Source organism: Prunus dulcis, chromosome 3 (assembly GCF_902201215.1).
Source record: "Prunus dulcis chromosome 3, ALMONDv2, whole genome shotgun sequence".
NCBI lineage: Eukaryota > Viridiplantae > Streptophyta > Magnoliopsida > Rosales > Rosaceae > Prunus > Prunus dulcis.
The window spans coordinates 10,615,857-10,678,256 of NC_047652.1; the positions used below are offsets into that span (position 1 = coordinate 10,615,857).

The 62,400-nt window shown below is 41.5% G+C and overlaps 4 protein-coding genes and 1 long non-coding RNA gene across 6 annotated transcripts; 3 read left to right on the forward strand and 2 right to left on the reverse strand.

Moving 5' to 3' along the window:
• Positions 1 to 28,263: 28,263 nt before the first annotated feature.
• Positions 28,264 to 33,600, forward strand: LOC117622506 (acyl-coenzyme A oxidase 3, peroxisomal-like). Its single transcript, XM_034353198.1, has 13 exons — positions 28,264 to 28,858; positions 29,266 to 29,383; positions 29,479 to 29,586; positions 29,784 to 29,956; positions 30,066 to 30,165; positions 30,261 to 30,335; positions 30,463 to 30,593; positions 31,060 to 31,195; positions 31,276 to 31,395; positions 32,149 to 32,295; positions 32,401 to 32,505; positions 32,594 to 32,695; positions 33,163 to 33,600. Exons 1-13 carry the CDS (start codon positions 28,404 to 28,406, stop codon positions 33,409 to 33,411), a joined length of 2,019 nt encoding a protein of 672 aa, XP_034209089.1. The 5' UTR covers positions 28,264 to 28,403; the 3' UTR covers positions 33,412 to 33,600.
• Positions 33,601 to 34,834: 1,234 nt separating this feature from the next.
• LOC117623268 lies at positions 34,835 to 35,441 on the reverse strand. The gene is made up of 3 exons (XR_004585107.1): positions 35,261 to 35,441; positions 35,082 to 35,151; positions 34,835 to 34,976 (listed from the first exon to the last, which is right to left on the reverse strand). It is a non-coding gene; the product is annotated as an uncharacterized LOC117623268 (long non-coding RNA).
• A 247-nt stretch (positions 35,442 to 35,688) lies between these two features.
• LOC117623592 (arogenate dehydrogenase 1, chloroplastic-like) lies at positions 35,689 to 37,609 on the forward strand. Its single transcript, XM_034354639.1, has 2 exons — positions 35,689 to 36,225; positions 36,443 to 37,609. Exons 1-2 carry the CDS (start codon positions 35,828 to 35,830, stop codon positions 37,332 to 37,334), a joined length of 1,290 nt encoding a protein of 429 aa, XP_034210530.1. The 5' UTR covers positions 35,689 to 35,827; the 3' UTR covers positions 37,335 to 37,609.
• Positions 37,610 to 38,059: 450 nt separating this feature from the next.
• On the reverse strand, positions 38,060 to 42,452 carry LOC117621590 (transcription factor VOZ1-like). 2 transcript variants are annotated; one of them, XM_034352154.1, is made up of 6 exons: positions 42,276 to 42,452; positions 42,124 to 42,194; positions 41,028 to 41,271; positions 40,750 to 40,911; positions 39,229 to 39,733; positions 38,060 to 39,002 (listed from the first exon to the last, which is right to left on the reverse strand). In XM_034352154.1, exons 3-6 carry the CDS (start codon positions 41,250 to 41,252, stop codon positions 38,527 to 38,529), a joined length of 1,368 nt encoding a protein of 455 aa, XP_034208045.1. In that variant the 5' UTR covers positions 41,253 to 41,271; positions 42,124 to 42,194; positions 42,276 to 42,452; the 3' UTR covers positions 38,060 to 38,526. The 2 variants fall into 2 exon arrangements, with proteins under 2 accessions (XP_034208045.1, XP_034208046.1); XM_034352155.1 differs by having other exon boundaries at positions 39,229 to 39,655; positions 42,276 to 42,431.
• Positions 42,453 to 48,674: 6,222 nt separating this feature from the next.
• LOC117622799 (putative pentatricopeptide repeat-containing protein At5g08490) lies at positions 48,675 to 52,466 on the forward strand. Its single transcript, XM_034353572.1, is given in 3 exon segments — positions 48,675 to 51,326; positions 51,329 to 51,388; positions 51,390 to 52,466. Coding segments are annotated over 3 exon segments (2,859 nt in total). The 3' UTR covers positions 51,537 to 52,466.
• Positions 52,467 to 62,400: the final 9,934 nt, after the last annotated feature.

A 62,400-nucleotide genomic window follows, 5' to 3' on the forward strand; every position in this document is an offset into this window, starting at 1 on the left:
CAAAGCATCCAGAAAATAATACAAGCTTTAGCAGCTCGATATTACATCACAAGGTCATAGTTGCTGGAACATTCGAAAGAAAATACACAGTTACAGCAAAATGAAATAAAACTGCACGTGCTGGAAAGGGGTATGTCCCATGGTCTCGAGAAAGTGTGTGCTGAGATGATGGAGCACCAAGCCAAGAAAGGACAACCTACAAGAAGGAAGAGAACATGTCAAGACTGAGTGATGCTGGAAGAAGAAAATCGATGAATAAACAAATTTAGATATATATACATAGATATTTACCTTAAAAGCTATGGAGAGTGCCTGAAAAGAATAGAAGAGGCTCTAGAAGACGATCTAGCTGCTGCATCTGTCGCGCACTCAGCGTTGTCGGCAGAAATACCCTTGGCAAGAAGAAGGGCGTGCATTTCCCGACGCTGGTCCTCCAGTTCCTGCTGTTTAATATTCAAGGTAGTGGCAGCAGCTGTTACTTCATCAGAACCACGCGATGATTTCATGCTATGAATGGCCCGCGCTCCAAAGACGGCACGTGCTAAGCTCTTCACAAGGTCAAGAACGAAATCCACATGAAAGCCTAGAACCATGGCCTCACATATCGCGTCCAGCCAACAAAGCAGTCTGTGATCAGTAATATCAAGTAGCTGCATGGTGTCCATCCCGTGAAGCACTAAGCCGAGGGCTCGGAAGGCAGTACACCTTGAGAAGGAGGAGGTGACACCAGTAGCTTCCATCAAATTCCCATATTTATCCATGAACTTCTTCAAGGCCTCAACCGTCTCTGGGTACAGAAGGGCACCTTGGAATGCCGCATAACCGTTAAATCTGTGGCAGAGCGGAAGGAGCTCGTCAATGGACCTAAGAATGGTAACCCCGCCATCAAAGAAAGCTTTGAAGGCGGTAAACGAATTTTCCCAGTCTTGCCATGGCATGTCCTTTTCAGATAAATGCCCCACATTGATGGAAGCATTGCCACCTTTATGGCTCTCATCAATGGTCTTCCCAAGAGGCAATGCTGCTGGAAGCTGTGAAGAGGTGCCAGTAGCAGCATCAGGTATGCCCAAGCGAGAAGGAGTGAGAGGTGATGCTGCTGGAAACTGTGAAGAGGTGCCGGCTGTCGTGTCAGGTTTACCCGGGCAGGAAGGAGTGAGAGGTGATGCTGCTGGAAGCCATGAAGGGATGTCGGTAGCTGTGTCGGGTGTTCTTAAGGAAGAATGAGCAGACGGCTGCGCCGCTGGAAGGTGTAGAGTGGTGATGGCAGCAGTGCTAGGTGTCCCAAGGAAGTGGGTAGGAAGTGTAGCCCCTGCGTCTGGTGGGACACTCTCAATCTAAAAAAAAAAAAGAGAATATGCGTGAAGGGAAATAAACAGAATAACTAAAGGCACAAAAAAAGGAAGAGCAAAACTAGAACATGGAGGAGAATGAACCGACAACAAATACCTCGTCGGCAGCTTGCGTGTTGTCCATAGGAGCAGCTGGAAAATCAAGGATAGCCTCTGGTGGACGATCTGCAGTATTTTCAGTAATGGGCACAACCTGCACGAAAGTAGCAAGACAAGAATTGTGAGATGCAATGGCAAGCATACAACATATCTACACCAAATAAAACAAGCAAAGTAATGATTCAGTACCAATTCAACATCAACATGCTGCACATAATCGTTAGCAAATCCTGGAGGAATATCTGGATCAGCTAACTCTTCCAAACAGGTGGCAGGGCCTGTGTATGTACCTTCGCCACGGTTGTGGTGCTGATTTGCACCAAGGTCCTCGCCTTGGCTGCTGCTCTCTTGCTCACAGCTGCCGCTCTCTTGCTCGCAGGTGGCAGTTTTGAGCTCCACAATATCATCCTCATCATTTTCGTTATCATCAACTGTTACCACTACCTTGGGTCCCGAGTCTTCACCCTTGTTCTTACGGGTATTGGCGAACCTCGATTGGAGAATGCGCATACTTCGGCGCTTCGGGATCACGGGAGCTTCTCTACCTTTGCCTTTGTTTTGGGAAGTCTCTGTAAATGAAGAAAAGAAAATGAATGATGATAAAATATATACATATATATAAAGCAAGAAGGAACAAAGGAAGGGTCGGACTTACTGCTAGGAGAGGAAATTTCTGGCACTGTGTGTTTGCTGCCACCAGAAGCTGCAAGTTGCTGCCGCGGTGAAGACTCCGGGAGGGCACCCTTTTTTGAGCTAGGGGGGCCACTTGCTGCTACTTTGGGAACAAAATTTTTAGGTCCACTAACAGCTCGCTTCTTTCTTTCAACACTGCTGCTTTCCTCTCGTTTTCGCTTCACACGAGTGGTACTTCTTTCGGCACTATGCGAGACCGGCCTCTCCAATTTCTGTTTCAGCCTAGAAAAGTCACCAACAATTGCTCCACTTTTTGAAACGAAGGGCAGATTCTGCTTCTCACTTAGGGAGATGGCCTTCTCTTCCGACACCAGGCGAGCATGATAAATGACGGTAGGAATCAACCTGTCACAATGAGCAGCATGAAATCGGCTAAACAAGGCAAAGCAGCGATTCCAATAACTTTGGTAGGCCTTTGAGAGACCACCAACACGCTGCCGGTCAGCCAAAGCAAGGGCAAGAGGTCTGCCGTCTCCCGGCACCCTGTCCTCAGTCCAAAAAAATTCTATGCAGTAGTGAAGGATCTCCATGGCTGGGGCTGGAAGGTGCGCCCTGGTCAAATCCAAGCTGCCGTCTAACCCGATAAGGGGAATAATGTACAGAAATCTCCAAGTGGTCGTCGCCAAGTGTGGGCAAAGGGAGGCATGCAGCACTTAACAGCGCCTCTCTGCGTAGTCGACAACCTTGCACCGGTACTGCCAGGGCCTCTACCAAAGCATCAGAATCGGCGTAGAGAGGTACATTGCTAAACCCCTCTGATGAGGCACAGAAGGGGCGAAAGTTGAATTTCTCAACATCATCCAGCAACTCTAGAAAATTTTGGCCCTTCCTTTGCATTCGACGAGACCATCTGCAGACCAACGGAAGATTATCCGGCACATAGGAACCTTCACTGGAACCAACAAGCGACTTAGCCTTCGGGTAAGGAAGTGGGGATACCTCTATCCCTTTGAAGCGCTCCCATAAGAAGATTTGCAGAAAGCTGGAATTCACAAAGGTCTCCACAGCCATAGTTCCTGCCGCCCCTTTCTCAAGAAATTGGATCTGGTCCAGCAAGCGGTATAAGTGCCCTAGAAACATGGGGGCTAGGGGGAGCATGCTGCCCCGTGCTATCGCCAAGGCCAATGGAAACACCCTCTCATGTAAGCAGTCTTGGGAGAAATCACAAAAGAGGAATCTCCCGAGCCATAATGATATGAAGGCAGTAAGATGACATGGCGTGTCTCGGTTCCCATCCCCAAAAAACTGAATCCAGTTGCTGAATCTCAAAGAAGTGCTAGGAGAAGTCGGTGCACCTTTTCGTAAGACCCCAAGCTTTAGTTCTTCTTCGGGGGTTAGCACAATATGGAATGGATCTACGCTGCCGCAAAGGGGGGGATGAAATATATTGGCTACATCCTCAAGTGTGGGAGTGAACTCTCCCCATGAGCAAATAAAGGTGTGTGTCTCAACGCTCCATCGCCTGACCACATGCCGGAGCATCTTGGCTTCAATATGGATATCGCAAGCTTTAGAAATAAAAATGGCATCCAGCACCCCTGCCCGACGTAGAATGTCACAAGTGGACGGATTTCTCAACTCTTGGTCAACCCATTCTGATCAACCTTTGCTGATGCTGCATGGATACTGAAAGAACAAGGGGACTGTCGGAAACAGACCTTTTTCTATGCAGCACCTGGATATGGATGCAGGATCAATTACGAGAGTTGCTTCTGGCGCTAGCTCTCCGTCAATAATTATGTCTTCATCTGCACCCTTAAGCAAAGGAGGAGGCCTCCCTCTCTGTAATCTGTCCTCCACGGAATAAAGGTGATCCCTAATAATGGGTGACGGATCAACGGATGACATGGCAACCGTTGGCAAGACGGTAAATACCTGCACACGAGAAGGTGGAAAGAACGCGGGATAAAATTAGCATATGCAAGATATATATCAAGCCCGTTTAGTTGAACTCATCCAAGCAAACATGCAATTTAAAAGTTCAAAAGCAAAAGTTTCAAGCAAGTCTCCTCTCGCAGTATGAAATCCGCAGGCAATATAAAAGCATGCGTTCTGTCATCATTTCTCTTTGCAAGAGTAAACCTAGGCCAAGCATCAGTCTACATCTATCCTAAAACGCCCAAGTCGACAGATTTGTTTACCAAAGGGATATATTAGAGTCCCGAATAAAGAGTCGAGGCACTCGAGGTTCCGGCCACATAAAGGTCAGAATTTCCAGCACCTATCTTCGGTTATGCCAGATGAGTCAATACCTGCACAGAATAAAGAATGGAAAACAGGGGCACATTATGTAAAGAGCAGTCTTTTTTATGAAACACAGAAGAAGTCAAGACAAAATAGGGGCAAGAAAAAGAGGAAGAAGGGGAAACTCGTACCACCAGTCGGTACCCTTTTTCCAGCAGCCGAAAAAGGAGACAAAACGAGGAAAGAAGGAACTCAGAGAATAGCACAAGCCCCTTTTTGCAAATACCCACTCCGTAAGCACTCCCGTTGCAATAGTAACGAAATGGGTGAAAGAGGGTTTGGTCCTTGGCTGCCAAAACAGAAAGCAACACCCATGGGTATAAGGGACCCAACAAATTCCTCAACAAATTTAAGAGAAAACAAGAGAAAAGTGTACCCCGTGGGATTTTCCAAGGGATGATCTTGAACGTACCAAGGAGAGAAGAAGGATCGGGGTTTTGGAAGAGAAACCCACACGAAGAAGAACCCTTCCAGCGGCAGCGAACGGGCTCCTTTTGAACGGAGGCGGAACGATGGGGCTGAGTCTCGCTTGGGTCTTCTTCCCAGCGGCCGGAAGCAGGTGATTTTTGCCCGATTTCGCTCTCTTACTTGGTCTGAGGTCGTGGAAGGATGAAAGGGAACGAAGAGAGAAGAGTTAGAGAAGAGTTTTGGGTCTGGTGCGGGAAAAGAGAAAGAAAGGGCAAAGAAAGAAAAAAAAAAGAAAGAAAGAAAAGAAATAATAAAAGAGGAAGGAAGGAACAGAAGGCGGTTGGCATTGGAAAACTGCAAGTAACTGAGGGGACCAATCATGACGCGCCGTCATTTTGCACGCGGGAAGAAGAGAAGTTCTCCAAAATACAAATCTGATTTTTTGGGTTGGGTTTTAATTATTCGGCCCATTACCGCACCTGCCCATGGCCCTTATAATTAAGGGGGCTAATGTTGAGACCCAAAAAATTCATGATTGGGCCCAAATAAATTACCAGCCCGAAACGCCATTTTATTAAGAAAGGGCATAAAAAAGAGGTACTCGAAAACTTGCCACATGCGAATTGAAATTCATGCGCCATGCTAATTCACCATGCTAGCTCTACAAGCCCATGCCAAAATTAAACATCAAGGATGATAAAAAAATTAAAGCACGCCAAGCGACATGCCATGCCAAGCATGAAATCGTTGTTTCACACCCAAACACACTACAAGCCTAAGTGGGCCCAAGCCACTCAAAATGCCCGGGGCTTGCTTGAGTGGGTTGTGGTATGGATGGTAATAGGTCGTCATGAGGCCCATTGATGGGACGAGAAATGGAGGTTCCGGGTTGCTTGGGAGCCTCGGGACCCAAGCCCATTTCTTAGGCCCAAATATATGGGTGAGCAAAAAGGGGAAAATAACTCAACCAAAATTAGCCTAGTCAAGTTTTGGCCCAACCAAAAGCCCAATGTTTAAATAGCCCACTTATTCAATGAAGTACCTTAGCCCATACAAAATTTCACAATAAGCCATAAAAGCCTTAGCCCTTTGCTAGAAAAATAGAAGCCACGTAGAAGAGGTTTACAGGATCACCAAACAGTGCTGCTGGAAAATGCCAGCACATGGGAATGGATCAAGTTCCAAAACAAAACACCAAAGAAACCAGGGGATATTAGCATATAAGTTGTCAGGAAGGGGAGTACCCTTTCAAACCAGCATATATACCCAGTTGTTTTCCTTTATTAGTGCTGCCCCAGGAAAGAGAAGGAAAAAGGTAGCCAAGAGTGGAGCTTCCTACTGAAGCAGCCGCGGGAAAGGGGGTCTTGAGCCCCAAAACTCCTGATTTTGTGCAAATGGATAAGGGGAAATCTCACCCAGATAGGAAAGTCAAGAAAGGATAGGAAAAAGGGATGGAAAGACTTGCCAAGATTGGGAAGAAACCATTAGGGTTTCTTGGGAAAGGATAGTTTCCCGCAGCTATAAAAGGAGGTCCCCTCCACCTAGCAAAAACCAACCCAGGCTGAGAGAGCAAGCTTCCTCTCTTACTAGCAAAGTCCAGTAACCTTATTCACCCTTCTTCTTCATTCTGCTCTGCTTGACAGATTGTTTTCAGAATCTGTCAAGCTGCCGGAAGAAGCAATGTTCATCTTTTACCTCCTTTCAGCCAAGATCACCCTGCAAATCTGGTTTCCCTCATTTTAAACACTCACATTTCTCCTTAAGAAGCCTTATTTTCCTCTTTGGTGCTCAACTCATGCCGACCCTGCTCCCATGCCACAAGCTCTTCATGCTAAGCCAAAATCTTATCTGAAAGCAAGCACAAAACACCTGTAAGCAGCTCTCATTTTCATTGGTGAAGGTAACCAGAACACTTCCTAAGGTTTTGCTGCCCTTTCGAAGTGCTTTTGGGGCTTAATTTTCAAACTCCAGCACAGGGGGCAATTTCAGTGATTTCCCTCTTCTGGCAGCCCAGCCCATTTACAGCTGCCGGGAGAAAAAAACCCCCACATAAATTGGCGACTCTGCTGGGGATTAGGCCGCTATGTTCACCAATACTTCCAACGAAGAAGACCAGAAGCAATAAACCAAAGAAAATAAAGAGATAAGAACATTTCCTCTTTCTTGTTTTTTTTTCTTTTGTTGGCTATCTACTTTGCATAACAAGGGTTATTGACATGTGCCTTTTGCTTGTGTCTTAGATCTCCCTTCTCAAGCAAAACTAGATCTTGTACGAGGGCTGGGGCTTAGGCAAATCCATCATTCGTGCCATTGAGCGAACTATACATGCAAACCCCAAAATACTTGAGCTCCATGCCAAGCAAAAATATAAATAAATAAATAAATTTTTTTTTTTAAAAAAAAAGAGCCAAAATGCAGATCCAAACGACTTGGGGGCTTCCTGCCAATTGAAAAAAAAAAAAAAAAAAAAAAAAAAAAAAATTGCTGGCAAGCCTTTCAAAGTTTTCTCATGTTAAACCAAGGTATACCGCTCCCCCAAGAGTCACATTCAACATTATTCACATCTTCAACCAAGTCCAAGCTATATACATTCATTCATTCATCACTATTTCCATCACTTGCCTTGGCATTATTATTATTTTTTTTTAAAAAAAAAACCTTCTTAAACATTCTCCATATTGCCTTATTTCAAATCTTCTTAGCCCCTTATTTCAAACATCATGCCTCTATTTCAAACATCATTTGTCAAGCATTTGAGTATAATCCACATGCTTAACTTCCTAAAGCTCAATTTATCCTTGCAACAATTAAACAAATCCCAAACTTTCCAGATCCGAACTAGACATATCAAGATTTATTTTCTCAAAATTTCGTTGCATTTCGAGCTAGGGAAGCATGTCAAACAGATTCCTAAAACAGCCCATGCCACAGGAACTGCACAGTTCCAGCAGCTTAACCCTTACTTTGAAATTCCACCAAAAATTCATTTTTTCTTCAAGTGATGCAAGACCAATTCCGACATAACCATTGAGAAGTCCATTTTCATGTCTCAAAAGCCCCAACTCAGATTCGAAAAGAAACATTTCAAAAGTTCAAAAAACTGCCAGCAAGGTACTTTGAGATATTTTGACAAACACTTGGCATGCATACCCAAGTAAGCTTGCATGACTCTTGTTTATCACCAAGCTAGAATCCTAAACCTCAGAACCCGATTTATAGTTCAAAAATTCTGGGAAATACAGAGGAACTCAAGCATTCAAGCATAGAAAACAAGCATGCAACAAAGGCATCAACATCAACTCATGAACATGCTTCAGAAAAATGGAGGCATAGAGCACTAGAATGGGTGGATGATCCTCAATTTTGGATATGTTATCAACAACATAATTTCGAGCAAATTTTGTAAAGCAAGTGCAATCATCCAAGCATCATAAGTTAAAGATACATACAGAAGCAGAATCTGCAGAAACTCACCAGCCATGGATGAACACAGAGGTTTCAGACCAGCTTTGAGGCATCAGAAAAATTCTACAAATTCTACAAATTTTACAGGCTATAGTACTCGAGTGTATGAACAACTTTCATCAAGGAAGTTTTCTGATCCGAGCTTCCGATATATGACCTATGTACTGATGCACAATACCCATGAGTTTGGGTCTTGAAGAAGAAGAAGAAAGAAGGGAATGAGAGAAAACCAGAAAATAAATCATGCTAAGCCAAGTTACGTTCTTCCGGCACATACCCTATTCTATGTCAAACAAAACATTTTTCAGCACCTGCCTTATTTCAAACATCCTTCCAGCACATGCCCTATTTCAAGCATTCTTCCAATATCTAGCCATCATGTTGCACACTATCACCTTCACTGAAGTTTTGTCCGCTAAATTCAAAGTGTTCGGAGGCTAGTGCTGTAAACTCAAACACAATGGCGAATCCAAGCTCATTGCATCCGCAACTCCAAGATTGGATCCCACCATCCACTAGCACTTCTGGCTACTGTCAAATGACATCCACCATGCTAAATGTCCCAAAAGCTATATTAAACCATGCTACCTTAGCCAAAGCCAAGCATACAAACCAATGCCAAGCACAAGCCAAAATCAAGCGTACACGCCAATACCAAGCATCCAAGCATACAAGCCAAAGCCAAGCTATTACAAAAAAAAAAAAAAAAAAAAAAAAAAAAAAAAAAAAAAAAAAAAAAAACACATGCAATCTTGAGGTGCTGGAACAACGTGATACGCATAATACTTGGGAATTTTACAAAAATCATGCACATGCTAGCCCGACTCTTTTTGTGAAGGGCAAGAAGTTGTTATTCAAGCTTAGAGACTAGATAAGCCATGCAAAGGAAACTTTAGAAAGTCGGCTCCTGTCAAAATTTTGGCAGCATATACCTTGTTTTCAAAAGATACCCAACCTGTCAGAAAATCTCAAGCAAACTCGCAGAGGCAATTTACGTCTAATCAAGCCATATATATATATATAAAGCATGCAGGTTACAATGCGTCTCAAAGCATCCAGAAAATAATACAAGCTTTAGCAGCTCGATATTACATCACAAGGTCATAGTTGCTGGAACATTCGAAAGAAAATACACAGTTACAGCAAAATGAAATAAAACTGCACGTGCTGGAAAGGGGTATGTCCCATGGTCTCGAGAAAGTGTGTGCTGAGATGATGGAGCACCAAGCCAAGAAAGGACAACCTACAAGAAGGAAGAGAACATGTCAAGACTGAGTGATGCTGGAAGAAGAAAATCGATGAATAAACAAATTTAGATATATATACATAGATATTTACCTTAAAAGCTATGGAGAGTGCCTGAAAAGAATAGAAGAGGCTCTAGAAGACGATCTAGCTGCTGCATCTGTCGCGCACTCAGCGTTGTCGGCAGAAATACCCTTGGCAAGAAGAAGGGCGTGCATTTCCCGACGCTGGTCCTCCAGTTCCTGCTGTTTAATATTCAAGGTAGTGGCAGCAGCTGTTACTTCATCAGAACCACGCGATGATTTCATGCTATGAATGGCCCGCGCTCCAAAGACGGCACGTGCTAAGCTCTTCACAAGGTCAAGAACGAAATCCACATGAAAGCCTAGAACCATGGCCTCACATATCGCGTCCAGCCAACAAAGCAGTCTGTGATCAGTAATATCAAGTAGCTGCATGGTGTCCATCCCGTGAAGCACTAAGCCGAGGGCTCGGAAGGCAGTACACCTTGAGAAGGAGGAGGTGACACCAGTAGCTTCCATCAAATTCCCATATTTATCCATGAACTTCTTCAAGGCCTCAACCGTCCCTGGGTACACAAGGGCACCATGGAATGCCGCATAACCGTTAAATCTGTGGCAGAGCGGAAGGAGCTCGTCAATGGACCTAAGAATGGTAACCCCGCCATGAAAGAAAGCTTTGAAGGCCGTAAACGAATTTTCCCAGTCTTGCCAAGGCATGTCCTTTTCAGATAAATGCCCCACATTGATGGAAGCATTGCCACCTTTATGGCTCTCATCAATGGTCTTCCCAAGAGGCAATGCTGCTGGAAGCTGTGAAGAGGTGCCAGTAGCAGCATCAGGTATGCCCAAGCGAGAAGGAGTGAGAGGTGATGCTGCTGGAAACTGTGAAGAGGTGCCGGCTGTCGTGTCAGGTTTACCCGGGCAGGAAGGAGTGAGAGGTGATGCTGCTGGAAGCCATGAAGGGATGTCGGTAGCTGTGTCGGGTGTTCTTAAGGAAGAATGAGCAGACGGCTGCGCCGCTGGAAGGTGTAGAGTGGTGATGGCAGCAGTGCTAGGTGTCCCAAGGAAGTGGGTAGGAAGTGTAGCCCCTGCGTCTGGTGGGACACTCTCAATCTAAAAAAAAAAAAGAGAATATGCGTGAAGGGAAATAAACAGAATAACTAAAGGCACAAAAAAAGGAAGAGCAAAACTAGAACATGGAGGAGAATGAACCGACAACAAATACCTCGTCGGCAGCTTGCGTGTTGTCCATAGGAGCAGCTGGAAAATCAAGGATAGCCTCTGGTGGACGATCTGCAGTATTTTCAGTAATGGGCACAACCTGCACGAAAGTAGCAAGACAAGAATTGTGAGATGCAATGGCAAGCATACAACATATCTACACCAAATAAAACAAGCAAAGTAATGATTCAGTACCAATTCAACATCAACATGCTGCACATAATCGTTAGCAAATCCTGGAGGAATATCTGGATCAGCTAACTCTTCCAAACAGGTGGCAGGGCCTGTGTATGTACCTTCGCCACGGTTGTGGTGCTGATTTGCACCAAGGTCCTCGCCTTGGCTGCTGCTCTCTTGCTCACAGCTGCCGCTCTCTTGCTCGCAGGTGGCAGTTTTGAGCTCCACAATATCATCCTCATCATTTTCGTTATCATCAACTGTTACCACTACCTTGGGTCCCGAGTCTTCACCCTTGTTCTTACGGGTATTGGCGAACCTCGATTGGAGAATGCGCATACTTCGGCGCTTCGGGATCACGGGAGCTTCTCTACCTTTGCCTTTGTTTTGGGAAGTCTCTGTAAATGAAGAAAAGAAAATGAATGATGATAAAATATATACATATATATAAAGCAAGAAGGAACAAAGGAAGGGTCGGACTTACTGCTAGGAGAGGAAATTTCTGGCACTGTGTGTTTGCTGCCACCAGAAGCTGCAAGTTGCTGCCGCGGTGAAGACTCCGGGAGGGCACCCTTTTTTGAGCTAGGGGGGCCACTTGCTGCTACTTTGGGAACAAAATTTTTAGGTCCACTAACAGCTCGCTTCTTTCTTTCAACACTGCTGCTTTCCTCTCGTTTTCGCTTCACACGAGTGGTACTTCTTTCGGCACTATGCGAGACCGGCCTCTCCAATTTCTGTTTCAGCCTAGAAAAGTCACCAACAATTGCTCCACTTTTTGAAACGAAGGGCAGATTCTGCTTCTCACTTAGGGAGATGGCCTTCTCTTCCGACACCAGGCGAGCATGATAAATGACGGTAGGAATCAACCTGTCACAATGAGCAGCATGAAATCGGCTAAACAAGGCAAAGCAGCGATTCCAATAACTTTGGTAGGCCTTTGAGAGACCACCAACACGCTGCCGGTCAGCCAAAGCAAGGGCAAGAGGTCTGCCGTCTCCCGGCACCCTGTCCTCAGTCCAAAAAAATTCTATGCAGTAGTGAAGGATCTCCATGGCTGGGGCTGGAAGGTGCGCCCTGGTCAAATCCAAGCTGCCGTCTAACCCGATAAGGGGAATAATGTACAGAAATCTCCAAGTGGTCGTCGCCAAGTGTGGGCAAAGGGAGGCATGCAGCACTTAACAGCGCCTCTCTGCGTAGTCGACAACCTTGCACCGGTACTGCCAGGGCCTCTACCAAAGCATCAGAATCGGCGTAGAGAGGTACATTGCTAAACCCCTCTGATGAGGCACAGAAGGGGCGAAAGTTGAATTTCTCAACATCATCCAGCAACTCTAGAAAATTTTGGCCCTTCCTTTGCATTCGACGAGACCATCTGCAGACCAACGGAAGATTATCCGGCACATAGGAACCTTCACTGGAACCAACAAGCGACTTAGCCTTCGGGTAAGGAAGTGGGGATACCTCTATCCCTTTGAAGCGCTCCCATAAGAAGATTTGCAGAAAGCTGGAATTCACAAAGGTCTCCACAGCCATAGTTCCTGCCGCCCCTTTCTCAAGAAATTGGATCTGGTCCAGCAAGCGGTATAAGTGCCCTAGAAACATGGGGGCTAGGGGGAGCATGCTGCCCCGTGCTATCGCCAAGGCCAATGGAAACACCCTCTCATGTAAGCAGTCTTGGGAGAAATCACAAAAGAGGAATCTCCCGAGCCATAATGATATGAAGGCAGTAAGATGACATGGCGTGTCTCGGTTCCCATCCCCAAAAAACTGAATCCAGTTGCTGAATCTCAAAGAAGTGCTAGGAGAAGTCGGTGCACCTTTTCGTAAGACCCCAAGCTTTAGTTCTTCTTCGGGGGTTAGCACAATATGGAATGGATCTACGCTGCCGCAAAGGGGGGGATGAAATATATTGGCTACATCCTCAAGTGTGGGAGTGAACTCTCCCCATGAGCAAATAAAGGTGTGTGTCTCAACGCTCCATCGCCTGACCACATGCCGGAGCATCTTGGCTTCAATATGGATATCGCAAGCTTTAGAAATAAAAATGGCATCCAGCACCCCTGCCCGACGTAGAATGTCACAAGTGGACGGATTTCTCAACTCTTGGTCAACCCATTCTGATCAACCTTTGCTGATGCTGCATGGATACTGAAAGAACAAGGGGACTGCGGAAACAGACCTTTTTCTATGCAGCACCTGGATATGGATGCAGGATCAATTACGAGAGTTGCTTCTGGCGCTAGCTCTCCGTCAATAATTATGTCTTCATCTGCACCCTTAAGCAAAGGAGGAGGCCTCCCTCTCTGTAATCTGTCCTCCACGGAATAAAGGTGATCCCTAATAATGGGTGACGGATCAACGGATGACATGGCAACCGTTGGCAAGACGGTAAATACCTGCACACGAGAAGGTGGAAAGAACGCGGGATAAAATTAGCATATGCAAGATATATATCAAGCCCGTTTAGTTGAACTCATCCAAGCAAACATGCAATTTAAAAGTTCAAAAGCAAAAGTTTCAAGCAAGTCTCCTCTCGCAGTATGAAATCCGCAGGCAATATAAAAGCATGCGTTCTGTCATCATTTCTCTTTGCAAGAGTAAACCTAGGCCAAGCATCAGTCTACATCTATCCTAAAACGCCCAAGTCGACAGATTTGTTTACCAAAGGGATATATTAGAGTCCCGAATAAAGAGTTGAGGCACTCGAGGTTCCGGCAGCAGAAAGGTCAGAATTTCCAGCACCTATCTTCGGTTATGCCAGATGAGTCAATACCTGCACAGAATAAAGAATGGAAAACAGGGGCACATTATGTAAAGAGCAGTCTTTTTTATGAAACACAGAAGAAGTCAAGACAAAATAGGGGCAAGAAAAAGAGGAAGAAGGGGAAACTCGTACCACCAGTCGGTACCCTTTTTCCAGCAGCCGAAAAAGGAGACAAAACGAGGAAAGAAGGAACTCAGAGAATAGCACAAGCCCCTTTTTGCAAATACCCACTCCGTAAGCACTCTCGTTGCAATAGTAACGAAATGGGTGAAGGAGGGTTTGGTCCTTGGCTGCCAAAACAGAAAGCAACGCCCATGGGTATAAGGGACCCAACAAATTCCTCAACAAATTTAAGAGAAAACAAGAGAAAAGTGTACCGCGTGGGATTTTCCAAGGGATGATCTTGAACGTACCAAGGAGAGAAGAAGGATCGGGGTTTTGGAAGAGAAACCCACACGAAGAAGAACCCTTCCAGCGGCGGCGAACGGGTTCCCTTTGAACGGAGGCGGAACGATGGGGCTGAGTAGCGCTTGTGTCTTCTTCCCAGCGGCCTGAAGCAGGTGATTTCTGCCCGATTTCTCTCTCTTACTTGGTCTGAGTTCGTGGAAGAATGAAAGGGAACGAAGGGAGAAGAGTTAGAGAGGAGTTTTGGGTCTGATATGGGAAAAGAGAAAGAAAGGGCAAAGAAAAGAAAAAATAAAAATAAAAAGAGAACAGAAGGCGGTTGGCATTGGAAAACTGCAAGTAACTGAGGGGACCAATCATGATGCGCCGTCATTTTGCACGCGGGAAGAAGAGGAGTTCTCCAAAATACAAATCTGATTTTTTGGGTTGGGTTTTAATTATTCGGCCCATTACCGCACCTGCCCATGGCCCTTATAATTAAGGGGGCTAATGTTGAGACCCAAAAAATTCATGATTGGGCCCAAATAAATTACCAGCCCGAAACGCCATTTCATTAAGAGAAGGCATGAAAAAGAGGTACTCGAAAGCTTGCCACATGCGAATTGAAATTCATGCGACATGCTAATTCACCATGCTAGCTCTACAGCCCATTTAAAGCACGCCAAGCGACATGCCATGCCAAGCATGAAATCGTTGTTCCACACCCAAACACGCTACAAGCCTAAGTGGGCCCAAGCCACTCAAAATGCCCGGGGCTTACTTGAGTGGGTTGTGGTATGGATGGTAACAGGTCGTCATGAGGCCCATTGATGGGACGAGAAATGGAGGTTCCGGGTTGCTTGGGAGCCTCGGGACCCAAGCCCATTTCTTAGGCCCAAATATATGGGTGAGCAAAAAGGGGAAAATAACTCAACCAAAATTAGCCTAGTCAAATTTTGGCCCAAACAAAAGCCCAATGTTTAAATAGCCCACTTATTCAATGAAGTACCTTAGCTCATACAAAATTTCACAATAAGCCATAAAAGCCTTAGCCCTTTGCTAGAAAAATAGAAGCCACGTAGAAGAGGTTTACAGGATCACCAAACAGTGCTGCTGGAAAATGCCAGCACATGGGAATGGATCAAGTTCCAAAACAAAACACCAAAGAAACCAGGGGATATTAGCATATAAGTTGTCAGGAAGGGGAGTACCCTTTCAAACCAGCATATATACCCAGTTGTTTTCCTTTATTAGTGCTGCCCCAGGAAAGAGAAGGAAAAAGGTAGCCAAGAGTGGAGCTTCCTACTGAAGCAGCCGCGGGAAAGGGGGTCTTGAGCCCCAAAACTCCTGATTTTGTGCAAATGGATAAGGGGAAATCTCACCCAGATAGGAAAGTCAAGAAAGGATAGGAAAAAGGGATGGAAAGACTTGCCAAGATTGGGAAGAAACCATTAGGGTTTCTTGGGAAAGGATAGTTTCCCGCAGCTATAAAAGGAGGTCCCCTCCACCTAGCAAAAACCAACCCAGGCTGAGAGAGCAAGCTTCCTCTCTTACTAGCAAAGTCCAGTAACCTTATTCACCCTTCTTCTTCATTCTGCTCTGCTTGACAGATTGTTTTCAGGATCTGTCAAGCTGCCGGAAGAAGCAATGTTCATCTTTTACCTCCTTTCAGCCAAGATCACCCTGCAAATCTGGTTTCCCTCATTTTAAACACTCACATTTCTCCTTAAGAAGCCTTATTTTCCTCTTTGGTGCTCAACTCATGCCGACCCTGCTCCCATGCCACAAGCTCTTCATGCTAAGCCAAAATCTTATCTGAAAGCAAGCACAAAACACCTGTAAGCAGCTCTCATTTTCATTGGTGAAGGTAACCAGAACACTTCCTAAGGTTTTGCTGCCCTTTCGAAGTGCTTTTGGGGCTTAATTTTCGAACTCCAGCACAGGGGGCAATTTCAGTGATTTCCCTCTTCTGGCAGCCCAGCCCATTTATAGCTGCCGGGAGAAAAAAACCCCCACAGGTTCAAGATCCATACCTGGATCGACGGAAATGGTGGCCGAAAGTGAGAGAACGAGCTCCCAACAATTTTCAGAAAAACTGTTGGAACCAGCCTGTTTCGTGGCAGTTTCCGGCTACTACAGTAGCCGATGGAAGCTGAGGAGGGGCAAGACTGATAGAGGGAAGTGAGGTGGTTCGTTTGGGACCGGTATTGCCTGAAACGATGGCCTGAGTTGGGAGAAATCGATGTCTGAAGTTGGCTGGTCGAGATGGTCCAAGAGAGAAGAAAAGCTGGGTTTATAAAACTGAACTTCGAAATATTTACGGTTCTGCCACTGATACTCTTTTGACCATAACTCCTTCGTTACAACTCCGATTCGGGTCTACTCCGTGTCTACGGACTCGTTTCGCCGTGCTCTACGCAACGGCGTAATCGGAATTACCAAATTCTTTCCTGATCAAAAAGTCAACTTTTTCCCTATTAAATAATGCGAGGGTAATTCCTTACTTTTTTAGATATTTTCTTTCTTTTTAGATATTTTGTTTTGGGTTATTACATGTCAGATTGGCTTTAAAGTGCAAGGGGGAGATTGTTAGAAATATGCCCTTAAAGCCAACTAATTATGTAATAATTAGAGTTAAGGATCTTTGATAAATGACATGTTATGTTATCAATGGGCAAGAATGGTTGTTTTATACATTAAATCATCCTCAATATATAGAACAACCATAGTCCAAGGAATACACAAGTGGATATGAGAGCTATGTAATGGGATTGCATACGTGGGACTTCTCATCATCCCTAAATCCTGAATATGTTCCTGGTCATAGGAATATTAATTGGGCGTCAATATTCCGCAAAGACCAGTACACACAGTATCGTCTCTATATGTAGGGAATGGCAAGGTCTTAAGTCATTAAGTGTGGAGACACATCGATATGTGTGTAGGTGCTCGTAGAATAACTAGGACACTGAATGCGATCCAACACATGAGTTACAGCATGGAAGTCTTTACTCACATGTCAAGCTGGAACTCATAAATTGCATGGTGCAAACTAATCCTTAGACCTGAGGCATCATAGATGTTTTGTGGTTATGTTGTTAATCTTTGGGGGCACTATACGGTCATGTCGAATTAGGTATAGCTTAAAGGTGCTCATCGGGATTCTCAATAGGGTCATGGAAGCAAATGACTATTTATTTAAACTTAAGAAAATGCAAAGGCTTTCTATTAGTAGTAGTGCATATTCCCAATCTCAAATAAAAGAGTTTTATGAAATTGATTTGATTTGCAAAACAAATAGTGGGAGTATCATACAACTACTAATATGATTTAGAATAATAGTTGTCCTAGGCCAAGTAGTTTAATTGGATTAAGCATGTTTATGATGAGACCTTAAACCCTCAATTTACTAAATAAAGTAGAAAAACGATCGAATTTTTGAAAGCCTAGTCGTGCCCTTCCACCATGGTGAATTCCGAATAGGCTTGACCCTTGTGAAGGCTTTGCCTGATACATGAGGGGTTGACAACAAGATGTTCTTGCTTAGGAAGAATTCATTTATACATTGGATGTTGCAAGGATAGGCTCAGACATGGACCAACATTCTATTATGATGAGGTTCATGATTGAATCACTATACTTTGCAAGAATGGTGGGCTAATACTTAACTAGTACAATGGTGTCTCACGATAATATTTGGGAGTATACATTTGCTAGAGGCCAAATTATATGGGAACTCACATCATGATGTGAACGAGTAGAAGGACTCTCTCTTTATCATTTGTGTTATCCCAAGATCCTATTATGGTGTGGTGATCCAAATAATAGGGAGCCCCCCATCCTGCTAAGAGACATCTTACAGAAGTCTCTCGTATTCCATTTTTTAGGGATTATGAAAATCGTTTAAAATAGTGGGAGGAGCCATAGAATTTAAAGACCCAAAATCTATGGCATTAACCAAAACAATCTAATTTTATTTCTATTATGTTTGTAGATACTTTTGTAGAACCCCATTCATAACACATTACACAAAGCAAGCCTCAAATGATCCATATAATGTCAAAAGGGATTAGCTTCCATAAGGATGCTAAAAAGAAGAAGATATGTAATGTACATCTTTCATGCACAAGGAACAAAACTTATGAAGAGAGCAATTTTTTCCTTGAGTCAATAATGGCGGTTGAAACTTCCACCTGGATAATGGATTCAGAGCTAGCAGACACGTTTGCAATACATTGCAAGGTCTAGCATATCATAGGAAGTTGTCAAAAGGGGAAATAGTGCTACGTGTCGGTAATGGTACCCAAATATCTGCAAAAGCAATAGGCACTTTCCACCTTAAGCTACCACATGGGGAGACACTTGAACTTAAAGAATGTCTTTATATTCCAAGTTACGTAAAGAACCTAGTATATGTTTCAGCATTGCTGAATAAAGATTACACTGTCACATTCAATAGAATGGGATGCTATTTACAACAAGGCATGCGAATCATATGTAAATATACTATGATCAATGGTCTCTACCAAATTCAAATTGTGGAAAATAGCAACTGCTTGATTGAGATGCTAGGACCTAAGAGGCCCAGCGAAGAACTCAATCCGACTCAAGTTTGGCACCTAAAGTTAGGACACGTTGGCCAAGATAGGATCCAAAGGATGGTCAAATAAGGATACCTTGAATCTTTGGGTTCAGTCCCTATGACCACCTGTGAATCCTGTCTTTAAGGAAAAATGTCAAACTTTCATTTTTCAAGAAAAGAGGAAAAAGTCACTGAGCTTCTTGATTAATCCACACTGATGTATGTGGGCCATTGTCCACTATCAAAGAATGACTTTTCTTACTTCATTATGTTCACTGATGATTACTCTCAGTTGGGCAATATATACCTAATAAAGTACAAGTCCGAGGCCTTTGAAAAGTTCAAAGAATTCAAGAACGAAGTTGAAAAGCAAATTGGAAAGAGTATCAAGATTCTAAGATCAAATTGAGGAGGAGAATACTTGAGTACTGAATTTCTTGAATATCTCAAGAAACATGGCATCCTATCTCAGTGGACTCCACCTGGAACTCCACAACTTAATGGTGTCTCCGAAAGGAGAAATCGAACGTTGATGGACATGGTCCGATCAATGATGAGTACTACTGACTTGCCAGTATCGTTTTGGGGATATGCATTTCAAACTGCAGCATACCTGCTAAACAGAGTACCTTCCAAATCCGTGCCCAGAACACCATATGAAATGTGGTTTGGAAGGAAGCCAAGTCTCAATCATCTTAAGATATGGGGTTGTTCGGCTTATGTCAAGAAGCATGATATTGACAAGCTAGATGTTATATCAGAAATGTGTAGATTCATTGGATATCCAAAGTAAACTTTAGGATACTACTTCTACCATCCAAACGAACTAAAAGGTGTTTGTTGCAAGATCTGCAAGATTTCTTGAGATTGATTTTGCATTGGATGACACTGTGTGCAAAAGCTTGAGCTCAAGGAAAAGTCTGGACAGCCTCATGAACCTGAAGTAGAGTATGATCCAGTTAACGATCTGGTCCCTTTACCCACACTCACCCAACCTCTATGTAGGTCTAAAAGGATTAGTAAAGCACCTGATAGATATATGGGCTCACACCATGTTCTTCTCATGGGAGATTACATGGAAGATCCTAAAACCTACACGAAGGCAATGTTGGACATTGACTCAAAGAAATGGTAGGAAGCCATGAAGTCTGAGATGGATTCTATGTATGCCAACCAAGTCTGGACTCTGGTTGACCCTCCTGAAGGTATTGTACCAATAGGAAACAAATGGGTCTTTAAGAGGAAGAAGGGCTCAGATGGTAAGGTGGAGACCTATAAAGTTGGATTACTAGCTAAAGGCTACAAACAAAGAAAAAGAATTGACTATGAAAAAACTTTCTCTTCTATATAGCAATGATAAAATCCATCCGTATACTTCTCGCCATAGCAACATATTATGACCACGAGACATGGCAAATGGATGTGAAAACGGCTTTTTCTAAATGGCCACCTTCAGGAAGAAATCTACATGTATCAACCTGAAGATTCATATGTAAACATTAAGAGAAGAAAATATGCAAACTTCAAAGGTCAATCTATGGACTGAAGTAGGCATCAAGGAGTTACAACATTCCTTTTGATGAAGCCGTTAAAGGTTATGGTTTTAGCCAAAATGAAGATGAACCTTGTGTGTACAAGAAAAACAGTGGGAGCGCAATAGTATTCCTGTACAATATGTAGATGACATATTAATGTTTGGAAATGACATAGGCATGTTGACCTCTGTGAAACTATGGTTATCAAAGACCTTCTCAATGAAGGATCTGGGAAATGCATCTTACATAGTGGGTATCAAGATCTATAGGGATAGATCGAGAAAACTAATTGGATTATCTCAATCCCTGTATGTGGACAAGGTGCTCAGAAGATTCCAAATGGAACATTCCAAGAAGGGTTTTCTGCCAGTCAGACATGGTATTCACTTGTCTAAGAGCATGAGCCCTAAAACCCCAGAAGCAGTGATACAAATGAGCATGATCCTATATTCCTCCGCAATTGGGAGCCTAATCTATGCCATGCTATGTATGAGGCTTGATATCAGTTATGCTGTGAGCATCACAAGCAGATATCAATCAAACCCAGGATCAGAACATTGGAGTGCTGTAAAGACTGTGTTAAAGTACCTCAGAAGGGCTAAGGATATGTTCCTAGTCTATGGAGGAAACCCGGAATTACTAGTGGAAGGATATATAGACTCAGATTTCAAATCTGATGTTGATGATCGAAAATCCACTACTGGATATGTGTTCACATTGAATGGAGGGGCAATCAATTGGAGATGTTGCAAGCAAAGCACCACTGCGGACTCCATAACTGAAGCAGAGTGCATAGCTACTTCGGAAGCAGCAAAGGAAGCGATCTGGATGAGGAAGTTCATTACTGAACTTGGTGTGGATCCAAGCATTCAGTCATCAGTCATTTTATACTGTGACAACAAGGGGGCTATAGCACAAGCCAAGGAACCAATGTCTCATCAAAGATCCAAGCATATTCACAGGCGCTATCACTTAATCAGGGAATATGTTGCTGGTGGAGATATTAGCGTGTTAAAGGTGGCTTCAACAGACAACATAGCAGACCCACTCACAAAGCCTATAAGTCAGCTTCAGCTAAATCGACACATGGAGAAGATGGGTATTAGATACATGTCAGATTGGCTTTAAAGTGCAAGTGGGAGATTGTTAGAAATATGCCCTTAAAGCCAACTAATTATGTAATAATTAGAGTTAAGGACGTCTTTGATAAAAGACATATTAAGTTATCAATAGGCAAGAAAGGTTGTTTTATACATTAAATCATCCTATATTATCTTTCAATATGTAGAACAACCATAGTCCAAGGAATACACAAGTGGATATGAGAGCTATGTAATGAGATTGCATATATGGAGGCTTCTCATCATCCCTAAATGCTGAATATGTCCCTGGCATAGGAATATTGATTGGGCGTCAATATTCCGCAAAGACCAGTACAAACAATATCGTCTCTATATGTAAGGAATGGCAAGGTCTCAAGTCATTAAGTGTGAAGACACATCGATACGTGTGTAGGTGCCTGTAGAAGAACAAGTACATTGAACGCGATCCAACACATGAGTTACAACATGGAAGTTTTTACTCACATGTCAAGCTGGAGCTCATAAATTGCAATGGTGCAAACTAATCCTTAGACCTGAGTCATCATAGATGTTTTGTGGCTATGTTGTTAATCTTTGAGGGCACTATACGGTCATGCTGAATTAGGCATAGCTTAAAAGTGCTCATCAGGATTTTCAATAGAGTCATGGAAGCAAATGAATGTACAACAAGGAATCTCTACTCTCAGTAAAGGAGAGAGAATACTCCAAGATAATCTCTGCGCAAAGTAGTGGATGAGACTTGAAAGAATAAGTCTTCAAATCTTACCAGGATAATCATATAAAAGGAATGATTCACATTAGGATATTGACAGTCGGATTTCATGATCTAATAATGTGAATAAGGAGTATTGACATAAGAGAAGGATTCAATTGCACGATCATTCCAATTTGAATAGGTTCTTTCACAACGTCTCATTTAGCTAGGATAAACATGACTTGCTACTAGGCGACAACCATGGTTTGTGGATATCCTAAAAGGTTTCAATTAACCTTTATTAATAGGAAGAATTAAATTGTGGAATTTAATTCGTATATCATCTCTGAGGAGTTGAGTCAACTCATTACCTTGCTAAAGGGAACCTACGGATCTGCACACCCAAAGAATGTGATTAGAGGTACAAATGAGGAGAAATGAAATGAGGAGACACAAGTCAATGGTTGATAATCAAATGTCAAAGTCAACGGTCAAAAGTCAACATGTTGACCGGAGCAATTGACTAAAGTCAAATAATTCGACCGGGTCAATTAAGTAAGACTATAATTATAATTAAAAGATTAATTATGGAATTAATATTGACATATAGAAATATTGGATTGAACTTTTAAATATGATTTAAAAGGAAAGGGACAAAATAGTACAAAAGGCTATTGGGCCCACGGGATAAGTGGCATAAGATGACATAACCCATGGACCAAATGGAGCCCCAAATACCCACCCAATTGCCTTTTGTGTTGTCCTATATAAGCTAAGTGTTGGAGAAAACCTAGCTATGATTTTTGGTTTCCTACTTTGGTTGATGAGTGATCATCTTTGTATCTCATCTTCCATAAACCAAAAATTGGTCCAATCAAGAAGTAGACTAACATCCATACTTCTTGATCGCCTTCTTTCATCTCTAGGAGCATTTGGTGTGGTGAGGTAGAGGACTCCAATCTTGGAGCCTTAAGGTGAAGGAGTCAAAATCAAGAGAAACAAAAGGTCTTTCCAACAAAGGTGTTCATTCTTGAGAAATCAAGAAAAGGTCATTAAGGGTAAAAGATCTATTCCGTTTTTCCTTTTTCTATTTGTGTTCAAGGAGACTAGGCTAAGATACTTGGTTTAAAATGAAAAAGGTTTACCTCAACTAGTATAAACAAAATGAATCCGTCATTTAGAATGTTTTTGTTGTATAGGTTGTGGCTAAAGTTCATTTCCTAAGCATTTCATTTGCCCTAGCAAATGTCGAGGGGCTAGCCCTATCCGGGCAACCCCAAAGACAGATCGAGCCCGAACTCATGCCCAAGGGCTGATGGTGTCAATCCTACTTTCCACCAACAGTTATAAGCCAAGTGGCGCGTCCTGGTGTGTCTAATCCTAATTTCTCCACACCAAATTTTCTTCACTTTCCAAATTTCATTTGTGTAAAAATACAAATGTCCTCTTCCATCGAAGTCGAAGGGTCGTGGACAACCACAGAAGATGTTTTGTTTTGTAAGTGTTGGGTCCAAGTTGGTCATTGCCAGATCATGAGCAATGAGATGAAGTTCTCTCATATGTAAAGAAAAATTCATGCCGAATTTTGTGAAAGATCAGGTTCGACTCGTACGAAAATGGCCTTCGTTAGTCAGTGGAAAACTTTGAATAAAGAGTTAGGGAAGTGGAGAGATGCATTGGTAAAAGCGAGAGACAACGTTCGAGGCGGCAAAAATCTTGAGAACGAGGTAAATTATTTGTAATTTCCGTTTTATTAAATTTAATGTCCTATTTTTTGAAATTTTCTTGCATTTCTAATTTTTTTTTTTTAAATTATAGATTATGCAAACACAAATGTGGTTCGGTGCCATTGGCCAAGGCAAAAAATCTTTCAACAATCACCAATGTTGTGAGGTTGTGAAAAATTGTTCGAGATTCAAAATTATTCCCATGGGTCCGACCGTTGTGTTGAATGAGATGCCGTTCCAATTCACAAGCATTGGATTCGCTGTTGGAGTCCCTAATGAATCAAGACTCACCAATCCAAAGGGAACCGAGGCTTATTGGGAGAAAGACAGCCAAAGGCCAAGAGAATGAGTAATTCGACCAATGATTGTGCAAAAGTTTTGGGGCAAATTGCTCTGAACGACACAAGGAGAATTGAGAGAGACATGAAAAGAGATGCTGATGAGAAGGCAAGAGATGAAGTATTTGCAAGAGAAAGGGAGTATGCACACAAACAAGACATGGACAAAAAGGATTGGGAAACCATGGCTATAGATACAAGCCATATGTCCCCTGAAACAAAGTCATTTTGGAAGCTAAAATGAAGGGATGTTATGAGAAGAAGGTTTTTCCGTGACAATGGACCTACCAACACTGATTAGTTAAATGATGAAAACCATTAGGTTGTATTGAGAACTGTTGGCATTTATTAATTAGTTGTATTGTTTGTCTTTTATTTAATTAGCTGTATTGCTTGTCTTTTATTTAATTAGTTGTATTTAAAACATTGCATACATCAAAACAAAGCATAATTCATTACAAAACACAAAGAAAGTATAATTCATTACAAAACACAACCAAAGCATAATTCAACACAAATCATAACTAAAAACAAAGCATTAAACTTAACTTCATTGACCGTGATTGTCTCTTAGCGCCCATAAGTTCTCTATCAAGTCAACTTGATGTCGTTTGTGAACATAAGAATATTGCGTTTATGTATAACGGTCAATCATACGGTTGATGTAACGACCATCCCTAATCAACAGTTGTGCTGCAGTGGTTGCCCATTTGTTCCCACAAGCCGTTCATAAATTCTTGTCAATGTCGTATTCATGGGATCAGGTTTGAACACCCCTGGCTCATCATAATCATACTCATCCTACACAATCATGTTATGGAGGATGATGCATGTCATCATAATGCTTCGAAGCAACTCTTCATCAAACATATTTGCAGGCCCCCTAATGATTGCTCACCGAGCTTGAAGGATACCAAAAACATTTCCACATCTTTCCTATAACCCTCTTGATAGCAGCAAATGATTTTTCCTTCTTCGATTGGGGATGCAGAATTGTTTTGACGAATGTCGTCCACCTTGGGTAAATTCCATCTGCTAGGTAGTACCCACCTGAGTAGACAGTATTATTGATTTCATAGGTGATCTGAGGGGCTTGACCTCTCAACACATCGTTGAACACCGGGGCTTGACCGAGCACTTTGAAGTTGTTCTAAGATCCCGCAACTCCCAAAAAGACATGCCAAACCTAAGTTTCGGATGATGCAACGACTTCCAAAATTATACTTCTTTGGCCTTTCATATTCCCCTAATCTCCTTGCCAGGCAGTTGGGCAATTCTCCATTGCCAGTGCATACAGTCAATGCTTCCAATCATGCCTGGGAAACCTCGAGCCTCAACTTTTTGTAGAAGCCTTTGGAGGTCCCTAGGCATAGGTTTGCCTATGTAACCCCTCATGTAGAGAGTTTCGATTGCATCACAGAATCTGACCAAGCTCTCTAGGATAGTGGATTTCCCCATCCTAGCAATCTCATCCATCTGATCTGCACATGCGCCAAAACGCCAGCATCCGTAAAGAAGCTGTAAGTTTTTGCTCTGGAAGAAGACCCAAAACCCCAATAGCATCATACTTCTAAACGAAGTATGCATCGTAATTGCAAACATCATGCATGATTTTATTGAACAAATGGGGCTACATTCTATATCGGCCTCAAAAATCAAAACTAGAGTACAACGAATTTGGGATAAAGTAATCTTCCAAGAGATTCTTACCCCAAGAATACCTACGTTGGTCCACGTTCGGCCCACGACTAAATTGTGAACCACAGTGGTCTTGGCTTGATTGATGGAGCATACCCATTGCCATGGCAACTTGATCATCATCTTCTTCCTCCTCCCTTTCTTCTTTAGCTCGTTTGCGCCTTCTTTCTTCATTTTCTCTCTCTTGCCTCTCCAACAACCTCTTCGTATAAGACATTGAGAGTAGAATGTGTTTGCTAAAATCTAAAAAATGAAAGGATAGATAAGATATGGTGTGAGAGGTCAGAGTTGAGTCTGTGCTTTTATTGAGAGATTTAAAAGATAGAGATGACACGTGGCGCAATTTTACAGGGTGAAAATCTTATCTGAAATATGAGATTTGTATTTTATAATAAATATCAACACGTGGCAAGCGGGAATTTTATCCAAAAATCTTATATGAAATTTGAGATGTCAATTTTATAATAAATATGGACATGTGACAACCGAAAATCTTATCTGAAAATTTTATCTAAAATATGAGATGTGAATTTTATAATAAATATTGACACGTAGCAATCGAAAATCTTATCCAAATTAATCATTTAAGTATAAAAAATTTAAAAAAATTAAAGTAAATAGTAATTGCCCTTTTGCCATGACAATGGGTGGAAACACAACTTGCCTTTTGCAAAGGCTATCACTATTCATGTGAATAGTAACAGCCCTTGCCTCCCATTGCTCTTTGCCATGGCAAATGGGTGGAAATGCTTTAAGAAGAGGACACCAATTTGGAAGCGTTTTTGCTCACCACCCTTAACCAATTGAGTAATGTTACACTTACCACATTTTTATCCCATATTTCTATACCACGTGATGTGGCATGTCTATATTATATGTCACATTAATTAAATCAATTAAGTGTATTTTAATTAAGACAATTAGAAAAACAAACACTAAAATAAATCATAAAAGAAAAGAAAATATGAAATAATTTTAATTGATGTGGCTATCCATCTCAGTTGCCACATAAGATGGTATAAGAATGTGGTATACAAATATGGTAAGAGTAGCATTATTCTAACAAATTTCGGAACGTTTTTGTCCACCACCCTTAACAAGAAGTATACCCTCACCACCATCTTCAAAGAGTGACACGTGTCCTATTATTAACCTTAGTTAACTTTTATGTGGGAATCTAAAAAAATAAATAAATAAAAGGCCCACAGCCTTCTTTCCCCCTTCGAGAAAAAATTTCCTGATACAGTGGTGTCAGGTCAGTATTACAGCTCAGTATCCCTAGACAATGAAATGCTGCCAGCTGTGAATTTTTTAATTTCCATTCCCTCTTCCCTTACCGCTCTCCCTGGCCCGCAATCTTCCTTGATTTTTTCTCCTTTCCCTTACCTTCCGTCCCTTCTGGCCTGCAACCCTCCCTCTTCCTCCTTTTTTTATTTTTTTATTTTTCTGGTTTTTTACTTCTATTTACATCTTACCTTGCGTTCTACCTGGCCTGCAACCCTCGTTTTTTTTTTCTTTTTTCTGGTCTAAAACCTCAACACTCCACTCCCTTTTTAATCTCAATTCTTAAGTCTCTCTTCCAACTCACAGGGCTGATTAACTGTAAAATTTCAATGGTAGGTGAACTCCCAGCTAATTGAGAATGGGGAAGAAAGCCACAAAAACAAAGCCAATTTCAAAAGTGAATCATTACCCATCAAAATGAACCAAAAAAAAAATAGACATAAGAAATATGAGGAGAGAACTATGATTTTGGGGGAAGGGATACTTTTTTTAAAATGAAAAGAAGAAATTACAAACAAAAGCCCCAAAAACAGGGATGGCCAACACAATCAAAATGCAGGAGCAACAGTTTGACAGATAATATTTTGTATTTTACTTTTAAGCTTGGGGTTTTGTGTTTTTGGGTTACAAAAAGCTTTGGGTTTTACAACCCAAATTTGTATTCCATAACAAAAGAGGAACGTGGCAGAGGTATTGCTGAGGAGGGAGAAGAGCTTGGTCTGGATGGAGGGGAGAGAGAATTTAAAGGGGGAGGAGGTTGAAAGTTCAAACGGGAACAAAGGGAAAAAAAATAACCAAGGAGGAGGATTGTGCGACAGGGCTAGTGGAAGGAGAGAGGGAAAGGAAATAAAAATGATTCACAGCTGGCATCATTTCATTGGCTAGGGATACTGAGCTGTAATGCTGACCTGAAACCACCATGCTAGGAAAGTTTTCTGGTCAGGAGAGGCTGAAAGAGAGAAGGGGAAAAAACAAAAAAAAAAGGAAGGGGAGAGAAGGCTTTGGGTCTTTTATTTATTTATTTTTTCAAATTACCACATAAAAATTAACTAAAGTTAATAATATGACACATGTCACCCTTTAAAGATGGTGCTCCTCACCAATTTTGGGAACAGGTGATCTGCGTCAGGGGTAGTTGGAATTTTATCGCTTTTCCTTCTCTGTCATGGGTAAACGACGGCGTTTTCACGAGGTAGATCCGAAGCGTGGTCTTCGCCTACCCATACCGAACTTGCGCGCGTAATTTCCAACTACCCCTTCTCTCTCTCTCCATCATCGTCTACCTTAATTTCACACACGCACAAATTGACTCTCTTTCTCTCTCTGCAAAAATTCCTGTCCTTAACCCTAACCCTGAAATTCCTCCACCCATGGATCGCGTCACATGGCGAACCCAAGTCCTCTCGAATCATCTCAACCAACCTTCTATGTCCTCGCCTCTCTCCCCCAACCCATGCGTCGGCTTTTCTCCTCCTGAGCTCTCCGAGCCCTTTGAATTCGATACCAAGGAGATGCGTAAGCTCCTGGACGCCCACAATCTTGAGGACCGGGACTGGCTCTTCGGGCTGATGAAGCAGAGCAAGCCGTTTAATCCCAGAGAGGCCGGTGGCCGAGTGTTTGTCTCGCCTGACTACAACCAAAGCATGGAGCAGCAGAGAGAGATGACCATGAAGCGAATTGCCTACTTGTTGGATCGTGGGGTTTTCGAAGGTTGGCTTACGGAGAAAGGGGTCGAAGCTGAGTTGAGAAAGCTTGCGTTGCATGAGGTTATTGGGATTTATGATCACTCCCTTTCTGTGAAGCTCGGTGTCCATTTCTTTTTGTGGTATGGGAATTTGGTTTATATCACATTTGTTTTTGATTGTTTTATCCTTTTTTTTTTTATTGCTCAACATTACTCGTTAGACTTGTACGTGTATTTTTTCGTTTTCTGAGTATGGTGGCGTAGTCCATCTTAACTGAGGTAAAGACTATTGGTTGCGTTACATTTTATTGAAATTGGAAATAAATTCGTAGTTCTTATTGATCTCAATGTCAATGAATTGAAGCTTAAATGTGAGATACGAATCAAATTGAATGGCATTATTTTTTATTGAAAGAGTGAATTTTTTATTTGGTATAATGGGAACTAACCTTTGACCTCTACAAAAGTGGCTAATTTGTTGCTTTGGTTGGAATGTCAAGGAAGGAGTTCATTTATTATTAGGTTTTATGTTCATTGATGAATTTCAGGGGTGGTGCCATTCAGTTTTTCGGCACAAAGCGCCATCACGACAAGTGGCTGAGGGACACCGAGAATTATACAATCAAGGGTTGCTTTGCAATGTCAGAGTTGGGGCATGGGAGTAATGTATGTTGAGGCTGTTCAGTCATTTGGTCTGCATTCTCAGGCCTGTAAATGGATGTTTGCATACTATTTTGCTAAGTTTTCACTGATGTTTTCAGGTTCGAGGAATTGAAACAGTCACCACTTATGATTCTAATACTGGAGAATTTGTCATTAATACTCCTTGTGAATCAGCTCAGAAGTATTGGATTGGAGGAGCAGCTAATGTAAGGATCACCCTTTCTTCTTTTTTTCCTGTCTCTGTCTTTTTTATAATGCAAGGATCATCACATTAAAAAATGTGCATTTTTTTTTAAAATTTCTCGCCCTTAATTATACTTTACATCACTGCTCAATTCCTTATAGAATTCCTCCTCCTGTGCTGTCTATACACTGATATAGTGCTTTTGTTGTTGATGGTTAGCATGCCACACACACAATAGTCTTTTCACAACTCAATATATCTGGGAAAAGCCATGGTGTCCATGCTTTTATAGCCCAGATCCGGGATGCAAATGGTAACATCTGTCCAAACATTCGTATTGCTGACTGTGGTCATAAAATTGGGTTAAATGGTGTTGATAATGGTCGAATATGGTAAGGTTCATGTTTCTAGTTTTCATTTCATTTCACTATTAATGTCAATTACAGATTTCTGTAAGTTTCAACAACGTGTGACTTAGAGGATTTAGAAATGTGTTTTCAGGTTTGACAACGTTCGAATCCCCAGGGAAAATTTGTTAAATTCAGTGGCTGATGTTTCTCCAGATGGGCAATATCTGAGTGCAATAAAAGACCCAGATCAGGTAGTTCTATTCAAGATGGATATATATGTCTTCCTTTTGTTTAGCCAAAGAAGTTCTCTCCTTTTATCATCCTCTGTTTTTTTCTTGTCATTCAGAGATTTGCAGCATTCTTGGCTCCATTAACATCTGGTCGTGTAACAATAGCAGTTGGTGCAATTTACTCATCACAGGTAATTGGTCATAAGCATGGTGACAATTAATCATTCTTGCGTCTACGTATTTTTAGGGTTAGGGATTGCAGATATCTCTTACCAGAATTTTCATAATTGATAGAATTATTTATTTCCCTCTGATCAGATAAGTTTAGCAATAGCCATAAGGTACTCACTGACAAGGCGGGCCTTTTCTGTTACTCCAAAAGGGCCTGAAGTCCTATTGCTCGACTACCCTAGTCATCAACAGCGGCTTTTGCCTCTTCTTGCAAAGACGTAAGAATTCTGTGGCATTTTTCGTGTCCTCAGTTTAATAGGAACTTGTTGGAATAACTTCTTGTGCATGAGTCAAATCGATACTGTCAGTGTAAAATCATTGGATTTTCATTTCCAATTAAATTCTTTTCCCATCACAGTTTCTATAATAGATTTCATGCTCTTAGATGGTGGATACAGTCAACTTACTAGTGTATTTGCTACTTTTGTAACAAAACTGATGGTTCAGACAAATTCCTGAAGTTGCTTTATTTTTGGTGTCACGTGTTTTAAATAAAATTAGTAAATAATAGATATTTTTCTCCTAGATCCCGTGCTTCCTGATCCCTTCAGTAAAATTTGGTGCAAATGGTCAACTATTGGTGGTCAAATTATTGGCACTGTGAAATGTTGTTCTATTAAGCATATAAGCCACTTTTTTTAATCCTGTGTTCTTACTAATATTTTAATTCCTCATGTGCTTCAGATATGCTATGAGTTTTGCTGCAAATCACTTAAAAATGATCTATGTTAAGCGGACGCCTGAGTTGAGCAAAACCATCCATGTTGTTTCTAGTGCATTCAAGGCTACACTGACCTGGCATAACATGCGAACTCTTCAGGTAAGGAACTGGAATCTAAAATACAAGTTAAAGTTATTGTTATATTTGGCCTTGCTGAAAGTTGTTGACATAAATATCAGGAATGCCGCGAAGCCTGCGGAGGGCAAGGTCTGAAGACTGAAAACCGTATCGGTCCTCTCAAAGGTGAATATGATGTGCAGTCCACTTTTGAGGGGGACAACAATGTTCTGATGCAGCAGGTAGCGTCAAGTATTATAGTCTTCTTTTCAAAATGCAATGTCTTTTCTGTTGAGATTTGAGATATGAATTGCTAGCAACTGAAGAAAATTTTTCTCAAAAATAAAATAAAACATCTGATGTGAGCTGTGGTGTGTGCAAAACTTGTTTTATAATAGACTTTTGACATGTACTTAACTTTAGAATAGGAATGGCCTTCTTGGATGGACATTATATTATGTCCAGTCCAATTTGTTACTTTGAAATTGATTATCTATTTTTGCATAAAACAACGTACCAGTAAGGTAACATATATATGTGTGTGTGTACGTTTTCTTGCCTAGGTTCAGCGAACACCACGCTGAATTTTGGCTAGTTTGTGTAACTGTTTTGTTATAAACTTAGAAATTGTCACTATACCCGTCATTTTTCTATGTTGCCCAGTTAACATGCAATTATAGAGTGGATCAACCCATGTATCATCAATGGTAAAATGTTTTTGTAATTTGAATCTCCTCGGGTAATATTTTATTTGAGTAGGGAGTAACGATATACTTATCTAAGATTTAATGGACCTATGGATAAATGATGGCAATGGTCCATTATATAAGCATGATATATTTATCAAAGATTTAATGGACGTTGGGATAATTGGTGGCAATATTATAGTAGATAAGCATTCATTTAGTCTCTGAAAAAAAAAGGTATTGTTTGTGACTTTTACCATTCATCAGAATTCTATCTAAAGCAGTGGAAATTTTTGGGTTTTAACTCAGGTCAGCAAAGCACTTCTTGCGGAGTATATAGCAGCTCAAAAGAGAAGTAAACCATTTAAAGCTTTGGGATTAGAACACATGAATAAACCTTGTCCTGTCATTCCATCTCAACTTACAAGTTCTACCCTCCAGAGTAGCCAATTCCAGGTGATCTAATTTTTTTGGTGCATCTTCAAATCCTGTTGGATGCATTGCTTTTTACATTAGTTGATCGATAAAACTTTAAATATTGTAACTTCTTGTCTACATCAGATGGATGCTTTCTGCTTAAGAGAGCGAGATCTACTGAATCGCTTTGCTATGGAAGTGTCAGAACGTCAAAAACAGGGAGAAAGCAAAGAATACTCCGTCATTCTGGTGAGCGGTGTCTTCCCTTCACTGAAACTACTCTACTCTTTCTCTCTCTCTCTAGACTCACAATTTTCTTCACTTTTTCCTGTACCAGAGTTATCAACTTGCCCAAGATCTGGGCAGAGCTTTCTCAGATCGAACAATATTGCAAGCCCTCCTAGATGCTGAGGCAGGTGTACCTTCTGGTTCATTGAAGGTAACTCCTAGCAACTGTTTTTGACATTGTGTCTGATTTGACACTTGTTGATGATTTAGTCTGAAGATCTGAATCTCCTATGACTAAAGGAGTAGGATATGCTGTCATAAATTGGCTTTGAGTGGGAGATGGGTTGGAAAGGGGTTTAGATTCATAGATGGGAAATAGAACATATGCTCAGGTTTTTTTCTGTCTGAGTCAAAAAAATAAAAAAATCATGCCTCATGTTCCATCAGAAATCAACAATCTGCCTTACTTCTTTTGCAGCCTGACGATTGAGTTGACAGGAGAATTAAATTAGAGTTTCTTAGTAGGCTGTCTATTTTGAAGTTACTTTCCCCATTGTAATGTTTGGAATACTTTCCTGTATGAAATGTCTGTTACTAATCAATTTCCAGAAGCTATAAAATTATTTTGAGAAGGTGAAATAAATCCAGTTATTGATTACATATTCGTTTCGGCTGCAGAATGTCTTAGCTATGTTGAGGTCCATGTATGCATTGATTTGCCTGGAAGAAGACCCGGCATTCCTCCGATTTGGGTACTTATCAACTGATAATGTTGCTGCTGTGAGGAAAGAAGTAAGCAGACTCTGTGGTGAACTGCGACCACATGCACTTGCCTTGGTCAGTTCCTTTGGCATCCCTGATGCTTTTTTGAGTCCTATAGCTTTTAACTGGATTGATGCAAATTCGTGGTCTTCAGTTCAGCACTAGCACAAGTCTCAGTTTATCCCTCCCTCATCCCTCATTTTTAATTGAAGAAAACACATTCCATGTGCGAACTGTTAGAATTAGTTGTGCAATTAATAAGTAATCCTGTATGTATTTTAATTTTATAAATTATAGATGGCATCAACTCCAAAATCATTTAATAATAAATGTGTTCGTTCCTTATATTTTTCATCACATTAAGTATGATGAAGCAATTTATGCTGTTCCACCTACGTCAATCAAACCAAACTATCATGACTCTGTCATATGAAGTATTTTGGATTCTGTCGAATTTATCACGCAGCTTGCAGGTTTCCCCTTTAGTCAATGTGGTTCAAAAAGTTGCAAACTTGGAATCAAAATGCCATGCATGAAATTAAACTATTGTGATTAAAATCAATGGGGGTGTTAGTTGGATTTGGCACAAGTCTTTGGTGTGCTCCCAAGTGGTTCTGCGTTCAAGCCCTCATGGTACTTGTGTGTGTTAGTTTTCTCCCACCCTCTCTCCCCTTTCTAACTTTGGCAACAACAAAAACTATTGTCATTAAATTGTAATAATTAATAAAGTAGATGTATTTACCTTAGTGTTTAAAATCCGCAAAGCACCCACTAGTATAGTTGTTTGGAGCTATTGCTTTTCCACGAAAAGTCCTGAGTTCTGGGTTCGAGTTCTAGTCTCCGTGTAGTGTGTGAGAGTTTAGTATGTTATGCCCCCTCTCAATAAGAAATGTCCTAAAAAAAATTGTTCAAAATCATAATTTGGTCAAATTTGTCTAGGAAGTACCTGGGACATAGTAGAGAGAATGGTTGGTAAGCATTATGATTTTTCATTTTCTAAAACCAAAAGCTCTCCCACTTTTTCTTTTTCTTTTTTAGGCCAAAGTTAGGAAGGTGGAGATAGATTTTTTTATACGAATCAAAGTGTTATGATGATTCGAATCTGAGACCACTAGTCTGCAAGTACATACTATTTTTCACTATGCCAGACGCGTTGGCAAACCATCTTTCCTGATATACAAATAATGAGTTATTCTCCAATAAATATTTTATGTTAAGGATTGGTTACACACTTCTAATCTTGGGTATTGGATTGCATTCATTAAATGTGTTGGTAGTCTCTTATATGCAATCTAACGGTTGAGATTAGAAGTATGTAACAAATCCTTAACTTAAATACTTATTGGAGAATGCTTCTACAAATAATATTAGATAATTATACAAGCTAATGAGAATGAGAGTTGGTGGTTATGTTGCACGGACACGGATAAAGGGACATGAAAACGCGACACAACTACATAACGAGGCGGAAAATCTCAAAAAACTAGGACATGGACACGGCTAGGACACGACAATTAAAATAATAATAAATCTCAATAAAATTATAATGGTATATACTTTATATTAAAAATAATTCATACTCAATACTTTAATGTCATAATACAACAAAACAAAGTACTCATATTCATAATTTATACATAATAATTAATGCACCACAAAATATGATTGAGCATGACAGGAGGCCTCCTTTGAATTAGCATTACTCATCGTTCCCTAAACACAATAAAGCACTATATACATATTTATTAACACATAAAAAAATTTCCCACCTCATAAAATAAGAATTGGCTTAGCATAAAAAAGAAAAAAAAAACGAAACAAAGTGAATGAATTACCTACTCAAAAAGATGCTTCTCGCACGACCAAATTGTTATCAATATCTTTAGTCAACCAAAAATATCAGCTCTGCTAAAAAGGAACAAAGAAAAAAAATATTAAACAAAAAATTGAAGCCAGAAATCTGATAAAACTGATAAATAAATAAATAAATAAATAAATCAGACCCTCGCCGCACCTAGAGCAGTTCGTAAGCATTTAATGATATTTCGACTTCAAATAATTTAAAATAAGATGAGAAGAAAGAATATGAGGAGAGGGGGAGAGAAGAAAAGATGGGTTTTTTCATGAAAGATGCAGCTGGCTGGGAGAGAAGAAAAGCCCACTTTTAAAAATATTTCAAATATGCTCACAACTGTTTCAATAACTATGTTGTGACCTCAGTTTTTGTTTTAAAATTTCCAAAATGATCCTTGTAGTGTCTTGGCTTTTGTTTACCGTGTCCAAAATTGTCTTGATTGTTGACCCATATTCAAGCCGTGTCCGAGGCGTATGGGGTTTGGGGTGTTTACACGTGTACACACGTGGAGGCTTCAGCCTGATGGAATGTCCGTGCTGCATACGTTGGCGGCTGGGACTCGAAAAAAACGAAACACCCTCTCTCCTACTCCGTGCAACTCCTAAAGACTCAATTATTTCTCAAGCCCATAGCCCTCAAAATGACAAATCGCCGCTATTCACTTTGGGGATTTCATAATGCCACGAGATCTTAAGCATTTTTGAGAAACAGGAGTTTAGAATTAGAATGATGGAGATGAGCTGTGCTGAGCACCACAATTACGCGGCGGCTTCTCGGTTTATCACTCTCACAGTTGGGAGGGTGTTGGGGGCGTTGAAATTGGAGTCTACGCCGATAAATACAGAAGGGTATGAGGCACTGTTGGGTTTGGTGGAGAATACATCTTCTGGGGATAGCTTTGATTTGTATTATGAGTTGTTTATGCACCACGAAAATGCTTTGGAGATATTGGAGAGGTTGGGCTTGGCTTTTGATGCCCTGAAGAATCAGCTTTTTGGGTATTTGCACCAGTTTGTGGGAAACCAATTGTTTGGCAATGGCAATGCAGATAAAGTAGCAGCACCTTTGCAGGAAGATCAAAATGGAACTGCATTGGTATCTTCTTCAACATCAAAAGCTATGAGGTAAAGTTCCAATGACCTTTTGTAATAAACAAAACCAAAAGAAATATCAGATCCAAAACAACAGTAATATAAAAGATCTTATAATTAGAAATTTGTTAAAGGATTAGAGACCTTATGATAATTTTCTTACTACAAAAGAAGATCCATGTTGCCACTTCAAAACTTTTGTAGCTAATGTCAGTGATTTGTTAACAAATAATTTTACTTGTATTTTCAGATGGCAGAATGCTGCTCAGCCACAGGACCACAAAGCACAGATTTCAGATCGCTTTGTTGACAACAACTCAAGGCTCAAGATTGCAATTGTTGGTTTTGGAAACTTTGGTCAATTCCTCGCTAAAACAATGGTACGTCAAGGCCATTTAGTTCTAGCCTACTCCCGATCGGATTACTCCGATGTGGCTCAAAAATTAGGGGTTTCATACTTCTCCAATGCAGAGGATCTTTTCGAAAAACGTCCAGAAGTAGTACTGATTTGTACTTCCATTCTTTCAACTGAGAAAGTCCTTAGGTCATTGCCATTGCAAAGGTTGAAGAAGAATACTTTGTTTGTTGATGTTCTTTCGGTAAAAGAATTTCCAAGAAATCTGTTACTTCAAAATTTGCCGCTGGATTATGATATACTCTGTACGCATCCTATGTTTGGACCGGAGAGTGGAAAAAATGGGTGGAATGGTCTTCCTTTTGTTTATGACAAGGTCAGGGTCGGAGGTGACGAATCAAGAGTATTACGGTGCAACAAATTTCTGGACATATTTGCACGGGAAGGATGCAAAATGGTTGAAATGTCTTGCGCAGAACATGATATGCATGCAGCAGAGTCACAGTTCATTACACACACTGTGGGCAGGGTTCTGGGAAAGTTGGGTTTGAAATCGACAGCAGTCGACACAAATGGTTACAAGACTTTGTTGAGTTTGGTGGAGACTACGGCAGGAGATAGCTTTGATCTCTACTATGGGTTGTTCCTGTACAATATGAATGCAATGGAACAGCTAAAAATGTTGGACATGGCTTTTGAATCATTAAAGAAGCAGCTTTTTAGGCGTTTGCATGGTGTTATTCATAATCAAATTTTTGAGGAAACACCAGATAAGTCTCAAGTTTGAAGGCACGAGTGAGTTCAAATTGCCCCTCCATTTTGCTGCTGACTTGGACGTGTTGTGTCGTTTGTTAGAGTAAAATAGTAATTGGAAGCTCCATTTTGCTTCCTTAAGTGTCAGTTTTTTTTGGGTCTGAAAACCTTAGTTAACTGTATAATGCTTCAACTGGCAGTGGAATGGGATTTAAAGCATTCCTAAAGTTCCTGCAGTCGAAATTTGTTTAAAAAAAATGCTAAATCTACTGAGTTATTAAATCCAATCTCATTCAATTTGAGCTTGAATCTAGTGAGTTATCAAGTCCAATTCAATCCACTAAAGTTTGATACCTAGAATTGGATTAGTGAGTTATCAAGTCCAATTCAATCCACTAAAGTTTGATACCTAGAATTGGATTAGATTTGATACGTCATTAAATCTAGTGTATGTTGGAGGAAATCAATGTAGAGGTGAATGATTTTTCTTTTTGAAGGAATTATGATGTATAGATTATAAGGTGTTGACAAGATATCACACCATTTCGTAAGTAATTCATCTTCTACTTTTCTCTTCAGTTATTTTTCATTTTTTTGGATGAACTAAATTCATTTTCATTTCTTCCTTTGACATGCTTTAAAAAATATAGCGAGTTATCCTAAAGATTTTTTCTTACGCTACTCATTTGTATTCAAAGTGGCTGACATAAGTTTTCGTCTCCCAGAAAATTACAGAAAGAAAAATAATAAACAAATAAATAAAAACTAAAAACTCACAATACAACCAGCATTAAACACAGAAGGAAATAGCATTTATGTACATTATCACAAATTTACTGTAATTTTAGTAGGCTGTACACTATACTATAATAAATTATTGGCATCATTGTCGACCTTACCCCAATGGTTAAGATCTTTCAGAAGTGAAGTTGAGGCAGTTTGCAACCATCTAGCATAGCGCAGGAGAACTTGACAGCATCAAGACACTAGGTCCGCTCATCAACCCAAAAAGGTAGAACAGCACAAACAATACGTCAATACACAGCGGAAACTCGACAAACTAGAATGTTTGATTCTTCTTACATGCAGGCAAGTTTTCCCAACTAAGTACCATAACAGTCGGTCATATTTGTGGCGATATGATTGCAGGAACCACAACACTCGAGGTTTTGGTGAATGTAGTAATTTGAATTTCAGCAAAATGTACATTTCCAAAATATCAGGGTTTATGTAGTTGACGTTGTCTGATTATGAGAAGAAAAAATATTTCCAGCATCAGCCTTTGTGCTAGCTTTCCCCTTAACATTGCTTGCATCATCTGTAGGAACCTCTGCAGTGAGCCTTCCCATCTTCTTCTGCAGATCAGCAAGCGGATCACTTGATACTTTTCCTTTGGAACTTTTCTTTGCACTGCCAAACTTGAGCTCCAACCTATATAGTGCACAGGCATCTGAGTTGTTGACCTCATACTCAAACAAATGCCACTCTCTATCGCTTGAAGGCTGTGGGTCCATATAATAGGACCTTTTCTGCCCCCCAAATTCCTTCATAACCTGCTTTCTTGATTCATGCCAACCACGCCCATTATAGTCTGGCAATGACCTCTGCTTTCTATTTCCACTCTCAAAGGCCCTTCTAGGCTTACCAAAAAAAAGCCACTCCCTAATCGTTTCACCATCAAGAAAGGAAAGATCAAATAGCTCTGCAATATTGAAAGCCAATCAGCCAAAAATAAGAAGATAACAAGCTACATCACAATGAACCAAAGAATGACTGCCAACAGGAAAAAGAAACCAAACAGAAAATATAAATAGGTTGATAGTAGTGAGTGATGCGGTAAATGTTCATGGAGGATAATGAACAAGCTAAACCAAAAAGGAAAATAAAATATTGAGGGAGAAAAAAAAAAAAAGAGTATGCCGGCTAACCAGGAGCATTCCATGGACATTTTAGAGTAGCAGCCCCTTCACAATTGGGGATTCCCACATCCTTCCCCTGTGTCTTAGCATTAAGTGCGGCAAAAAGTGAACTATCCTTCAAAGCAATGCCTCCAGGTCGCAAAATTGGAGGCCTTCCAAGAAGACCTTCATTTAGTGCCAAAAGAGCATGACCACTACTGCAATAGTTCTGGCACCTATTTGATGCAGGCCTGGAACACTCCCAAAAAGCACATTTTGGCCCCAAGAAAGCAGATACTGGAGGACATATATCTGGCAGAACATTTGGCACAACATCCTGTTCAGACTGCGTGATATTGTTGCCCTCAATGAAAAGCCCTTCATCTAAGTCTTCATGAAAATCAAAGTGACGATATTTTAATTGAGTAGTTAAATCTGAGTTATCAACCATTGTATTCTGCAAATTGGAAGCAGGGTAGCATTGGTCAAATCCTTGAAATATATCTTCTTCAGGTTCCTTAGAAACAAAAAATTCCTGAAAAGTTGGTCACACAGGGAGATCGTGAATAATCAATCATGAAGCAGGTATACCTACCCTTACATTCTGAACAACAGCGTACTGTCAAGACTACATTCTGCCATCATACTAAAGTAAATCATATGCTTAAGTTATTCATGGTTTTTATATTCTTTTCCACGGCCACATACTTTGGGTGAACTACCAGCATTCATAATTAATTACATGCCAAAGCAACCAATACGGGAAGTATCACATTCGACTTTAAAAAAAATTATTGGAAACTTGCACCAAATATCCCGAATATTACAAATGTACTTCTTCAGTAAACTACAGGTCACTTGCATTAGAGCATTATTCACCTCTTCGAGCATATGAACATTACAAATAAAGGATTTTAGTTATTACTAAAAAGATTTGAATAAGACAATTGCAAAGTCAATTAATGAAAAAGAAAAAGAATAAAAAAATATATCTGTAGATAGGAATCAAGCTGTACTGTATAAACTAATGGAAAGTTGAATCAAGTATCCTGACATCTAAAATATAAGGGTGTTAAATAAGCTACCACTCAGAATATGTATGAAAACAGCAAAGACCATTAGCTTTACCAAATTTAATTTATAAAATCAAATAATATAATACTGACAAATCAATGAATAAGAGCAAAACCTTTTTATTAAAATCAAATTCTGGGCACTCCAACAAAACCAAAAGCGTGTGAAGTGCAAAAGATGTTATAAAAAAGGATGACAATCAACAGTTACAATCCAAGAAAGAAGAAGGAAGAAATCTCAATCTATTTGGTTATCGGGAAAGGTATATGACATGTAATCATTATTTTCACAAGTCAAAGAAATATAGAGTGTCAAATTTAGCTGAAAATCTCTTTTCCTTACAATCATTCCAAAACAGAATGGGAAAACTATGTTGACCAAATGACATCACATAAAGAAGAACTTCAAATGAAAAGTTAGCTGATACAGCACAACAGTCATATACAAATAACATTAACAACAGGGCAAAATATACACCTCTTTAAATGCCAACATATTACTCGAATGAAGGTTTAGAAGATCGGATTCTGGCATAGATGGTGGCAATTGCTTTAACGGACTTGTTGCATCATCTTCCTCATCTAAGTGTTTCAAGACCCGAGCTAACTCCTCCTCGCAAAATGATCCAAGGCTACCACCCTACAGAATTCGCATATAAAATTTTATATATCTACCGAACACTAGTTCACAGAAAAGATACAGAATACAGAATACAAAGCGGAAAATTGGTGCGGCCACCAAATTAGGAAACGCACCAGTAGAGAAGATGCTGGGGACGGCTCATTGAGTTCGGCCCTCCACTCCCGAACCATCTGATTCGCTTGTTCCACCAAGATTACAATGTCATCAGTTCCACTCTCTTTCTTGGCAGCCTGAACATTGGTGAGCATCCCTTGAAGGTCTTCCAATCGAGTTTTTGTTTTTTCCTTCAAGAGCTTGTGAGATGGAGACTCACACTTGCCCTTGGAGCCCTTGAGCATTGCTACTCTCCTCAAATCCCTACAAAAATAAAATAAAATAAAAAAATAAACCCAGAATGCAATGATTCCTTGATTTCAACTAAGACAGTGATGGGTTGCTGAGAAACTGCATCACCCTGTTCAGTGTTTCAATCCCTCCCCAAAACCCAAACTCAACAACAGTGATTGGCTGCTTTTTCCACTAAGAAAAACCTTGTTCAACAAATTGCAATGAAGAAAAAGTGTTCTTCTTTTCCATTATTTTCCTTCTATTCTTTACGCACCCACCAAACAACAAATAAAGATGCCAAAGCTGAATTCATGACCAGAAAATAAAACGAAAAAAACAAAATAGAAGATGACGAATTGAAGATCAAAATATCAGCGGGTGTGGTTGGTGGTGTTGAGAAATTAGATCATGAGAATGCCCTAAAAACTAGAATGGAAAACCAAAAGCATAGAGAAGCACAGAAACTAACGCCAATTTTACCTGAATGTTTTGCAGACTTTTGGGTTCCGACCCGTAGTAAACATGGATTGAGTAAACATGGTTTTACATATTTAAAGGCAATATAAGCAATATGAGGAAAAGACATGGTTTTACATTTACATCTTTAAAGACAATATATGCAATATGTGGAAAAGACATTAAAATAATTTCGAGGCAATAGATTATTCAAAAGCATTTTACATAAGGATGAAGGCAAAAGCATGAACTCTGGATTCAAACGAACACAAAATTATGTTTTTCGAATGACGAAAGAAAAAAATTACTACAATTCGGCCCTCTCCTATCATAGAGAACTACAAGAATTAGTTAAAGAGATAACAGAAAATCGAGTTAAGAAAAAGAGATTTAAGGAGATAGAAGAAGGAGAAGAAGGAGGCTTACCCGTTGGAAAGGAGAGAAGATCTGCCGCCGGAAATTGTCCCGTTGGAGAGGACTGAGACACGGCACTAAGACTGAGAAAATTTAGAAGAAAATCGAATTAAGAGAGAGAGAGATAGATTTAAGGAGGTAGAAGAAGGGAGAAGGAGGCTTACCTGTTGGAGACGAGAGGAGATGCAGCCGGAGGAAATTGTCCGCTGGAGAGGAGGAGCCGCTGTAATCGAGATGGAAGAAGGAGAGGAGCGACTCGAAATGGAGGAGAGAATGACCCAACCCTAAGGGGGTGTATCAATTCTGACTTTAACGACTTTTTTCAAGCGAGTAACTTGTATAGAGTACATTTTTTGTTTTTTGTTTTTTGTTATAGCAAAAAGTCACTTTTGATTCTCCTAGTCTGTCACTTTTATTATTTTGATTCCTATCATTTTACTTTAATCAATTTGGTCCTTATAATTTCAATTTGAAGCAATTCAAAGGTAACCTTTAATTTTTATCAATTTTTGTTAAGATCTCTTAGTTGTAGAAGGGTAATTTAGTCAACAAATTATTAAGAAGTCATTCATTTTAAAAATAAATATTAAAGACATAAAAAAAAAAAGTAAAATCTTAAAATTGAAAAAAAAAGAAAGGGTAATTTCACTTTACTACAGTAAAGTTTACCGACTTTTAGAGTTCAATACATCAAATTTTTTCGTCTCAGTCACATACACAAAGTTGATTTTTTTATAACTTTCATACATGTCGTCAATCTTTCTGATGTAGAACAGATGGCAGATTTTATCGCGGTTGAGCTAGAAAAAGGACGTAGCGGGAATTTGCAGATTTGTTGTCCGAGCTCCGATTAGGACGCAAAATACCATTTCGGAAAGGGAACAACGCTAGGTAGTTGTCTGACGTTTCTGAATTATTCTCAGATTTTAATAAAATTATCCCAAGAGAATTCCTCTTAATTACTGGTGGAATCCAGATTTCTTGTTACTCAAGGTTTCGCTTGAAACCTTTGTTGCTTGTGCTGCGTCAAGTGGTATCAGAGCGGGGCTCTCCCGTCTCGGTATTCTTGTCTTGTCTTATCATGGGTGATCGAGAAGCTGATGTCCCAGCCCCAATTACTCGAGCGGATCTGGACGCTCAAAACCAACGGATCGACAACCTAACCAACCAATTTGGGGAGATGCGAGAATTGTTGTTGCAAGCTCTTGGTGGCAACAATAGAAGAAGTGGCAGAGATGACGAAAGAAGAGAAGGCAGGGAAGACAATCGAAGAGAAGGTAGAGATGGCGAGAGAAGAGATAATAGGAGGCAACATATTCCGGATAGCGAGTCAGAGTCAGAAGAAGAACTTGAGGAACCACCACCACCACCGGCTAATAATCGTCGTAATCGTAATTACGAAAATTTTGGCAATTATCGGATTAAAGCCGAAATCCCTAACTTTTGGGGAAATCTGAAGATTGAAGACTTCTTGGATTGGCTTGTAGAAGTGGAGAGGTTTTTCGATATTATGGAGGTTCCTGAGCATAAAATGGTGAAGATGGTAGCTTTCCGTCTAAAAGCTACAGCTGCTTTATGGTGGGATCAATTGCAAAATTCAAGGCAGAGGCAAGGAAAGCAGCGGGTTCGTACATGGCGGAAGATGAAGTCGCTTATGATGGAAAGATTCTTGCCCACAGATTATGAGCAGATTCTATACCATATGTATCCAGGTTGTGCGCAAGGCAACCGTTCGGTTTCTGAATATACCGAAGAATTCATGCGTTTGGCATAGCGAAACCATTTGACCGAGACTGACAATCAAAAGGTCGCGAGGTATAACAATGGGCTGAAGATTTCCATCCAAGAAAAAATTGGTATGCAGAATATATGGACTTTGCAAGAGGCGATTAACATGGCGATGAAAGCTGAACTGTTGGAGAAGGAGAAGCGCCAACCCAACTTCCGCAAGAACACGACGGAAGCCTCTGAATATGCTACTGGTGCTTCTAGTGGCTCCGGAGATAAGGGGAAAGTGTAGCAGCAACCTGGAGGAACGATGAAACCAGCGACAACTGTCCAAAATAAAAACTTTAACGAAAGCAGCAGCCGGACTTTCAATAGAGGGTAGTCCCGAAACCAATCCCAGAATCCGTATGCTAAGCCCATGACGGACATATGTTACCGTTGCCAAAAACTAGGGCATCGTTCTAATGTTTGTCCAGAGCGAAAGCAGGCTAACTTTATCGAGGAGGTCGATGAAGATGAGGAAAAAGATGAAGTCGGGGAAGATGATTATGCAGGGGCTGAATTTGCAATTGAGGAAGGAATGGAGAGGATTACCTTGGTTTTGCAGAGAGTTCTTTTGGCACCAAAGGAGGAAGGGCAGCGTCATAGTATTTTTCGTTCCCTCTGCTCAATCAAAAACAAGGTGTGTGATGTGATCGTCGACAATGGAAGTTGCGAGAATTTCTTGTCAAAGAAATTGGTGGAGCATTTGCAGCTATCAACGGAGCCATATGTCAGCCCTTACTCACTAGGTTGGGTTAAAAAAGGCCCTTCGGTTCGTGTTGCTGAGACTTGCCGTGTGCCACTGTCCATTGGTAAGCATTACAGTGATGATGTATTATGTGATGTTATTGACATGGATGCATGCCATATTTTATTAGGGCGACCTTGGCAATTTGATGTGGATGCGACTTACAAGGGACGAGATAATGTAATTCTGTTTTCTTGGAACAACCAAAAAATTGCAATGGCAACTACAAAGCCCTCAAAACAATCTGTTGAGCCCAAGACGAGGAGTTCTAGTTTCCTAACCCTAATTAGCAGCGAGCAGGAGTTGAACGAGGCTGTCAAAGAGGCGGAGTATTTTTGTCCCTTGGTGTTGAAGGGGTTGTTGAAGCTTGGCAAAGGAGAAAGTGACATTCCACAAGACGTGCAGCAGATTTTGTCACAGTTTCAGGAACTACTTTCTGAAAAATTGCCAAACGAGCTGCCACCTATGCGGGACATACAACACCGAATTGACTTGGTGCCTGGAGCTAGCCTTCCGAATCTGCCTCATTATCGGAAGAGCCCCAAGGAGAATGACATCCTAAGAGAGCAGATTGAAGAATTACTGCAGAAGGGATTTATCAGGGAGAGTTTGAGTCCCTGCGCAGTTCCCGTTTTGCTGGTTTCGAATAAAGACAAGACTTGGCGAATGTGTGTTGATAGCCGAGCAATCAACAAGATAACAGTCAAGTACAGGTTTCCCATTCCACGGTTGGAGGATATGCTGGATGTTCTTAGCGGCTCAAGGGTGTTTTCCAAGATAGATTTGCGAAGCGGTTACCACCAGATTCGCATCAGACCTGGCGACGAATGGAAAACAGCGTTCAAGAGCAAGGACGGATTATTTGAATGGTTGGTGATGCCATTCGGATTGTCAAATGCGCCTAGCACTTTCATGAGACTCATGAATCAAGTTCTTCGACCATTTATTGGCTCTTTTGTAGTCGTTTATTTCGATGACATTTTAATTTATAGTACCACAAAAGAAGAACATCTTGTGCATTTGAGACAAGTTTTAGATGTTTTGAGAGAAAATAAACTGTATGTGAACCTAAAAAATGTACTTTCTGCACAAATAAGCTACTGTTCTTGGGTTTTGTTGTTGGTGAGAATGGTATCCAGGTAGATGACGAGAAGATCAAGGCAATCCTTGACTGGCCAGCTCCAAAAACAGTTTCTGAAGTTCGAAGTTTCCATGGTTTGGCCACCTTTTACAGAAGATTTGTGAGGCATTTCAGCTCCATCGCTGCATCTATCACAGAGTGTTTGAAGAAGGGCCGGTTCAGCTGGGGAGCGGAGCAAGAGAGAAGCTTTGCAGATATAAAAGAAAAGCTTTGCACCGCGCCGGTTCTAGCCCTTCCAAACTTTGAGAAAGTTTTTGAAGTTGAATGTGATGCCAGCGGTGTGGGAGTCGGAGCTGTGCTTTCACAAGACAAGCGGCCAGTTGCGTTCTTCTCTGAAAAGTTGAGCGATGCACGTCAAAAGTGGAGTACTTATGACCAAGAGTTCTATGCAGTTGTTCGAGCTTTGAAGCAATGGGAGCACTATCTTATCCAGAAGGAATTTGTTCTGTTTACAGATCATCAAGCGTTGAAGTATATTAACAGCCAGAAAAATATTGATAAAATGCATGCTAGATGGGTGACTTTTTTGCAGAAATTTTCGTTCGTTATCAAGCATACTTCCGGCAAGACAAATCGTGTGGCGGATGCGCTGAGTAGAAGAGCTTCATTGTTAATCACGCTGACTCAAGAAGTTGTGGGGTTTGAATGTCTGAAGGAATTATATGAAGGTGATAATGATTTCCGGGAAATTTGGACTAAGTGCACCAATCAAGAGCCGATGGCAGATTACTTTCTTAATGAAGGTTATTTGTTCAAAGGCAACCAGTTGTGTATTCCAGTTTCCTCTTTGAGGGAGAAGCTCATTCGGGACTTGCATGGTGGAGGGTTGAGTGGCCACCTAGGCCGTGATAAAACAATTGCAGGGATGGAGGAGAGATTTTACTGGCCACAGCTCAAACGAGATGTTGGAACTATTGTGCGCAAGTGCTACACTTGTCAAACTTCAAAGGGGCAGGTACAAAACACTGGATTATATATGCCATTACCAGTTCCTAACGATATTTGGCAGGATCTTGCTATGGATTTTGTCCTCGGTTTGCCCCGAACACAAAGGGGAGTGGACTCTGTATTTGTGGTGGTTGATCGGTTCTCAAAAATGGCGCATTTCATAGCCTGCAAAAAGACTGCTGATGCATCAAATATAGCCAAACTGTTTTTCAGGGAGGTTGTTCGCTTGCATGGGGTTCCTACATCCATTACATCAGATCGTGACACCAAGTTCTTGAGCCATTTTGGATCACTTTGTGGAGGCTGTTTGGGACTACTTTGAATCGTAGCAGCACTGCCCATCCCCAGACTGATGGCCAGACTGAGGTTACAAACCGGACATTGGGCAATATGGTACGAAGCGTCTGTGGAGAGAAGCCAAAACAATGGGATTATGCACTACCGCAGGTGGAGGTTGCATATAACAGTGCAGTCCATAGTGCAACTGGGAAGTCTCCATTTTCCATTGTTTATACCGCTATACCTAACCATGTTGTTGATTTGGTGAAACTGCCTAGAGGCCAGCAAACCAGTGTGGCGGCGAAAAATTTGGCTGAGGAAGTAGTAGCCGTTCGAGATGAAGTCAAGCAGAAACTCGAGCAAACTAATGCTAAGTACAAAGCTGCTGCAGATAGGCATAGGCGAGTTAAAGTGTTTCAAGAAGGCGATTCTGTGATGATATTTCTGAGGAAGGAGAGGTTTCCAGTTGGCACATATAGCAAGCTTAAACCAAAAAAATATGGTCCTTACAAAGTGCTCAAACGGATCAATGATAATGCCTATGTTATTGAGTTACCGGATTCCATGGGAATTTTCAATATTTTTAATGTTGCAGATTTATATGAGTTCGTGAAGATGAGGTCCTTTATCCAGATCATAACTCGGGGTCGAGTTCTTCGGAGGTGGAGGGGACTGATGTAGAACAGATGGCAGATTTTATCGCGGTTGAGCTAGAAAAAGGACGTAGCGGGAATTTGCAGATTTATTGTCCGAGCTCCGATTAGGACGCAAAATACCATTTCGGAAAGGGAACGACGCCACGAGTCAAACACACAGCTTTGCTGTGGTGTACGATGGATTTTGGCATTCTAAGGTCGTTTGGCCTTCCAAAACTGCATTCAAAGTTTCGTAGTTAATTCTCCGAATAAATTCTATTTTTCAGTTTCGTAGTTACGTAGTTAAGTCTCCGAATTAATTCTGTTTTTCAGTTTTAATATAATAACTCTCCTAGCAGTTCAAGGGTTGAGAGTTGTGTATTTAGACAGGTTTGTCTAACGTTTCTGATTATATCAGATTTTAATAAAATTATCCCAAGAGAATTCCTCTTAATTACTAGTGGAATCCAGATTTCTTGTTACTCAAGATTTCACTTGAAACCTTTGTTGCTTGTGCTGCGTCACTTTCTGTTAACAAGTTTGTTAACTAATGACATGACAATAAATATGTCATATAGACTCACTCATATGATATCACGTGGTTCATATATACTATTAAATAAATAAACATTATTTAAAAAAAAAGGAGATGTGGAGAGGAAAGGGAAGATGGGCGAAAGGAAGGTGGGGAAGTGGACACCTCTCCCTCAGCTTCCTTGCGGTTGGTTGTCGGCAAGGAGAGTGTTTTGGTTATTATTTGTCGACCTTTTTGAAAATATGAAAGACCGATTTAGGAGTAATTCGTATTTTAGGGACTTTTTGATAATTTCCCCTTCCCTTTTCCTTTTGATTAACAAAGTGTAGTGTGGGCGATTTTCCGAAAAGGACAAATACCACTCGTCACTGGCACAGCTGACCGCCAGCCAAACCAACCGAAGCCACCGCTAAAAACGAAAGACCTCATTTTTGTTGTTTTTTTCTGAAGACTATTTTGAATGGAAAGTCGTAAAGCTTGAAGTTAGTTTCACTCGTTTAGATTAGAATGCTGAAATTTTTTAACGTTTCCGACATAAATCAAAGATGCGCAAGAGCTGTTTGTGGATATGCTTCAACCAGATTTCACAACATAATCAGGAGCTACAGCATACATGTCAGACGTAATGAAACGTTGTATCTTCTCCTTCAAAGTTGTCAAAGTTCGTCTGGGTTTAAACCCAATTACCAAGTATTATCAGCCATTCTCAAATCCTGTGCTGCCCTCTTAGCTATCAACTTTGGGAAAGCTCTTCATGGTTATGTTGTCAAACAAGGCCATCTTTCCTGTCACTCTATCTCTAAAGCACTGCTTAACATGTATGCCAAATGTGCTGCATTGGGTGACTGCAAAACACTTTTTGGTCAAATGGGTTACTCGGATCCTGTCATTTGGAACATTGTCTTATCTGGGTTTTCTGCATCTCGAAATTATGATGCTGAGGTAATGAGGTTGTTTCATGAAATGCGTCTAGATGGGAAGGCTAAACCCACTTCTGTTACCATTGCTATCTTTCTACCTGTGTGTGCTCGGTTAGGAGATTTGCATGCAGGGAAGAGCGTGCACTCTTATGTGATGAAGTCTGGATTGGAAAAAGATGTCCTTGTTGGAAATGCTCTTATATCAATGTATTCAAAATGTGGGCTAGTTTCTGGTGATGCCTATGCTGTGTTTAATAGCATTACTGACAAAGATGTCGTTTCATGGAATGCAATAATTGCAGGGTTTGCAGAAAATAGTTTCATAAATGATGCATACAAGTTATTCAGTTGGATGCTCAAAGGACCAGTGGAACCAAATTATGCAACTATTGCAAATATTCTGGCCGTTTGTGCTTCTTTAGATAAAGACGTTGCCTACTGCTCTGGGAGAGAGATCCATTGTTATGTGCTGCGCCGGAATGAATTGGCAGCAGATGTTTCGGTGTGCAATGCTTTGGTAAGTTTCTATTTACAACTTGGACGAATGCAAGAAGCAGAATCCTTGTTCCACAGGATGAAATCAAGAGATTTGGTTTCATGGAATGCAATTATTGCAGGATATGCATCAAATCGTGAGTGGTCAAAAGCATTGGAGTTGTTTGGAAAATTACTCGCTCTGCAGATGATCAGGCCGGATTCTGTAAGTGTAGTCAGCATTCTTCCTGCTTGTGCACATTTACAAAACTTGGAGGTGGGGAAAAAGATCCATGGGTGCATTCTTCGACATCCTAGCCTATTTGAGGCAACAGCGGTTGGAAATGCCATGGTTAGTTTTTATTCAAAATGCTACAAAATAGAAGCAGCTTTCAAGACTTTTTTGATGATTTTGAGGAGAGATTTGATATCATGGAACACCATGCTAGTTGCCTTCGCAGAGATTGGGCATAGTACAGAGTTCCTCAACCTATTAGATGATATGCTAAGGGACGGCATGAGGCCTGACCATATAACCATCTTGACCATAATACAATTTTGTGCTGCAATTTCGAGAGTAGGAAAGGTTAAAGAAATTCATAGCTACTCAATTAGGGCTGGGTTTTTGTGTAATGATATTGAGCCTACTATTGCAAATGCAATCCTGGATGCATATGCCAAATGTGGTAACATGAAGTATGCATTCAACATTTTTCAGAGTTTATTGGGTAAAAGGAATTTGGTTACTTGCAATTCAATGATTTCAGCTTATGTAAATTGTGGGTCACACGATGATGCATATATCATATTTAACAGCATGTCTGAAACAGATCTCACCACTTGGAATCTAATGGTTCGAGCTTATGCTGAAAATGATTGTCCTGCTCAAGCTCTCAGCCTGTTCCTTGAGTTACAAGCTCAAGGAATGAAGCCTGATGCGATGACCATTATGAGCCTCCTTCCTGTATCTGCTCAAATGGCCTCAGTCCACCTGCTGAGCCAGTGTCATGGATATGTGGTGAGAGCATGTCTTGATGACTTGTGCTTGAAGGGAGCTCTGTTAGATATGTATGCAAAATGTGGTTCCATAGTATGTGCTTATAAGCTTTTCCAGTCAAGCCTGCACAAGGATCTGGTTATGTTTACAGCTATGGTTGGTGGGTTTGCCATGCATGGTAGGGGAGAAGAAGCACTGAAGGTCTTCTTTCATATGCTGGACTTGGGTGTCAAGCCAGATAATGTCATTATTACTGCTGTTTTATCAGCTTGCAGTCATGCTGGCCTGGTGAATGAAGGGTTGAAGATATTTTATTCAATAGAAGAGATTCATGGGGTCAAACCAACAATGGAACAGTATGCTTGTGTGGTGGATCTCCTTGCTAGAGGTGGACGAATTGAGGATGCATTTTCTTTTGTGTCGAGGATGCCTATTGAAGCTAATGCTAACATATGGGGAACACTGCTGGGTGCTTGCAGGACTCATCATGAGGTGGAATTGGGCCGTGTTGTGGCAGATCATCTATTTGAAATTGAAGCTAATAATATTGGGAACTATGTGGTGATGTCAAATCTATATGCAGCAGAAGCTAGATGGGATGGGGTCATGGAGGTAAGAAGGATGATGAGAACTAGAGACATAAAAAAGCCAGCGGGATGCAGCTGGATAGAGGTGGAGAGGAGGAAGAACCTTTTTATGGCTGGAGACTGGTCCCATCCAGAAAGAAGCATTATCTACAGTACATTAAGCGCATTGGACCAACAAATGAAAGAGCCAGTTTAAACAATACTTTGTCAATGCCTAGGTTTCTGAATGCAGAATCTTTCTGTTAGGTTGGCATTTAGATTCAGCATTCTACTTGACTGCTCCATACATGATACTTTTGTTCGGCGGTCAAACCCAATTTGTTATGCCAGTTTCATGCAAGCATATGGGGTGCTTTGCTGCTGCTTCAGAAAAATCTCAAATCTTGGATAAGCGTGACTTTCATTTGACCGATGGCCCACTTGAGCCGAGCCGATCAGCTGGCATCACTTCATATGAACTAAAAAACAAGTTAACTTATGTCGTGTGGATGTGAGTTCATTGGTTTGTTCCGTGGTGGTAAATCTCACTAAGAGCTTACATGCAGCTCTCACTGAGTCTGGAACATGGGTATGATTCTTACGTCTTTCACCTGCGTAGATTCTTTTCACCATTCCAATGGGAGAAGCATAGTGTGTGGCTTGTGTACTAATTCGCCAGTAATTCCCATAATGGCCACATGCTTACAGAAAGAAGACACATGTTTAAGAATTCTTAGGCACGCATTTAAGGACTCTCTCTCTGTTGAACACTACGCTGAGGTCAAGTTCGTACTACAGACATGCTCCCTAGAATGGCCGGCCTATGCCTAAGAGGGGAAGGCGTTTACCCAGCCAATATGTTCTTCAAGGCCCGCTGCCTGCCACCCAGAAAATACTCAACTGGCAAAGAAGACGCCAAACTTTCTTCCATGAGGAGTTTGAATTCAAATCATCTTCATGTATCTAGAAGAAAATGGATCCTCTAAGGTCAGGAATGAAAACATTCTAAGGATTCTCTATACATGATCCGTGGATCTTTCGGCCTAGGAATCCTTGTAGAACATGAAGCCATCTTTTATGAGGCAAATGCTTGGTTGGAGTTTGTTTTGAATTTGTTCGAGTGGCTTCAAACTGGGAATGTCAATACAAAATATGCTTCAAACTGGGAATGTCTCAGCACGCAAGCGAGTCCCCAGAGCCATACTTCTAAGGACAAGCATTGTCCTACTTCTACAAGGATCATTGCCTCTTATTTGGGCAAAGGTTCCAATTGATGCCAGCAAGGCTGCAGTATAAAAACTCGAACCTCCAACATATATTCTTTTAACTACTTGCTGGAAACCAAATATAGGAAATTTGTTATGGAAATCCTGTCTTTCTTGTATCAGGAAAAAAGAAAAAGAAAAAAAGAAGAAAGAACATTCCTTTACTTTAGTTGGAATAACAAGATATAATCAATTCAAAGAATACCCATCCAAGCAAGGGCCTGTAGCTCAAGTGGTTACGAGCATTTATCCCTTCATCTGACGTCATAGGTTCGATTCCCCCAATATCTTTAACGAATATCCATCCAAGCTCAAGCACCTCCCTAGAATATCAGATCTCTTGTTGAGGACATTTGGCATCTACTACAATTTGCTCCTCAGGTGTTGATCAAGCATATCTTTCTGGAAGCAAAACTCGACATGCAAATGAAACAATTTTGGGTGTTTATATACATGAAAACTACAATTTGCTCCTCAGGTGTGGGTCAATTAATTATGCAAATGAAATGATGTAATTGACTTTGAGTGGTATGGAGTTATACACTTTATCGTACCGATTATGCAAATGAAATGATGTAGTTGTTAACTTCTAGTAAGTGGTATGAACAATATAACAACTGTTCATACCATGCAACTAAGTTGGTTTCTATGACATAGTATTAACGTATTTTCAGTAACAAAGCATGCTCTATATTTTGCTCTATATATAATTGTGCACTTGAAGTTTATGATATGCTGTGATTTTTACTAGGAAGATAGTTCTAAGACATGATATTAACAGTGTACCTTTTTTTTTTTTACTTGTAGAGGTATTTCTTTTTGCCTTTGCAATTGTATCTTGTGAAACTGTATACAATTGGAGGTGGTTTCTGCAAAGTATATTGGATGTCTTGCTAGGCTTTTATGGGTTTTTTATATATATATGAAATGGTATTAACAATGGTTTTTTGTACGAAATGGTATTAACAATGTTTTTCTATGAAATTGTATTGACAATGTACTTCTATGACATGATATTAACAATGTACTTCTATGACATGGTTTGCAGAGGTTCGATGGAGAAGGAAGGGTCGTGTGGGCATGCCCTTGATTTTCGTGTTTTTATTTTTATTTTTTATACTTGAGTTTGGATTTAAAAAAAGAAAAAGAAATCTAGGCTGAGCTTGTTTTGGGTTTTTTATTTATGTTTTTTGTGTCGGGCTTCTTTTAAGTTAGTTAGTGGCAGTCATGTAATTTATAGGAAATTCAACACTCATTTTGTATGTAGTAAATGGTTTTTGGGTATGTTTCTAAAGTGCATTTCATGTATGGTTTTTTTTATAATTTCAACCTCTATTTTGGGTATATCACTAAAGCTCCCTGTTGGGGCTTTTTTTTTTTTTGTTCTAGAGCCTGACGAATGGGCTTGGGCTGCCGTAAGAAGAGAAGTGAGCAAAATTCCCCAAGTGCCTGGGTTCGATACCAAGCGCTTGGAAGAGTGTTTTTCGCAAAGTCTGATGAAACTGTTACGAAAACACTCTCAGGCTTCCTTCACTAATAGCCCAAACAAACTTAACCAATTTTACAGAAGAGCTTGGCTTGGAGAGCATGTGGCATGGGAGCTAGGCTTTCACAGATTTAGCAATTTTGAGAGAGAGATGAATTTTCCTATGGAGGATGGAGGTTTAGAGCAAGCAAAGGAAGATTTGGCTGGTTTCCTTCCTAATGGAGGAAGAAAACGAATGGAGGAGGAGATGGGGTGGCTTGAGTAGATTTTCCAGCTGCTTGACAATGCTTGGTCGAGCTCTGGAAAATGGGTTGGTTCTTCTGGGTAGCAGAAGTCCTCCTTTTATAGCCTCTAAGGGTTCTAATTCTGTCATACTTCCCTTCCTCCTTTCATTGTTTTTCCCCACTTCGTCTTCTTTGATGAACCCCATCCGCCCAAGACACATGGGTAAGGAACCCATTTGTGGTTCCAAGGTCTCGGTTTTGCTGGCCCTTCTTCATAGAGGTGAAGAGCCGCTTGCTTTTCTCTCGATCTTTCCTATGCAAGCTGCCAGGACAATGGGAGGGAAAGGAGCTACGTTTTACACAGCGAGTAATCCTCTTGATCGTGTGGATTTCCTCTGGTTTTGAGATGGTTGCTGTTGACTCTCTTGGATAGGGACAAAACGTGTTTGGCCAGATATTTTACAGAGAGTTTGGGCTGGGCTTTTCTTTCCTAGGCTTTGAATTGGTGATATGTCATTCTGGTCAATCTGCTGGGCTTTTCGTCAAGCTGCCGGAAGCAGCTTGCCTATTGCACTTTAACAGCACGTTTAGGCCTTCTAATTGTCTTAGCCTTTTCTAACAGGCTTTGCACTTTTTTTCTAAGGTATTGGGTCATGCTCTCTCTTCTCTCATGCTAACCCATGTATTTCGGGCCGAAGAAATAGGCTTGAGTTTTGGGCCCCCCAAGTGACCCGAAACTACCACTCCCTTGGCTCGTCAATGAGTTTTATGAAAGCCCGTTGCCATCCATATCACAACCCGTTCAAGCAAGCCCCGGGTAATTTTGGTGGCTTGGGCCCACCTAAGCTTGTAACGCATCTTGGCGTTGGCATGGCGGTTCCGACACCTATGCTTGTGCTTGGATTTTATCCTATCATCATAGGCTATAGCCGGGTTCAATAGGAGTGAGCATGTTTTTTTTTGTAAAGTTAGCATGTTTTTGGTCTTCCCGCACGTTCTTGTTTGGCGCGGCATGTGGCCCGTAGCTCGTATTAATTCGTTCCCTAAATTCTCTTGTGTTTACTTGTCCCTATTGGGCCAATAGTCATCTTGGGCTTAGCCCCTTGGATTTTTGGGCCTCAACATTAGCCCCCTTGATTATTGGGGCCATGAGCAAATGGTGAGATGGGCCAAATAATCAAACCTGGCCAAAAAAATCAAACCTCTGCCACTGACGTGCCCTTCTTGTTTCCCGCGTACGTGCTGCCATGATTGTTTTCCAGCAGTCTCGCCTATCCCCCAGGTATGCTTCCATCACATCTGTTTTAATTTATTTTGTTTTATTTTTTTTCTCTTCTCTTTTCCCTTCGACTTCCTTCTGTTACAGGTATGACACCTGCATCCCTTGTCTTCTTCTTTTCATTATCGCTGGCTTTCATTCACGCACAGGTCTAGAGGGTTTCGAAAGAAAATTGACGAGGGGTGCCATCCATAACTGCCGATCGGTTACGCCTGGAGAAACCGCTCGCACCCACCGGGAGAAGTCACCGATTCGCTTTAAAATCCCTCATTCTTCTCTAATTTCTTCTTCAATCTGATAGAAAAGAAAAACAGGTTTGGCAGAATCACTTTGCAAGACGCGGAGCCACTCCGACAGCAAGAATCGCCAGACAGCCCCTCTTCGTTTTGATTTCGGCTAGCTGCTGGAAAAAAATTACCAATGATAGTGGTAAGCACTACTCCTCCCCTTTTCTTATATTTCAAAATCGGGCCACCTACTGGGGGTTTTAAACTTTTAACCAATAACAACCATCCTTGTGCAAATTCAAAACCTTTAAGCTGTATCTGACCAAAGTGGAGAAACCATAAGCACTTATATCAACCCCGCAGTCTCCTTCCAAGTAATTGCTCTCTTGTGACTTGGTTTCCTCTTAATCTTGCATCGAATAGCCCCTCCGCATGATGATATTGCATTAGTTCTGCTGTTAGCGTATTCTTGGCATGAAATCCTGTAGATGTATGTACGCGCAACGATCGTGAAGGTGCTGGAACCTACATATTATTATGACTATTTCCTTATTCCTTTCTCTTTTTTTTTTTTTTTTGCAGGTATCTGTGACCTTATTAGCTTTGCCATGGCAGCCATCCTCCCACCAATTATGCTGGACCACCACTATTCTATGGATGATGGTCTCAAACCAGGAGGCCCCCTTCTGCTGCTCGAAGATGCCCGTGAAACTGCTGTTGTTGGTAATGAACCAGCACCTGACTCTGCCCCTGTGATCGAACTTGCCTCCATTTCTAGGTGCTGCATCGAGAAGGGCCTGTTTCCAGCAGTTCCCCTATTTTTCCAATTTCCTTGTAGCATCAGCAAAAGTTGGTCCGAATGGGTTGACTGCGAGCTGCGGGATCCCTCCACATGCAATATTTTGCGCAGAGCACAGGTCTTAGATGCTATCTTTCTCTCCAAACTGTGGGACATTCACATCGAAGCAAAGATGCTTCGCCACGTGGTCCGGAGGTGGAGTGCTGCAACCCATACCTTCATATGTCCATGGGGAGAATTTACTCCTACCTTAGAAGATGTAGCGAATATTTCCCGCCTTCCGGTTTGTGGCGACCGATGCCCCTTCAACATTGCCCTTACTCCGGAAGAAGTAGACAAGCTTGCAGTTTTACAGAGAGGTGCCCCCACTTCTCCCAGCACTCATTACGGTTCAGTAATTGGATTCAATATTTTGGTGATGCAAACAGACAAGGCTCTCATCGATTGGCTGCATTCATAGCATTATGGCTTGGGCGGTTCGTACTTTGTGATTTCTCCCAAGATTGCCTGCATGAGCGTGTGTTTCCCTTGGCTCTGGCTATAGCTCGGGGTGATACAATCCCTTTAGCCCCCATGTTCTTGGGTCATCTATACCGACTGCTTGATCGGACCCAGCTCTTAGAGAAGAACGCGTCCGAAACCATGGGTGTGGAGACCCTTTTGAATTATGGCTTTCTGCAGGTGTTTCTATGGGAGCGTCTCAAAGGACTGGACGTATATTCACTACCGCACTCACATGCCCTGAAATTGGCTGACTGGGGCAATGGTTCCTTTATGCCAGACAATCTGCCTTTGGTTTGCAGATGGTTCAAAAGGATGCCGCGGAAAGGCCAAGACTTCTTATCACTGATGGACAATATCGAGAACTTCGTTTTTCGCCCTTACGGCACCTCAGCAGAGACCTTCACCTTCGTGCCCTTTTATGCTGATGTCAATGATGCCATTGAAGTTCCAGCAGCAGTATCGCATGGTGGCCAATTCAGAAAGTACGCCTTGTTGAACATTGCCCCCATCCCATTACCTACTCTTGGAGACAGCCGTTCAGAAATTTCGGTATCCTATTCGCCACATCGAGTTAGGCTGCAGTTTGGACTCGATCAAGGAGTACCGGATAATCCTAACCATGATGATCCCTTCGCGCTACACAGCATCTTCTGGAGCAATGGCCACATACCAAACAGCTGCAGGCCTCTTGTTTTAGCCAGCAAGGGGAGAATTGGTGGCTTCTCACGAGGTTACCAATCCTACTGGAACCGCTGCCTTGCTTCTTTCCTCGAGTTCCAATCCTCTCCTGGGGATAGACTGCCCCCTACAACCGCGCGCCTCGCAGGCTTAATCACGGAGGAGAAGGCCATCCCTCTGAGCCAAAAACGCAACCTCCCTTTTATTTCTAAGAGTGGTGACATCGTTGGGGGATTCTCCAAAGTGAAGCCAAAATCGGGAATACAGAGCCCTCACAGTTCTGGGAAAGTCGCAGCACCAACATCTAGCGAAGGGAAACAGGTGGAAAAACAAAGTGCAGGGAAGAAGCAAGCTGCTGGCAAGCCTAGAAAGTTTATCCCGAAAGTTGCACCAAGTGGTCCACCCCGAACCAGAGAGGCTACTCCTCCAGAACATTCGCGCCCTGCGAGGCCCACTGCCTCTGAGAGCCGGAGTCGCACTGACAGGGTGCTGGGAACACCCCCTCTTCGCAGTGAGTGCTACTTCCTTCCCTTGTTTTGTTTTATTTATTTATTATTTTCCTTCAACTACATATATTTACGTATACATATATACATATATATATATATTTTTTAGGGAAAATGGGCACTACGTCAAAGAGGAAGAGAAGTAGCACATCCTCCGTGTCTCCGCAAGCACCTCCGAAACGTCGCAGCATGCGCGTTTTGCAGGCAAGATTTTCTAGAGCTCGTGTAAGCGGCAGTGAGGCTTCCGGGACCAGAATAGTGGTGACGATTGATGATGACAGCGATACTACTGAGTCGGAGGCTAATACTCCAGAGCAAGAGAATATTGACGCCGTGAGTGACATGCGCGAGGATTCCGACAGGGAGGGCAACAATGATCAGGACGAAGGTGGGTCCGTGCATTTTGACGACCGTCAAGAGGAACAAGGTGGCCTGGTTCCTCTTATCGGCCCTGCTGGTAGCAGCATGCACCCTGTCAGTGTTGAGCAGGTACTTGGTCTACCCTAGAACTGGTTCTCCTTTCTTTTGCTGCTGCGTATAATTTGTCAATCATCTCATGCTGATTCTGACGCATGCATACATTCTTTTTCCTTCTTCCTTCTTTTTTTTTTTAGTCGCAAGCTAGGGATGTTATTCAGGAGATGGCGATCGTGTCTGTGGTACCTTCTTCCTCCGATACATTTGACACACTGATTGAGGCAGCTCTTGCTGAGTCGTCTTTGCCGACAAGTCCACGAGACTGGACTCCCGCATTTCGAATCACCAGCCCCTTGCCTCCTATCTTCCAACACTTCCTTCGAAGAGACCTTGAGCCCACAATTCCTCCAGCCTTTCCAGCAGCTCCCCGGAGCAACACTTTTGCCTTCCACGGGGCGTTGCCTACTTCATCCCACATTCAGCCAATCCTTCGAGTACCAGAGCCTGGCCCCTTAGCGCTCCTCCCAGCACCTTCACCTAATGACACAGGTGTTACCGAGGGTGCCCAGGCCAGTATTACTGTCGCTGAGCATGCTTCTTTTAGCGCGTCTTGGTCGAAATGGGAGAACTCCTTCACTACATTCATGGCCTTTTTCGATGGGGGTGCCCAGATTCTTCGTTCTGCAGATGAGCTCCTGCCACTTTGTCACCAATTTAACGGCTATGCACCCTTTCGAGGAGCTTTTGTTTATCCTGAAACAGTGGCGGTTTTAGGAAGGTTCATGGACAAGTACGGAGATCTTATGGACATCACAGGCATCACGTCTTCTTTTTCACGGAGTGCCGCCTTCCGGACCCTTGGTTTAGTGCTCCATGGCATGGACACTATGCAGCTGCTAGACATTACAGACCATCGGCTTCTTTGCTGGCGGGATGCAATCTGTGAAGCCCTGACCCTCGGCTTCCGGATAGAATTTCTTCTGAATCTGGTAAAGGACCTAGCACGTGCCGTGTTCGGGGAAAGAGCTATCCATAGCATGGAGTCATTTTCTGGTTCTGAAGACATAAGGGCAGCGATAGAGGCCTCGATTCTTAAGCAGCGTGAACTGGAGAACCAACACAGGGAGTTGCACGCCCTTCTTCTTGCTCAAGATGTTTCTTCTGACAGTGCTGGTTGCATAATAGAAGCAGTGACAAGGTCTTCTCAGAAGGCCTCCTCCATTCCTTTCTAGCCACCCCTGACATCTTTTGAGGTTTGTGACCTTACATCCTTCCTTACTTCACCCCGCCTTTAATATCAACTTACTCTCTTTCGGCATTCTTCTTGGTTTAACAGGTTACATTTTGCTTTGGTATAGGTTCAGTTAGCGCGACACATTTCGAGATCTCCTTCAAGATTCGACAACACATTACCTCTTAGTTTGTATGACTTGCTCGAATTTAGGCTTGTAAAATTTGCATTGTGACAGCTTGGCACTGCAGTGTTGTTATGTGCTGACTGCTGGAAATTATGTCCTCCCTTTCTTGTAACTTTTCTATTTGGTATCATATGCAGTGCTTGGTTGAAACTTTTCGCTTGAGATTTCCCGCATGTTGGGTCTTAATATAAGGTAGATACCGCCATAATTTTGGCAGGCTCCATGCTTGAAGCTTCAATGCTTATTTATGCTAGTTAGCTTGGCGTATGTTTTTTGTTGATGAAGCATGAGGTCTGCTAGTGACTTAGGATCCCATACAAATGGCTTTGGCTTGGCATGTGCTCTGCTAAATAATATTTATATATGTATATATATATATATTTTAAAAAAACTACCATGAATATATAAAGGCAATTTTCTTTTTTTCAAAATACTCCTTCATTTTTCATTTCAGATTTCATGTCACCACAATGGTACATGTTACAAAAACTTCCCAAGCGAGAGTTAGGGATATAGAAGGAGGGCATGAGGGGATAAATACGATGATATAATGATAAAAATACTATTCCTTCTTAGCAATAGTAGGGCTTGAGCCATTTTCCATTGATGGGATCCGTTAGCGTGCCTTCCTTGACAGAGATCAAGTGATAATAGCCACTGCTGTATACTTCTTTGACTGCGAATGGACCCTCCCATTGCGGGGCAAACTTGGAAGGTCCTGATATCTGTCTTTTCACATGTTCGACAACTTTTAGCACGAGATCTCCTTGCTTGAAAGCTTGAGGCTTAACGGTCCTGTTGTATGCTTGGGCAGTAGTCCTGTGATAAAGTGCCATTTTTCTTTCGGCTTCCATCCTCTTTTCATCCACTGCTTCGAGGTCTAACACACGCCAATCCGAGCATGATTTTGCATCCCATTCAAGATCATTGACAGCCGACACTCTAGCCGTGGGGATGGTGATTTCCACAGGTGAGATGGCATCAGACCCATATACGAGTGAGTAAGGTGAAAAACCAGTAGCACCCCTTGGTGAGGTACGGTAAGCCCACAAAGCGTCCGGCAGATGGATGCTCCAATTCCCCTTATACTCATATACCATCTTGCTCAGAATTCTCAGTATTGTCTTGTTGGTAGCCTCTGCTTGACCATTTCCTTGTGGGTAGTAAGGTGTGGAGCGACGATGCTTGATACCGTAACCATTGAGTGTTGAGCTTACCTGTTTGTTGACAAAAGGCGTGCCATTATCGGTAACCATTTTGTATGGAATTCCAAATCTGCACACGATGTATTCTCGAATGAAATTCGAGACAGCAGCCCCTGTGGCTTTTCGAAGAGGAATTGCCTCAACCCACTTCGTGAAATATTCTGTAGCTGTAAGAATCCATATGTAACCGTCGGAAGGAGGATGGATTGTCCCAATCAAATCAAGCCCCCATGTATGAAAAGGCCAAGGGGTGCGCATATCCTGTAACAGTGTTGGAGGTTTATGGCTTAAATTAGCATGGACCTGGCATGTGTGGCATTTCTTAACAAAGTCATGTGCATCTTTCTTCATAGTAGGCCAATAGTATCCGAAACTCAGCAGCTGCCGATAAAGCCTCTTCATCCCTTGATGTTCTCCACATTCTCCAGCATGTATCTCCTGCATGACTTGATGAGCCTCCGACCTTTCCAAGCATCGTAGTGGTTCACCATTAAATCCCTTCCTGTAAAGAGTCGCTCCATCCATGAAATATCTTTTTACCGTCTTCTTGAGCTTATAAGCGAGCTTGGAATCGGTTGGGAGAGCTCCTTCAACGAAAAATGCTAGATATGGGGCCCTCCAATCCTCCGCCAGTGACACAGTAAAAGCCTCCTCGGTAGTGGGTACCGTAGAACATTTAGGACAATTAGCCTGAACATCGGCTGCTTGTTTCCTCATTTCTGACCAATAATAACCCTTACGCTGCAAGCGCCGATACAAACTGGTCACTGGTTCCAAACTGCAGGTGGCATCGTGTACCTCTTGCAACCTTCTTCTTGCTTCTACCATTCCCACGCATCTAGTCAAAACACCGCCTGGAAGGCGTCTATAGAGTTCCCCAAAGATGAGCACATAGTCTTTCAAGTCCTTAATGTTGCTTTCTCCACCAAATTCTTTTCTTAACGGGTTTCTCCAGTCATCTTCTTCCAGCAGCTCCTCCTGGACCATTGCCTCTACTACTGGCGTCTCTCTCCTTACCACAGTAATATTAGGTTGCTCCTGCACATATGAGAGTTTTGATCCCAGTGTAGCCAAAGCATCTGCATACCTATTAGTGACTCCCGGGATGTGTTCCATCACCACCTGCTTAAAGGAATTAATGAGCCTTTCAGCAGCTGTACGATAGGGTGCCAAAGTTGCTTCTTTCACAGCAAAGCTCCCTTGCAATTGGCTCAATACCAGATTTGAATCTCCAATGACCTTCACTCTTTCTGCACCCATTTCCCTTG

What these genes read in the sequence shown, in the direction of transcription:
- LOC117622506 (XM_034353198.1), top strand. Translation starts at nt 28,404, where the DNA reads ATGGATCGCGTCACATGGCGAACCCAAGTCCTCTCGAATCATCTCAAC. An exon ending in GGATTGGAGGAGCAGCTAAT is followed by an intron (nt 29,587 to 29,783) that starts GTAAGGATCACC and finishes GTTGATGGTTAG; the next exon opens with CATGCCACACACACAATAGT. An exon ending in ATAACATGCGAACTCTTCAG is followed by an intron (nt 31,196 to 31,275) that starts GTAAGGAACTGG and finishes CATAAATATCAG; the next exon opens with GAATGCCGCGAAGCCTGCGG.
- LOC117623592 (XM_034354639.1), top strand. Translation starts at nt 35,828, where the DNA reads ATGATGGAGATGAGCTGTGCTGAGCACCACAATTACGCGGCGGCTTCT. An exon ending in TCAACATCAAAAGCTATGAG is followed by an intron (nt 36,226 to 36,442) that starts GTAAAGTTCCAA and finishes TTGTATTTTCAG; the next exon opens with ATGGCAGAATGCTGCTCAGC.
- LOC117621590 (XM_034352154.1), bottom strand. Translation starts at nt 41,252, where the DNA reads ATGCTCAAGGGCTCCAAGGGCAAGTGTGAGTCTCCATCTCACAAGCTC. An exon ending in CCCCAGCATCTTCTCTACTG is followed by an intron (nt 40,912 to 41,027) that starts GTGCGTTTCCTA and finishes CGAATTCTGTAG; the next exon opens with GGTGGTAGCCTTGGATCATT. An exon ending in ATATGTTGGCATTTAAAGAG is followed by an intron (nt 39,734 to 40,749) that starts GTGTATATTTTG and finishes CCAACTTTTCAG; the next exon opens with GAATTTTTTGTTTCTAAGGA.